Below are 71,665 nucleotides of genomic sequence, written 5' to 3' on the forward strand. Positions count from 1 at the left end.
TTTTTTTTTGGTAGGGCTAAAAATAGAGTGATGTGGGGGAATGGTCAGGATTTGTAATCTCAGGCAAAGAATTGTGGGAAAACCATGATTTTATGAAAGGAAAAAATATTTAAAAGGTGATAAAATGCAAATGTCACTGAGATACTTGAAAAAGGGGAAAATGCAAATCAGCTTAGCATGGAAGAAAGCCTTTACTTAAAATAAATTTAATTTTTAATTCTTTTTACTGCTACTTTCAGTGGGAACACAGGAAACAGAAGTGCCACCACCACCAAAACCACCTGAATTCCAGTGAATTATTTGAGATGTCAAACCCCCAAGAGTTACAATAGGTGTAAAGTCCTTTTACTGAGAAATATGATGTAATTGTAAATTTCTATGTCTAATAAAGAAATTACAATTTCCCTACTGGCTTGTGCTTCCTGATTACAGCTTAAATGGCTTTGAAATATTAAAATATATAGTTTATTACTCTATAAGTATAGTACATATAGTATATATAAATTAAGTACATATGTATAAGTATATATCTATAAGTGCACTGCATATACATACTTTTATTATATGTATATATATTTGTTTATTTAATATATATAAATATACTATGTATACACAAATATATACTAATATAAACAGTAATAAAAATACTATATAAATATAGTATATATAATTGAATATATCCACTTATATGTATTTTTCCACATATAAATGTACTTTAATTTATATATTTAATATATATTATATATATAATGTATGTATTTAATATATATACTTTTAGACATTATTTTTATATATATACACTTTCACACATATATAGTTTAAATATATATACAAATATACACACATAATTTGATACATATACTTGTACAGTTATATATTTTTATATATGTGTACTTTTACACATATGTATATTTCAAATATATACATAGGCCTATATAAACATACTTTGATACATATATATTTATACTTCTCTGCTTTTATATATGTATTTTAATACACACATATAAATATATATACACACATATATACATTTGTACATACTTTATGTATACTTTTAAAATTATATGTACATATATAATTGAAATATAAATACATAAATATACACACTTTAATATATATAATTTTATTGTTATATAATTATATTTATATTTACTTTTACACATTTATACTTTAAATATATAGAAATATACATACATACATACTTTGATATATATACTTTAATAGTAATTTGATTTTATACATATGTACTATTATGCATCTATATACTTTAAATATACAGAAATATTTATACACATATATATTTATACTTATATACTTTTATATATGTGCTTTCACACACACCTAAAATATATACACATATATATACTTTTTAATATATATACATTTATTACCTTTATTTATTTATTTATACTTGCTTAATGATATATACAATATACACACATACTTTTATATATATCCTTTAATAATTATATAATTTATATATGTACTTTTACACATATATATACTTTAAATATACGGAAATATATATACATATATATGCTTATATATATTTATACACTTTTATAGATGTACATTCACACACACATATAAATATATACACATACATATCAATTTCTCTATATACTTTGGTGTATATACTTTTAAATTTATATATACATGTATAGTTTAAATATCTATATACATATATACACATACTTTGATATATATATTTATACTTATATACTTTTATAGATATGCTTTTGCATATACATATACATACACATATACATATACATATACATATACATATACATATACATATACATATACATATACATATACATATACATATACATATACATATACATATACATACCTCTCTATATATTTATACTTATATTCTTATATATATATAAATAGATATATTTACTTATGATTATACTTTGCTTTATGACTATATACTTTAATATACTTATATATAGATATACTTTTACATATATATATATTTTATATATATATATGTGTGTGTGTGTAATATGAAATAGTCTGTATTTCTATATAACTACAGAATAGTGATCACCTGAGCACAATTAGCCGCTAATTGGGGAGGAGAATCCGCATTTCCCAAACCTGCGGGCGCTGCTTTCCCACCTGGGCAGCGTTTCCTCATTAACCGGCTCAGATCATTATAAACCCCTCGGGCAGGGGGGAATCCTGACCCTCCGGATAACGGGAACGGACCGCAATTCCCGATCCCACCCTCGGGAACACCGGGCACGGACCACAATTCCCAATCCCGGGAGCACCGGGCACGGACTGCAATTCCCAATCCCTGGAGCACCGGGCACGGACTGCAATTCCCAATCCCTGGAGCACTGGGCACGGACTGCAATTCCCAGTTCCCAATCCCGGGAGCACCGGGCACGGACCGCAATTCCCAGTCTCGGGATACCGGGCACAGACTGCAATTCCCAATTTTCGGGCACGGACCCCAACTCCCAATCCCAGGAGCACCGGGCACGGACCGCAATTCCCAATACCAATTCCCAATTCTCGGGCGCACCGGGCACGGTCCGCAATTCCCAATCCTCGGGCACGGACTGCAATTCCCAATCCCAATCTCGGGATACCGGGCACGGACTGCAATTCCCAATTCCCAATCTCGGGATACCGGGCACGGACCGCAATTCCCAATTCCCAATCTCGGGATACCTGGCACGGACCGCAATTCCCAATTCCCAATCTCGGGATACCAGTCACGGACTGCAATTCCCAATCCCTATCTTGGGATACCGGGCACGGACTGCAATTCCCAATCTCGGGATACCAGTCACGGACTGCAATTCCCTATCTCGGGATACCGGGCACGGACTGCAATTCCCAGCGTCCCCGCGCCTCCCGGCCCTGCGGTGACATCAGCACTCCCGGGACTGGCTGGGCAGCGGCGGCGGCCGAATGTGAGCTCCGCTTTCCCCCTCTCCTCCGGGGCCTCCCCGCACCCGGCCCCGCCGCCCGGGAGCCTCCGTGGCCCGGCCAGCCCGGGGTGACACCGAGGTGACAACGGCGGGGCCGCTCCCCGGGGCTTTCCCGCTGCTTCCCCGCGCTGTCCCGCGGCTCCGGGAGGGCGGAGGAGACGCTTTGCTGTCATAGCCTGGCAACGGAGCGCGTGTGGTAACCGCGGGTGAGCGGGGCTCCGCTGCTGATCGGGGAACGGCAGCGACGGGGACGGGAGCGGGGAACGGCTCCTCCGGCCGCCCCTGCCCCGCCGGGCTCGGCTCCGGTCGCCTCGTCCTCGCTGGGCTGTGCCGGGGGCAGCGAGAGCAGCCGGGGAACGGCAGGTGGGACCCGGCGGCTGCGCGGGTTGGGCTCGGTGCAAGTTGGCTCTGGATGCGGGATGAGGTTTCTGCGTGTCCGGAGGGGATAACAAACTCGGGGTGTCCGGAGGGATAACTTGGGGTGCCTGGATGGATGCTCGGGGTGTCCAGGGGAGAGGGATAATTCGGGTGTCCCAGGATGATAACTAACTCGGGCTGTCCAGAGGATAACTCGGGGTGTCCGGAGGGGATAACTTGGAGTGCCTGGAGGGCACTTGGATGACTTGGAGGGATGCTCGGGGTGTCCAGAGGGATGCTCGGGCTGCCCGAAGGATAACTCGGGGTGCCCGGAGAGGTGCTTGGGCTTCCCGGGGAATAACAAGCCCGGGGTGTCCGGAGAGATAACTTGGGATGCCTGGGTGGATGCTCGGAGTGTCCAGAGGGATGCTTGGGCTGCCCAGAGGATAATTTGGGGTGTCTGGAGAGGATAACAAACTCGGGGGGCCCTGAGGGATGCTTGGGCTTCCCGGGGAATAACAAACTCGGGGTGTCTGGAGGGAGGACTTGGAGTGCCTGGATGGATACTCGGGGTATCCAGAGGAATAATTTGGGGTGCCCGGAGGGATGTTCGGGCTGCCTGAAGGATAATTCGGGATGTCTGGAGGGGATGACAAACTCGGGGTGTCCAGAGGGATAATTCAGGGTGCCTGGAGCGATGCTCTGGCTGCCCAGAGGATAATTCGGGATGTCCGGAGGGATGATTGGGCTGCCCGAGGATAATTTGGGGTGTCTGGTGGGGATAACTAATTCTGGGTGCCCAGAGGGATAACTTGGGATGCCTGGAGGGATGATTGGGCTGCCTGAAGGATAATTCGGGGTGTCTGGGAGGAATAACAAACTTGGGGTGCCTGGTGGGACGCTTGGGCTGCCCAGAAGATAATTTGGGGTGTCTGGGGAGGATAACAAACTCAGAATGTCTGGAGGGGATAACTTGGGGTGTCCAGAGGGATGCTCTGGCTGTCTGAGGATAATTCAGGATGTCTGGAGGATGCTTGGGCTGCCCAAAGGACAATTTGTGGTGTCTGGGGGCGGGGGGGAAGTAACTAATTTGGGGTGTCCAGGGGATGCTTGAGCTGCCCAGAGGATAATTCAGGGTGTCCAGAGGGATGCTGGTGGTTTGAACACCTGGAAAACCACCCAGGATAGTGATTTCTGCTGATTTTGGTGATACTGATGTTGATTTCATGATACTGGTGTTACAGTGATGTCTGCGCTGTAATGTTGGCTGAGATTGTTGTAGTTTTAAAAAGGTGTGGTGAGTTACTTTCCTAGTAATGTTCACATTTCTCAGTGCTTTCAGGTGGTTCTTTGACGCCAGTGCTGATAAAACTCAGATTTCTCCAGTTATCTTGTGGTGCTGAGCACCAGACCCTCCTAGCAGAAGGCTTTAAAAGTCTTTTTCAAAGTGAATAGGAAACTTGGGAATCTTTCTGTCATCTCTCCCCTGAGATGCGTAGTAACTTCACAACCAGGTAAACAAAGCAAAAACTTGTCTGTTTCTCTTTAGAAACAGTTTAGGTGTTTGAAGGGATGTTGTGACAGTGTTTTGTTCCAACCTGTAGTCCTGAGGACACCTAATTAAGAATTTAATTTCACAAAGGAAGGAGGAAATCAAATGGGAAAAGCGGCTTTATATCTAATTTGAATAGTCTAATGAAATTAAGACGCAAACTTTTTGTAATATTTAGTGTGTCCAGAACTCTGTTCAGCTGATTAAAAAGTTCTGTTTATTTGTCCACGTGTTACACCCGTTGTAACTTTAGTAAGTGTGGGTTTTCCCCATTCACCAATGCATAATTTCAGCATTTTTTTGTGCTTTAAGATATATTTGGAAAGAGTTTGATTTAGTGGAATTTTAACTGTACTAGAGAGGTCAGAATGAATTGGGAGAAATATTTTGTAACTCCAGCTAGGATTTTATGTTCCTGAACAAAAAGGTTTATTTTAGTACCAATAATCCTGTTTTGCAGCACAGGGCATTATCTACAAATCAGGCACTTGTGGTGCCTTTGGATTATTTGACTTTAAAGTGAGTGGAAGTCCAGTAAAATCTCATTACCTGTTTGTTTAATATTCCCTTGTGTTTCCTGGGACTACCAGGAGATAATGGAGTGTGACACGTGACAGGAATTGTAAGTGAAGGTGAATTCCATTCCCTTTTATTTTCATGGAGCCTGCATTAAAAAAAAGTGAAACTTCAGAGTAAAATACTTGGAAATAGCGGGGATGGAGTGTTCAGAGTACTTGTGGCTTTGGACAACAATCAGAAGTGTGGAGCTGTAAGATCTATCATTAAAAACAATATTAGTAACTTTTTGAAATAGTTTAAAAGAATGGCTGAGCAGGGCTTTGTTTCTAAACTATCTGCTGGCAAATTATAATTTTTTAAAATAAAGCAAGAATTTCAGTCAGTGGAGAGGTTATGAATTAGAAGCTTTAATAGAAATGTTGCAGAAGTGTTCTGTGTGTTTGGGTGGGGGTTTTGGCTCAGAAAGAGGCCCCTGACCAAGGTATCACTGCCTTCTTTCCGGGATGGAATTGAGGAGCTGGTTGGAACCTCTTATCCCCAAAACCCTTCTGCCATGTAGCTTTGTAAAGCAGATAGGCCTAAATATAAAATAAGTAAAAAAAAACATGTGTTGGAGAGAAATGTGGGTCTTCAAACTGATTCTGGAGCTTGTAATGTGGTTGGAAGTTGTCAGGTCTTCCCCATTTCCTCCCCAAATCCCCTTTTAATTTACCACTAGTGCTGCATCTCTTTGTGGCAGCCACAGCCAGAAATTCCATTTTTCTGAAAGAGGCTGGAGTGCAGGAGCAGCACCCAGAACTGGTTTTGAGAACCTCAGTAAATTTTAAGCTTTGCTTTGACTCTTGTGTGGGTTGTGGATTCCAAATGCAGCACCTGCAGCAGTTTGGGAGCTTCCCATGATTTCAGGGAATTCCTGTTTTAGAGAGATCAATGGATTGTTGTTTGGGCTTAGGATATCCGTGATCGCTTTTGAAATCTACTTCTAAAGTTGCAAATAAGGGTTGTGGTGCAGAGGTAATGATTACCCAGGTCAATAATGTGTATGGTGAGGGGAGCCTTGACAGGAAAACAGCTGATAAAAGGGTGATGTGGTGAGATCCCATTTCTGGGAGCAAAATCCAGGTTGGACATCAGATCAGCCAAATCCTTGGTGCTGCAGGATGGGGGGAATGAGCCACAGGGGGATGTGGAGTCTTTGCTTCTTTTTTGCCAGGGTTGGGATTAAATGTGTGAGATGGAATTTCTTGTTGAGACTCAGGTGTTTATCAGTTCTTATCTCTGTCACACTCTCACAAACCCTGAGCTCTGCAGCACTTCACTCCAACAAACTAAAAATGGAGCCCCATCTCTCTCTCTGGAAGGCCTTTGAAGGATAAACTGTCCAATTAAGAAGTGACACCTCAATTATTTTCACTTTTAACCCAATAATCAACCACCCATGGCTGCAATGGGGACTTTTTTATCCAATTACACAAAACCACCCAAACCCATAGAGAAGAAGGCCCAGCCTCCACCCCAAAACCTCCATTTTGCTTTATATCCATTACTGTATTCTAAACCCTTAAACTCTGAGTTTCCCACCCTGTGATATCACACACTTCTATCCAAACTCCACACCCACAATCCCAGTTCTGTCATTCCATTTTGGAAGCTTCTCCACGGCCTCAGGTCAGTGCAGTGTTCTCCTGGGGGTCAGTGCCTGGCAGCACAGAAATCTGAAATTATCAGTAATCAGGGTTCCAACAGTCTGACATCATCTCCTTCCTTTAGGACAGGAGCAGCTGCTTTGTCAGGTTTGGAGAAGAATTTATCATAACGTGACTGCTGTGAAATTTATCCTAATTCATATTAATCATAAAAGCTGCAGTGCCTCAAAGCTCTGAGTGAAGTTCAGTGAAGTTGAAGCCTTAGGTTTGTGCGGGGTGTTGATTTTCTCACCTGGGACATTGGGGTGTCCTGACAAGTGTCACACGTGTGGCAGGGGACAGCCACAGCTGGACAGTCCCTTGTAGCAGGGAGGTTGTGCTGTGATGGGTCAAAGTTGGAAGGATTTGGGGATCAGAGCATTCCACCTGGAGTGCTGTTGGGAACAGGGAATTGTTCAAGTTGGAAAAAACCTCTGAGGTCATCGAGTCCAGCCCTGTCCCCACATGTCACGTTCAGATGCCTTTTAGCACTGGTGATGATGGTGGTGGATTCCACCCCTTCCCTGCCATCCTGCTCCAATGCCTGACTCTCATAATTCACTTGTGGGGAATTTTGGAAGGAATTTGAGATGTATTTGATGATCTGTTTGAATAATTGTATTTGAATGCAATGATTGTATTTGATGATGCAGTTTATTTTTCTTATCTTCCACATGGGCAGGAAGGGTGAGCTCAGCTCACATCTTCACTGCATGGTTCAGAAGGTCACCAGACCCTTAGTTACAAGACTTTTTAAGGAGTTGCTGACCAATAAAACACTGCCAATAGGATATTTATGCCAAGGATATTTATGGTTTTGATTTCATCTTTAAATATTTTGTCTTATGGATCCATGCTACAGTGTAAGCTTTCTTGGCCATTCATATTATGGCATACAAATTTACAGTATTATATTATAAACTTGTTTACTTCTGTAACTACTTTTATTTTTTCTATGTCTTAACCTCTAAAGTTTCCTTTACTTTGCTCAACATTCTCTGCTATAAACTACAAATCCACATTCTCACTTCTAGCACCTAAGTTTGGGAGCCTTTTCCAAGGTCTCAGCTCAAATCCTGTGTTTAATTCTAAGCTTTGGCTTCCAGGCCCAAAATTCTGAGAGTTCCCTGCATTTCAGATTCATGCATTTAAGTTAAAAATGTAAATATCCTTGTTAGCAGTGTTTTATTGGTCAATAACTCCTTAAAAATTTGGTAGCCAAGGGTCTTGTGAGCTTCTAAACCACACAGTAAAGATGTAAACCAAACTCACCCTTCCTATCTATGCAAAAGGTAAGGAAAATAAACCACATCATCAAAACCAATTCAGAAGTCTTGTATCAAATTCTGTGGGAATTGAAAAAACAGAAACTTCTATGGACACTGAAGGATTTGATTTGTGGCTTTGGAAGAAGCTTGGATTGATGTAAACATAAAATTTACATCTTACACAGATGTTAAGTAGAAAAATCATAAATTTATGTTTCTGTAGTTGTAAGAAAGAAAGTGCTTTAAATAAGTGAGAAATTGTATTGATAAGATGGTGAAGGGTTTATAATGTAGAGGTTGTATGGAGTGAGCTGAGAGTTTAGAAGTTATAACAGAAATATATTTATGCATGTGAGACAAAAGCCCACTGGACAAAAGTATCCACAGTGTAGTAGAAGTGAGTAAAGGTGATAGGTCAGAAAAGCAAAATAAACCCTATAGCAGCTGTCCATTGGATTAGAAAGTTCTATATTGTCTTGTAACAAAGAAATTATGACTACTCTGAGCTATGTCCAACTGCTTGCTCCTCTCAAATCTCACAGCCTCTGAGACTGCTGTTTATCTGAGCAATAAATCATTCTTAGCCTGAAAATAGTCGCATCCCTTCATTAAAAGCAGCAACAATGATAAAACTCCTTCCAAAATTCTCCATGAGTGAGTTCTCACCCCTTCCCTGACAGGATGGACTTCCCTGTCTGGCTTTGGGATAGGGATGGCTGGACTGGAGGAGCTAGAAATGAATTTTGTGTATAAATACAACTTTGACAGACCATTTAACTGCTTTTTTGGGTTTTTTTGTTGCTTTTAACAGGAGAAGTTGTTCCTTGGGAGCCTTGATTCCTGCCTGCACACAATGCTGCTCGCTCCAGAGGAGAGAACCTGGGTGCTGATGACAGGGACATGGTCCAAGTGCCACCCCTGGGCAGTGCCAGCCACAGGTGAGCCCAAAACTGAGCTTTTGCAGGGCAGCCGAAATAAAAACTTGGCTGTGGGGTTTGTTTTATAGTGAATAACAATGTTACATAAAACCTCAGCACCTGGAGGGAATGTTACATCCCAGGTGGAATAACTTTCCCTGGCTGTGTGAGAGTCGTCCTCTGGTCATGGAAATTCAGCAGATCCTCCCAAACTCTTCTTGGCTTTGTCAGGCTCACCACAAAGTCCTGAAGAACAACTGCTGGAGTTACCATGGACCCAAAAAAAACCCCAAAACAAAACAAAAAAAAAACTTTGTTGGTATCAAATGAGTATTTAGATTCTTGTGTTAAAACAAGATAAACAAATGGCCTGTGAGCCTGTTAATATTCTTAATTGTAATTGGGCAACAGAACACATATATTGAACAAACACGTCATAAATTTATTAATTTAATTTATTATTATTTATATTTTATTTAACTTTATTCCCACACACACGCACCTTATTCCCTCTCCTTAAAATGTGCGTTTTTAGGGTGATTTTGACCCAGTTAAGAGTGGTCTGGCAGACTTGGGATTTTCCTCAGAATAAAAGTTTCTTGATTCTTTGGCTGCAAAAAGGAACTTTTCCTTTTGCTGCTGCAACAAATCTTTTTGGTGATGTGAGTTCAGGATTTAGAGGGAAGTCTTCAGTAATCTGCTATTTTTATAGTTTTATCCCTGTTATTAAAAGGTCTGAGTAACTGACCTATTTTCTTCCCTGAATTTGGTTTTTTACATATTCTTTTTGCCTGTTTATTTCTGCTGGTTCATTTCCTGGGAAACCCAAAAAAGAAATTTAGACATTTCTGGTTTGTTGTGGTTTTTTGGTTTTTTTTTTTGTTTTACTTTATTTTTTTACCCAGTGGTTTTTTTACCCAGAGAATCCCTGGCAGTGCACCCTGAATGAGTCAGGCAGTCCCCGGGTGCTACAGATTAAGATATCCATAGGTGGGAGTTATTAAAAATCTTCAAAAAGCCACAAAACAGCATGTTTTTATGCTTGTTTTATCCTGCCAAGAAACAAAACCCAAGGAATAAACAGGAAATCCTTCCCCTGCCAAGGAGTGAGAGCAGAATCCCCTCAGCTGGGTGTGATAATGCTGCAGTGCTGTTGTTTGCTGTTGTTATCAGGGATGTTCTTGCAGTGCCCTGGGGCAGGGAGATCCTGCAGCTGTATGATAACTGATTCTAAAAAGGCTTTTGGCTAATTTTAATGCTTTTTTAGAAAATCAAGAGCTCTGTCAGGTGGGACTTTGTCGGTGAAAGCCGTTTCTTCTGATTGTACAATGGAGCAATATTTAGCTGTGGTTAGGGTATTTTTCAACTTATAAAATATCTTCTCAGAGAACTCTTAATCTGATATGAGCCTGAAGCTCTTCTGACATCTAAAGAGGAGGAAATCCTTCCTGAAGGTGGTGAGACCCTGGAGCAGATTCCCAGAGCAGCTGTGGCTGCCCCTGGATCCCTGGAAGTGCCCAAGGCCACGTTGGACAATTGGGACTTGGAGCAGCCTGGTCTGGTGGAACCTGCAGGTCCATTCCCAACCCAAATCATTCTGTTCCAGTCCCCCAGATGTTCATAACCCTGGCATCATTTAGGATTCTCCAGGAAAATTCCTAAAACTCCTTCCAGGTGGCCCAATGGGCTTCCCATGCTCTGCCAGCAGCTCCTGGCACCTTGGAATGACAGCCACAAGTCTGGAACTGCTGCCAGGGCTTTGGACAACCAAAGGGAGCAAAACCCTTCCAGTGGTGAGGAGCAACATGGGAGTGTCTGTCAATTCTTTTACTTCTTTTCTGCAAAGGTCAGGATTAAATGTGTGAGATGGAATTTCTTGTTGGGACTCAGATGTTTATCAGTTCTTATCTCTGTCACACTCTCACAAACCCTGAGTTCTGCAGCACTTCACTCTAACAAATTAAAATTGGAGCCCCATCTCTCTCTCTGCAAGGCCTTTGAAGGATCAATTGTCCAATTAAGAAATGACAACTCAATTATTTTCACTTTTAACCCAATAACCAACCACCCATGGCTGCAATGGGGACTTTTTAATCCAATTACACAAAACCACCCAAACCCATGGAGAAGAAGGAGAAGGAGCAGCCTCTGCCCCAAAACCTCCACCTTGCTTTATGTCCATTACTGTATTCTAAACCCTTAAACTCTGAGTTTCCCACCCTGTGATATCACACACTTCTATCCAAACTCCACACCCACAATCCCAGTTCTGTCATTCCATTCTGGAAGCTTCTCCACGGCCTCAGGTCAGTGCAGTGTTCTCTGGGGGTCAGTGCCTGGCAGCACAGAAATCTGAAATTCTCAATAATCAGGGTTCCAAGCAGTGTCCTGCTGTGGAATCGTGGCAGAGAGGATTTTCACAAGGTGCAGGTCTCTGTTTTCAGCTGCGTTTCTGGAAGCCTCTGTGTGGAAAATGTCTCGGACACATCTTTAGCTTGGAGATCACAGAATCCCAGAATGGTTTGGGAAAGGACCTTAAAAATCATCTCATTCCACCCCTGCCCATGGGCAGGGACACCTCCCACTGTCCCAGGCAGCTCCAGCCTGGCCTTGGCCACTTCCAGGGATGTGACAGCCACAGCTTCTCCTGGAATCTGTGCCAGGCCCTCCCCACCCTGACGGGAAACAACTTTCTCTTAATGTCTGGTCTAAATCTCTCCTTTTTTCTTGTCACAAATACCACAACAATATCAATGTCTAATAGCTTTGATGCTATTTAATTTTGTGTCAATTTATACCTGAAATATTAACATTTTACTGATGAAGTTGTGCTCATGTATTTCTCCTCAGAAGAAACTTTGAAAGAGAATTTAAGTGTAAAGAACTGCTTGAGGCTTTTGGAAATAGTGAAGGGTTTTGGTAAATATTTTTTTTGCCTGTTCCTTCACTGTTTGAATGAAAAAATTAGTCCACAACACCTGTCTGGGCTTTAGATGTAGTTTTTTATTGCTGTTTTTGAAGGTGATTTATTAAAACCAGTGGCTTTCCTGGGATTTGCAGAGGAATAAATGAAATAATTTGATTCCCCCTCCTTTTTTTTTTTTAAAGGCAGCATTTAATTAATTGTTTTTTAACTCCAAGATTCTGAGTTAAATTTAATTAATTTAATTAATTGCTTTTTAATTCTGAGTTTCCATCACCCTTTTTTTTTTTTTTCCTGCAACTTGTTAGTGGTTTCTATGTAAACCCCAGAGGAGAATTCAGTGTTTGCCTGGGGGGAAGGAGAGGCTCCAGTGTTCTGGAAGCACTGAGCCTTATCTAGGGTACATGAAGTCCCTCTTCTCCTGGGCTTTAGACACAGCTCCCATCAGCAGTGATGAATGGCTCTGGAAATAAAACATAAATCCATTTGTTACAGATCCTATTTTTAATCTGCGCACAAGTATTTTATTTTCTGGCCAAGGAGCAGGAATTTCTCTCTGTCTGCTGCTTTCTGGTAGCCCAAACAGGACCGGGGGCTGTGGGTTTGCTGCTAAATTCTTGTGGGATTTTGGCCTAATGTTAGTATTTATTTAACCTAATATTTGGTTAAATAAATGCTGCCAGACTGTTCATATGTTCCATAATGCTTATATGGAATTTTACAGGATATTTGTGTGGTCTCCATGGGGTCTTAACGCCTCTAATTCTGTTACTTTATAGGGATTGGTTTGGGTGTGCAAAACCAGTTTGTAGCAAATGATAAACTTGTGTAAAGTTTTTATTTATTTATTTAAAATAAATTTATTCACTGCAGGGTTGTTCTGCCCTGCTCTTGGCAGGGACACACGTGACCAGAGAATATTTCTGCCCAACCTTTTCAGAAAACCTCCAGGAATGGAGATCTGGGTCTGGGACAGCTTTCAGTAGGCCAAGGATTAATAGTAAATTAAATTCAGAGAATTCCAGGTTTGAAGAGGCCTCAGATATCATTTGCTCCAGTCTTGCTTGGCGTAAATAACCTTGGAACAAATAATTTATTTGTAATATTCCTTTCTGCAGCAGTACTGGGTTACTTTTCTTTACCCACATTTGCTCTGTGGGGTTCCCAGATGCCCCTCCTTTCTTCACTGGAATATTTTGTGTTTTTGGGGTATAACAGGGATGATGGCTCTTGTTTTCCAGAGGGGATGTGTTTGCCTGGCACAGGTGCATTCCCAGTCTCATAGAGCTGTGAAGGTGCCACACCAACACCTAAAATGTGAAACCTGTGGAGAATTCCTATTTCTGTGCAGTAAGTCAACTCTGTTTATTTATTGCATTTATTTTATGCATATTTATTTTTGGAAGACAGATTTGGGTTAGTTTCAGGCAAGGGAGGGAACGTGATTTAGACTTGATCCTTTTGTTGTGGTTACCTTACACAGTGCTGAAAAACTCATTTATTTCAGGAAACAAAAGCAAAGCTTTGCTTTGCTGCCTTTCCTGCTCACTGGATGAACATCTAATATTAAATAACATTTTTTTTTCTCTGTTCCATGCAGGAGGCAAACCATGGACACCCAGTTGTTCTCCCCATTCCTGGGAGCAGCCCCCAGTCCCCCCACGTCCCCAGAGCCCTCCCAGCTGTGCAGGGACTGGCTGGGATGTGCTGAGGATTTTGGGTCCCAAAATTCCTTCCAGGAGTGCCCAAAAAAAAGGTATCAGCATCCCTGCTGGGGCCTTGGGGCTGCTGGGTCACTTCTTGTGTTACAGAAAAAAATCTGGATTTTTTTGGGGAGATTTTCAGGCATCTCTGGAGACTCAGCAGGTTTTCTTTGCTCTGTGGTGGTTATTACTGAGGTTGTGAAAAAATAAAGGTGTGTGTGGGGCTTTCTTTTTTCCATCCTAAAGCCAAGTGATGGTGACAGAATATTGCATTTTTATTGGGTGATAGAGACTGACACAGCAGCTTCTGATGAGAAAATGCTCTTTTAATGAGCATTTCTAATACATTATTGAATTTTCTTGTATCATTTGCTTAATAAGAAAGACAAAATCTGAGGTGGGGAAAAAGTGGAGTCCTCTGGCTCACAAGGTGCTGAAAGTTAAAGAAGATAATGGATTGCAAAAAACCTTAATTTTTTTTACTCATGTTCAGTGAGAAGTGTCAGAGTGATGTTTATTTTTGAATAAAAGATCACACAGCTTTGGTGTCAGCTGTGAGTTAATTTTAAGCAAGAGATGGCAATTTGCTAATTAAAATATATTTTCTTAAAGCAGCCTTTGGATTATTGCAGGTAGCTTTAAAAAACAAAAAAGTTATGGAATTAGGGTTAATTAATGTAAATTATTGGGTTAATCCATGTCTGCACCTATTCTGAGCCTGTGGATATTCAGAATTCCTTGAGATCTCCCTAAAAAAAAGAAAAGAAAAAACTTTGCTATTTGACCAAAACACAGAAAATATCTGCATATCAAATATCAGTTCTGCATTCACAGAACATTTTCAAGAGTCTTTGCACTTCTGAGCATCCTAAATTAAATTCAGGTTCCTTGGAGAGGAAACTGAGCAGTCATGGGGTAAATCAGGGACTGAGTTAGAGGTGAAACTGGTGAGATCTGAAAAGCCAGCAGAGTGTGATTTTCACTTAGATTAAAATGTGATTTTTTTATGAGTTTGTCCCAATTTTATGGTCTCTGTTAATCAGCAAAGTCAGTGAGCAATTGTGTGGCAGCCAAGGGGGTTTGGGTAAGGTGGGACCAGGAAATCTCAGAGATCTTCAAGAACCCTGAAAGGTGGGAAGTTTATTGGAGCAAAATAATGAAGGGTGGAGGGAAGGAGAGCTTTGTAATTCACGTGTGAGGAAGAGTCAGGAGTCATTCCAAAAAACTCCATAAAAATCTAATCTTGCACCTGAGGTAAGAAGTTGGGTTTGTTTAAAAATTGTTGGAAACCTTGGGTGTTTACCAGAAATATTTAGTAAAATTTTGACCTGTCCAGAAGGGGATTAAAAAGTGATTCAAGTTAAGTATATGTAATTTACATATAAATGATTTGTTTTGAGATTAACATAATAGGTTTTGAATTATTTGGCAGTAGGTAAATTAGAGTGCTCCAGACTTTGAGAGTAGTGATTCTATTTATGCTCTAAACAAGACAGTCAAGGTTTGAAGGAATGTCCATGAAACAGGTTGGTTTTTTTTTATTCCCCTTGGAAAGAGAGGAAAATTTTTGCTGCTTGGAAATTCTCCGGTGAAACAAGAAGGAAAATAATTCTACTTCACTTGGGCTATAGAATTCACAAATGCAGGAAGGGATTCCTGTAGAGGGATGCTGAGGATACATTAAATCAGAACAAAAAAATGCTGCTAAAATAAAGATTTGATCTTCTTTTTGCCTGTTTTGTTTAGGAGAAAACTTTAAGTAAGTTTTACTTATTTAAAACTTTTACTTTGGTCTTTTTTTGGTTGGTTTTTTTTTTTTTTTTCAGTGCACCAATAAATCTTTCTTACTCTGGCAATGGTCCTGATGTGTTTGGGTTGGTGTCGAGCATTTTAGAGGAGCCAAACAAGCCAGAGCCAGCTACAGATTGGTGAGTTTGTTCTGAGGGTTCTTAAAATTCCTGTGCTGGTTTTTATGCCCATTGTCACACAGATATGATACACATTTTTAATTATTTGAGTTGAGTAATGACAGCCTTTCAAATCCCCTTAAAATGTGGAAGTTAATTTACTTCCATTCCATTAATTTACTTCATTTGCCAGCAAAAAAAAAAACCCAAAACAACAATACTGAACTGTTAAAAATGTAATTTTTAAAAAGTTTTCCATCAGCTTTATAGCATTTGAAGAGGGGGAAAAATATAATTAATTTTAACCAGTAGAGAGCTGACAGAACACAGTGGAATCTGAGATATTTAATAAGTCCAAATAAACTCTGCATTTCTGAACGTGCAGAATAAACAGTGGGGGTGATGAGATTTCACAGAGCACTTGCTCAGCTGCAGTGGGAATATTCCTCCTGTTTTTGAGGAGAACTGTGCATGATGTGTGAATCATTTTAAAGCAAGAAATGATTTAAATCCTGACGGGAGGTTGGTTTAACTCTGTTCCAGGAATTCCCTGTCAAGTTTGTTCCCCCCTGTGTGGGCACCTGATCTGGGCAGCAATGGGGAGTTCCCAGCTCAGCACTGGCTCCAAACCAAGGATTTTCCCACCCTGCTGGGCTCCAGCTGCCCCCAGGAGCCCCTGCAGGAGCCTCCTGAGGTGGAGATGCTGCACAGAGGTTTGGGGGACCTGCAGCTCCTCGAGTCTTGGCTCTCTCCCCATGCTCATCCCAGCAATGCCCTGAAGAACCCTGGAAATTCCTCCTTGCAGAAAAGCACCACAGCTCCCCAGGAAGGGTTTTCCTTCCCAAATGGGGGCTGGAACCAGCATTATGACCACAGGAGGTTAAATGGAGATGATGAAAAATGTGGGTCCAGTTTTAGCCCGTTTTCTGCTCGGAGCAGGATGAAAGAAAACTCCAGCACCCAGAAGGAGTTTTGGAAAAGAGGAAAAGCACTGAAAAATAATGCTCAAGGACAAACTAAGTATTCTCCTGATCTTTCCAATCAGCCTGGTGATAACCCTCGGGATAAAGTACCCCAGGACAGCCACCTGTTCTCTAAGAGATATGAGAACTTCCCAGCTGCTCACAAACTGCAGTCACCTGTCCATCCATCCCTTCATTTTTTCAACCCACCTGCTAAGGAAAATACATTTTCTGGAGAAACAGGCAGAAAACCCCAGGAAAGCCATGTGCAAAATGGCCATTGTGGCTTTACTGTGGGGGATGCTTTTAATAATAATAATAATGAGTGCAAAGTGAATATGGGCCCTAAGGAAAGCTCTCCTCAAGCAGCTGAATATGATTTATCTGTGAAAAATGGGAATTACTCCTCATACCAGGGGTGTGCATGGCTGGATGGGAACAGTCTGGCAGCTGCTGCATCTGAAATTCCATATGGAAAACAAATGGCAACGAGCCCCCAGTCCTCATCAGGGGTTTCCACCATGTCTGGGGGCTCTCCCACCCACCAGCCTTTCACACAGCCCTCCTTCTACTCCCAGCTCCTTCCCACCCTCCCTCCCAGGAAAGATGGGAGGTTACAGACCTCAAATGGAGTTTCCAGTCACCTGGGGGTTCCTCATTTCATCTCAGAGAGCCAGAAGCAGATGAGACCCCATGGAAGGTCCCAGGAGGATGCTGGGGTGAACAAGGACGGGCGGCGCCGCAAATTCCCCGTTCGATTTTCACCCGACTGGCTCGGGCAGCAGAAAGCTACAGGTGGAGACCATGCTGAGAAATACCACAGGTTCCCAAAGAGGCAGAGCCAGGAAAGTGGCAGTAAAGATGACAGAAGAGGCAGAAGGAATTGGATCCCTCATTTGGGATCTATGGCCCCAAACCACCAGCCTTTCAACGCGTTTCCAAAGAAGCACGAGCAGAGCGGTGGCAGCTTGTCAGATTTTATCAATCCTTCTCTGCTTCCTTCCTTCCCATTCATGTCTGATTTTAAACAAAATCCCAGCTTCCCTCCATTTAATCACCAACTGTTTCCACCAGCAAACACTTTCAATTTCCCTCTGCCGCCGTTTCCATTCTCGGAGCTCATTGATCTTTTCCACTGCGACGACTTCACCCCCTTGAGTCCCTTCATGGGTGATCTCTTCCCTGGGGAAATCCCTGCCCCCTGCTTTGCCTTCCCAGCCCCATTTAACAAGTTCAGGCCTCCCAGGAGCCGCAGTGGCCCCGCTCACGAGCTCCGCGTCCGCCTGGAGGAGTGCCACGAGCAGTGGAGAGCTCTGGAGAAGGAGAGGAAGAAGGTAAAACACAGCTGGTGGTGATTCCTGATAAAGACTTGGCTGGTTTTAAGAGAGAAAGTTTTATGGTGTTTCTTTTTTGGTTTGTTGGGGTTTTTGGTTGGTTTTTCCTGTTGTTGTTTTGGTTTTGTTTATTTTTTTGTTTGGTTGGTTTTACTGTCCATGATACAGTCACAGCTTTCTCTTCTGTTTGTTTTTCTTCTTGTAGTAAAGTAGTAAGAAAGAAAATGAAGTAACTAATCCCGGGCACCCTCTGTGTGTCTGTAGAGAAAACCTATAATATTTTTCTTGTTTCCAAGGGGAATTTCAGTTTATGCTCCTCTCATTACAGTCACTTTCCTGCTTTAGACTCACTTCCAGAACTGTTGGCAGGGGGAGCATCACACTGGTAATGAGGGTATTGCACTTGGGAATGAAAACTCTGTGCTCCAAAGAAGGAGGAAGAGCTTTCCCAAGAGGAGTCAAATAGCTGAATTCCATGCCAGGTCTCAGAAAATAAATTGGCCATAATCCCTGATTTTAATAATGCACTGGGTGCTACTCCCACGTATGAGGAGCCTCCTGGTCACTGGATAAAGGTGTCTGAGCAGACTTGACCTGGCAAACCCCTTTTTCTTTCCATCATCAGCTGTGGGGCCTTGCTGATGGACTTTGGGAATTGTGAATGGAGGTGCCTGTGTTGTTTTCCCATGGATGCCTTTAAACAAGACTCCTCTCTGCCTGTCTGGCCTTCCAGAAATGCTCTGGAAGTGAGCAAGGGATGGTTCTTGATCCAGTGTTTGTCTCCTGTTCTCAGGCAGGATTAATTAAGTTCTTTGCAAAGACCAACTCATAGTTTTTGTCTCGTGCTTTTTATTTTATCATGAAAGAAGGATTGTTTATCCTCATACTCATTAATCAAAAGGGCTTAATTGACCCCTTGCTCTGGTCCATTCCAAGTGTTCCAGTTTTATCCCAGTGAGCTGTTCTGGGTTTCTCAGGGTGGTTTGTGTTACACGTGCTTTTTATTTTATCATGAAAGAAGGATTGTTTATCCTCATACTTATTAATCAAAGGGGCTTAATTGACCCCTTGCTCTGGTCCATTCCAGTTTTATCCCAGTGAGCTGTTCTGGGTTTCTCAGGGTGGTTTGTGGTTACAGGATAGAAACTGTTCTCCGTCCTCCAAGCCACTGCCTGGCTCCCATTCCTGCAGCCAAACCACATTCCTCAGGAGAGAGAAGGAGAGAGAAACTTGCCCTGGTATTTGATGTAATTATCTCTCTACCTTGTTTAATCACTCAGCCCTTCCAGCTCTCTGAAGCCTGTTCCTTGCAGCTGCTTTGGGGTCACAGCTTACCTGTCTCCTTTCATAAACCCCACTTTTCCAGGGATCTCACATTTAAAGCATTTCCACAAGTTAGGAATAATGTGCAATGTTAAATGTGCACATAGTTTACTTAATTGCTTATTAACTGTAATTCTTAATTACCTGGTGTCATTATATGAATCCATAACCTTTTCTCCATCCATTTTTTTTTTCTGGATGCCTTTCAGGCTCCTCAGATGATGAATACAGATGGAGTCAGCTCTTGTAATCCATGTTGGGTCAGGACAGGGACTAAATAATAAGTAAATTGTAATAAGTAATAATATAATTAATAATAAGTAAAGCAAAAAGAGAAGGACTTCACCACATACTTTTAGTACAAATATGCACAGTATGGTTTAGCCTTGAGTGCAGCACCTAACCACTCTCTTACATCCATGGTACCCTGGAGAAGGAATGAGATAAGGAATCTACTGCTAGCTGTGTCTTTCTTACTTAAGTGTCAGAATTTCCTACCCAAAAATAGATTTGGTGATGTTTAGTCACTCTCTGTGTTAAGCCACTCTTTCTCAGTGGAAGTTTGGCTGTTGTGTTAAAGATTTTCTCTGTTAAAGAAAAAAAATATCTTCTGGGTTAAAGCGCTGATATCAGTTTATGTTAAATATGGGTTCATCCTGATGCACTTGAGATGTGATTTATGCTGCTGTTATCACCTGTTTTTATTTTTTTGTTGTTGTTTTTTTTAAAATAATCATAATATGTGACATTTGAGACAAGCAGTGAGAGGTGTTGAACTCTGAGGGAGAGCTGAATTAGAGAAATATTCCTGCAAGGAAGCTGGAGAGGGACTTCTGACAAGGGCATGTAGTGATAGGTCAAGGGGAATGACTTCAAACCAAAAGAGGGCAGGGTTAGATTAGATTTGGGAAGAAAGTTTTACTGTGAGGGTGCTGAGGCCCTGGCACAGGGTGCCCAGAGAAGCTGTGGCTGCTCCTGGATCCCTGGAAGTGTCCAAGGCTGGACAGGGCTTGGAACACCCTGGGATAGTGGAAGTTTGCAGGTCCTTTCTCAACCCAAATCATTCTGTTGCAAATCCACATTCAGGGAGTTTGGGATTAAACCAACAGTGGTTTAGTGTTTTCCTCATGGAAAAAGGATGGAATTGCTCCCTGTGAGGGTGGGCAGGCCCTGGCATGGGATGCCCAGAGAAGCTGTGGCTGCCCCTGGATCCCTGTCAGTGTCCCAGGCCTGGTTGGATGGGGCTTGGAACACCCTGGGATAGTGGAAGGCGTTCATTGCAGAGGGTAGAATAAGATGAGCTTTAAGATCCCTTCCAACCCAAACCACTCTGGGATCCTGTGATATTTGAGAATGTTTTTCTGTCAATGCCCTCAGAAGCCGATCGGGCCCTCACTCCTAATCCACTTGAAAATTCCAAACAGCGCCAAAACCAGATTGAGCACACTGTACTCACCTCAAACCATCACACTGACAAATTGTTTCCCTTTCAGGCTGAGGCTGACCTTGCAAGACACTTCCCAAGGCAGCCCGTTCCCAGCCCCAGCCCTGTGCCACGGCTCCCTGTGAATCCATCCCGCGTGGATCGCCTGCTCGCCGACCAGGCCCGCCAGCGCACCCAGGTACACCTACAGTCCTGGGATTTGTCTGTTTATTCATTAACAAATCTGGGATTTGTTTGTTTGTTCATCAGCCTCAGTGGGTTTGGTGGTTTTGTAGTGGTTTTCTTTGGCTGATAGTTGGAACTGGTGGTTGAGTTCCATCCCGTGTGGATTGCCTGCTCACCATCCAGGCCTGTGAGTGTGCCTGGGTACGCCTGCACTCCTGCACTTCTCCTGGGATTTGTTTGTTTATTCATCAACAAATCTGGGATTTGTTGGTTTACTCATCAACCTTAGTGGGTTTGGTGGTTTTGTAGTGGTTCTCTTTTGGAACTGGTGGTTGAGTTCACTGATAGAACTGATCAGTGGAGCTCAGCGCCAGGGTTTAGTTGAGGTGATGGGGCCTGCGTTGGGCTCTGTAGTCTTTAAGGTCTCTTCCAACCCAGTGATTCTGTGAACTGAAAAGGTGAACTTTGGGATGGTTTTTTGGATGGAGTGGTATGTTGAGAAAACAGTCATTTAAATTGATGAGAACAGTTGTCTTTTAAACTATCAGGATAATCTTTTAAATTGAAGCTAACCAGAGGTTAGTTTCTTGGAGTTATTGATAGAAAAGGAAATCTAGGTTGGAGGGGTGTCATGTTTTTGATTGCTTTCTTGATTTTGTTTAGATTTTGAAATAATCTCTAGGAGTTAGAAGTCTTTTTGTGGATGATGAATACAGGATGGTTTGTGAGGTGTGATGTGATTTTTTTGCAATTGTTGTTTTACTAAATTTTCAAGGGTACTTAGGTTTTTGGGGGTTTTTTGATAAAGTTTACTGATTAATTTAAATAGGGTTATTAGTTTTCTGTGGAATGATGGGTTTTGACATGGTCTCTATTAAAGATCTGCTTCTAGTTTTGCTCCCCACTGGGACAGTATATCTTTCTTTCATATGGGGAGAGGTTTCTGTATAATGAAGGGATGTGCTGTTGCTGTTTGATCTTTGTGAGGGTATTTACTAAATTTGGGAGTGGGGGGATTGTGGGAAATACTAAAGTTAAGAAGAGTTTAAGAAAATTGTGAAAGAAATCCTCAGGAACAGAAAGAGCAAAGAACTTAGAGCAGCTGCAGAGTCTGAAAGTAGAGAAGTTACAGAAGTCCATCAAGCAAGGACATGAAACAACAGCTTGAGTTTTCTGCCAGGTGCTCACCCTCATTGGAAGAATGGAGAGGCTTTGTGGTGCTCCCCTGCACAGGAACATCTCCAGGACCTTGGAGCTGCACCTGGAAGCCATTCAGGTGACCCAGGCACGTCGGAAGGATGAGATTGGGAATGCTGCAAACCCCCGGAGCCATGGGGGGCCACGCTACAACAAGGAGAAAGGTAATGCTGCCCATTCCTGCAGCCCTCAGAGCTTTTCCATTGGTTTAATTGTATGTTCCACTTAAAAATGTAAATTTGTAATACCCAGCAATTCTTGTCACTTCATCAAGGAAGTTTGCAAATACACGCTTGTTAATTTTAAGACTTTAACTTACTTTGAGTTCTATTGTTGTTGTTGTTTTCCTGTTACTATTAACAAAAAAAAAAAGCTATTTTTTCCTCTTGACTAGGAAGAGTTTTTGTAAAAACTTCAGTCACGTTATATAACCATAAGTGGTTGTCCTAAAAGCAAAAATGTGCTAATTTTTAAGCAGGTAGAATTATTTCCTGGTATGGCTAAACTTTCTCTTCTCTTCAGCTTATAAAATAATAAAATAGCCAGTGTTGTGCAGAACAATTGTCTACCTTACCTAAATCACAAACCCACCAGGAATGGCATTCCAGGTTTCCCAAATTCTGTTGAAGTAAAGCCAGAATAATCTGTAGCAGCGGTAAATGTGGCAATTTATAGTTTGAGGTTAAAGATGATACTGTTTTTCTTCAGAAAATACCTGGTTCTCAGAACAAAAGAGGAATTCACTCCTTAGTGCTGAAGTGAAGTGGACAGTGAAGTTCCTTTGGCTGTGGAATAGCTGCTCTTGTGATAAACTGGAAAGAGAAGCAAAATGTTGTGCTTTTGCAGTTCAGGTGTCAAAAATGAAAATGTAACATGAACGTAAAATGTCATGCCCTTAAAACAATAGTCCTATATGCAAACTGGCTTTTAGAATAACTCCTAAAAGTTCCATGTGACTTTTTAACTCCAAGTGTGAGTCAGGAATAGTAGAAGGAAGGTTCTTGGCCAGGCAGGAGAAGTAGGACACAATGGTTAAGTGGATGATTTTGATTAGATTTAATGCCAATATTTCAGACTTTGAGTGATTAGTTATTTGGTTAAAAGTAAAAATAATTTAGATTTCATTTCTTAATTGGACAGTTTATCCTTAAAAGACCTTGTACCAAGAGATAGTTGGCCAGTTTGTGCCTTGTTAATGAAAGGCTGCAGAACTCACTGCTGTGAGACTGTGATGTAGATAAGAAATAAAGAACATGTAAGTCTAAACATGAGCTATTGTCTCAAGTGCCTTCAGTCCTGACCCAGGACATTCCTCTGACTGCCTTGGAGGGCTCCAGACCCTGTCAGGGGTCTCAGAGCCCTTGGCATGGAGTCACAAACACCTGTGCCTTTGATTTTAGCCCATGGAAACAATTACCAACTTTGTGCCAGGAGTTACAAGCCACAAGAGTTTGAGTAGAATGATAGTGAATTTATCACAGAGTGAAAAAGTAGAATTTTGGGGGATTTAGAATGGAGGTTCAAGAGGCAAGATGGAGGAATCCTGTCTTTCTCCTTCTTCTTCTTCTTGGCCTCCATCTTCTGCTGTGATGGTGGCACTTTTGGATTGGTTTAGAGTAGAGACAGGCTGTCTAACATAAGTGATAGGTATTGTAAAATTATTGTGAATAAAGTAAACACCACCCTGAAGGTGGTCAATGTGCCATGAACCAACGTGCCAGACAGATCTCAGCAGGTCAGAGAAAGAATTTTATAGATAACAAAGAATCAACAACCTTTAGAATGACAGCCAAGGAATTCAGTCTTCTTCTTTGATCTCAGACCTGGGAAAAAGAGACCTTCCAACACCTCAGGGTCATCTTGACACCAAAGATCCCATCATAGAAACCAAAAGCTGGCAGTTGTTGGGAATTTAGCTGCTAAGGACTGGAAAATTACAAAACCATGGCTAATTCCAAGTCCGGCACCTGCAAGATAACAGTGTCCTTGGGACTAGCTGTGGTAGGATAACAAACAGTGAAAGAGTCACGAGAAAAGAGACATGTAACACCTAAGGAATGAGGAAGAGTTGATGGTATAGTTTAACCAATAGATTGCTTAGCTTACAGAATATTCATAAGCTTATTACTCGCTGTATAAGTGTCTGATGCTCTCTTCAATAAACGGAATTTGCTTATCACTCATATTGAGTGTCTGAGTCTCCCCTCACCGACAAATGGCTCGTCCCCGACAAAGGCCCACATTTTTTCTCTGTGACAGGCAGTAACATTTCCATGCTTGCCCCCTGATGAGTTTTCCCTGTGTTGCAGATGTGCTGGCCCTGGCGGCTGCCCTGCGAGCCCTGGCTGGAGCCACGCGCGCGACTCGCACCGCGCTCTGGTGCGCGCTGCAGCTGGCCCTGCCCAAACCCCCTCCTGCTGGGCCTGAAAACCAACAACTCCTCCTGCCAGAGCTTCGTCCTTCAAGCACAAGCCGCCAGGAGAAAAGCAGCCTGGAGCAGGAAAGCAGAGGAAGTGGAAAAGCTGAGGAAGAGAGGAAGATTTTGGAATAGTCGCCGATAATAAATGGAAGGCGGAGGATGGCGAGGGAAGGGCTCGGGTCCTGCCCAGCACCGCCAGAGGTGGATGTCACAGGATGTCAGGATGGGGTTAATTAAAAAAAAAGGATTAATTAAGGTGCCTGGTCAATGCTGCAGTTGTGGTGCTGTGATTCTGGTGTGAAGAGAGACACAGCTTGTGGTGATATTGATGCAGTTGAATATTGCAGGTGTCTGCTGCTGAGAAATTTTCATTTTAGGGAAGCTGAACAGGAGCTGAGCTTTCCTCCTGTGCTTACCCAAAGCTCTGAGCCCAGCCAGAGTCTGGAAAAACTCAATTCTCTTTTTTTTGGCTCATGAGACAATTTAGGATATTTAAAGGTACTCAGTAATTGTGCAGGGTTTGTTTTATTTTTGGTTTTTGCACCATGTGTAGTTCTTTCCAGAGCCAAAGTGATCACTGAGTAGCTTGCACCCCATCACCGTGCCAGAGCAATCCACGCTGCTGTGGTGGTGTTTTTTGGGACAGGTTATCTCTGTTTCACAGGAATAATCAGTGTTCAGTGCTGGTTTTGTGCTGCCAGTTCAGTTTCCAGCAAAACCAGTATGAGCTGAGCTTTTCCATAGAATTGTCCACTTTGGTTTTTCCACTAAAAAAGTGAATTTTTGTAGATTTGTGGAAGTGCTCATTAGCAGGTGTTAGAAAACTTGCTCAGGATTAGAAATTAGTTATTGGTTCCTCAGTGGGTTAAAACCAGTACCAATATAACAGAGTATGCACTTACATATAAAAAAACTAATATTTGTTACTAATATATGTTCATGGTACTATAATTTTTTGCAGACACATTCCATATTTATTTCATTTCCTTCATTGAATGTTTATTTTAAAAATCTATTTTAGTAATATGAAGTTAAATATTTTGCCAAATCTTCTGAATAATCAGATTTAAGGATTTACTCAGGAACTCTGCATATTATTATATAAATATACACGTGGTATATAGGGTTTTTTTGGGAGAGGGGTGTTTGCAAAATATTTACACAAAGCTAATTGTGTACTAGGTTACCAAAGCTCTTTCACTGATTGTTTTTTTGGTGTGGAAGGTTTAATATATCTAATTGCTGTTAATTAGTCTCCATTGTGTGGCTTAGACAATCAGAGTGTGGTTGTTCAGGGTGAAAACTAGTAAAGAATAATTAATCCAAGCTGTGATCTTAGGGCATTTAGGAATATTTTAATGCTTTAACAACTGTTTTACTGTTCCACAGTCTCCTAACATGTACTAATAATTAGGGTTCTTGAGTATCAGGATATTAATGAACGGCTTTGGAGAGCAGTTGTTGGGTTAAAAGTGAATTAAGGTGGGGATATAAGCAAAATTTGAAGGACAAAAATGAAGATTTTCATGTCATGTGGTGTTCAGTGTCAAATTTGACATTTTTGTGGGTAATTATAGAACTGTTCACATATATATTTTTACTTGCAAACTTGTTCCAAATGCGGTTGTGTAGTTCTGGATCTGTGGGTGTTTCTAGAGCAGATTTTGTCTCAGTAGTGCCATCCTGAACTCCACTGAGGCGTGGAGATTTGTAGCTAAAATTTACCCAGGCCTCACTGTAATCCACTGAGTGAAGTTTAAAAACAAAAGTAGATAGAAATCAGATCATTAGTGTAGCAAAATTATGGTTTTTCCCCCTAAAAAACAAGGTGAATTCCACTTAAAAGATTATTTCAAGCCTTAGCCTAAAAAACAGCTACCAGAGTTATTTTAGTGTGTTTTCTCTCTGTGTACATGGAATTTATTTGCACAAACTAATTCAAGAAGGTTCAATCTGCATTTGTAAAACTGATTGTGCTGCACAGCTTAAAAATGGAGTTTGCAAGATTTCAGTTCCTGGGTGATTTGGGGGTTTAATTACCTAAATTAAAATTAATTACCATTGCTGTGCTGGCAGGAAATCAGAATTTCAGAGTCTGGGTCTTGGGGTTTTTTTTCTGTTTACACAACCAGGGTTGTCTTGTAGTGGTGAATGTTTAGGGTATAATTGGTTCATATTGTACTACTTAATTATTGTGTTAATTAACGATCTTAATTAGCTCATAGTTAATGTGCCTTTAACAGTCTCATTTTCCCAGAGTGTTAAAAAGCTGCGTGGTCACTTCTAATTCCAATTTCTATTTAAAAATGGCATTTTAAAGGGTTGCACGTGTCTGCAGTCAGCTCATATTGTTAATTATGTTAATTGCACTCAGGAGCTGCTGCAGGTTGGGTTCCTGAAGGAGCTCTGGGCTCTGGAATGTCCCCCTGGATCATGTGCTGGGTCAGCTGCTCCTGCTCATGCCCTGCAAATGCTCCCCTGTCACTTGGCCTCGCTCACTTTTCTTCACAAAAACTCCAGCTCTGCAAACAAAAATAAGGTTTTATTTACAAAAATAAGTTTTAATAATTTTTTACTACCCTTTTCTTTAAATGGGTTGCTTATGGACAGCACCAGACCTAGAATAAGTTGTGTCTTCAGTTCCTAATTTCAGAATGCTCCATTTCTGTTGTTTTATTACAAAACCTTTTGTATATTTAGGGGAAAAAACCACTTTATTTTGTAAAATAGCACTTTATTTTGTACAATGACACCTGGAGTTGCAGCAGCTCTGTCAGAACATCATTTTTGCTGCCTCGTGTTCAATTTGGCAGCAAGGTGCAAATTCTGCAAGTCTTGCACTGAGTTTTCGGTGTGAATAAGCACAAGTATAATGCTTGTGGCTTTAGGAACTAATGGTATTCACATTTTACTGAAATCAGGGGAAACGGAATTGAGGTTTTGGGTCATGTTTAAGCCAAAGAGGTGGTTTTGGTTTGGAGTTAGTTTTGATGTTTAGAGAGAGGAAAAAATGCTCCTTTCCCTCCTCATTTTGAGAAACTATCAGGTAAAATTCAGTTTATTCTCTTTTTTTCCCATCTCCACCACTGCATTCGGCTTTGAGATTTAATTGTTTGGGGTTTTTTTCCCTATTTTGATTTATACTTTCTAAATTTTGGGGGTGATCTGAAGAAGGTGGCAGAGCTGTAGCCAGTCCTGGTGGCAGGGACACTGGATTGCTCCTCTTTAAATAAATTGAACACTCAGTTGTCCCTTTTTGAGTCAGGATTATCATCAGGGTGCTTTTTGATAGTTGTGAGTGAATCTTTAATGCTTTAAAATCCCAAATTGATAGTCTAGTACAACATAAACTTAAGAATTACGGTTATTTTTGTGTTCTGTGTAAATAACTGAAGAATTTTGGTGATTCAACACCATTAATTCCCAGAAGGGAGGCCAGCAGCAGGGAAGAACAGTTAATTATTTTATTTACTTTATTTTTAATTCTTTATTATTTTTTTTCTGGTTATAGCTTTTGTACCTCTGCTTTTCTGTACCCACAGGGTCCTTCTGGCAGTTAAGTTGCTCTGATGCTATTTATATAAACTAAACCCCAGAAATTGCTATTAATTTGTTATTTCCATTAGAGCAGCATGCAGGGAGATTATTGAAGTTCATGCTGCTTGTTTTGCTGTGGCCTTTTCAGGAGTAGGTGGCCTTAATTCCCAAGTTGCATTTTTATCCTTTTTAAACTGAATATTTTTCTTTGCTGCTGGAATTTACCACCAATATTTTTGTCTGTACCTGGATATGTGAAATTTGGGAAATGTTTGCCTTAGAACTGCTGCTCTAGTTCATGGTCTCTTTATTCCTGTTTATTTCTAGTTCCTGTTTATTTTCTAGTTCATGATCTCTTGGTTATTCCTGTTCATTTCTTTTGAAGGAAATCAATGTTTTGATTCTGGTTATTCCTGGTTATTTATTTTGAAGGAAATCAATGTTTTAAGGTGAAGATTTGGTGAGGAATTTCTGTTGCAGAGCAGTGGAGATAGAAATCTGTTTATTTTTTTATGACAGATATACAAAGATGAATAGTGTCTATATTTTAATATTACTGTACCAGGTTTTTCCACTTTTCCAGAGCCCAACTTCCTGGCATTGTCTTTGACCTGCATCCCATTTTTGGGAGGGATAAAAATGAGGAAAAAGGAGCTTCAAGAAGGAAGGGGCCCAAATTCCAGTGGAGAATTCTCTTCTTTTGCCTTCCATGGTCAGGAGGGCTTGAAGGACCAGAAATCCTGGCTTGAATCAAGATTCTTTTCCCTTCTGGATTCTGTCAGGGTGCCAATTTTGGGCAGAGTTGGTTTCTTCCTGCCCTGCCCTGGTGGCCAACCTTCCTGCCAGGTGTGTTTTTATGAAATTGAGGGGCCAGGACAGGGTTTGGGCATGGAGTTGTCCCTCTGGGATCAGGATCAGCTCCTCTCCTGGCAGGATTTCATTGATTTATTATTCCCTGTGCAGTTTATCAATTTATTTTCTAGACTTGGGAGATGATAAAGAGCAAGGAGAAGTGAGCATAAGATGGGTTTGGTTGTGGTTCATGTCTGTCCTTCCTCCAGGGGCAGAATCTCCCTTGGTTCCATGGGATATTTACCAAGTCACCATTAAGTCTTAGCTCTGATTCTGCAGGAATTTGGATTTTGGTTTTGTTGAAATACTGTAAAAATTATGCAGCAAACAGACCTTAAGCCTATATGTTTATTATTTTTTAGAAAATAAATTGTATTTTTACCTGCTCTGGAAGCTGGGTATTGGAATTTTTTAATTTTTTTTCTTTTTTGGCCCATTCTTTGTTTGAGAGCTGCAATTTTCACAATTGCTGCAAGGTGTCACAGCCCAAAGCAGTGGGGTTTGGGGATTTTGTTCTTTATATTTTTATTTCTGTGGCAGAGTATGTGCTCTTAGCTGCAAAACTAAATGTTAAATTCCTTATGGCCACAGTCTGCTACAGATTTATTCATTTATTTTTCCTAATCAAGTCATTAAAGTGGAAAAACTTTGAGTTATTGATTATTTAGTGTTTGTAGATTGAACAGGAGCAGGGAGCACTTCTCATCAGTCAATATGAGAGCAGTTAGCTGTAGAATATATATTTTAATTATTATTTTTGAATGATTGGGCTGCTGAGGAGCTGAGTGTGGCCCTGCTTGCATTGAAGGCACAGCTTTTAAGAGATTTCTGCCTTGATTTGGCTTTGTTGCTTTGCCTTGAGTGCAGGAGCTCATTAAACACAAGCTCAGTGGCTCACCTTGAGCTTTTATCAATAAAATCTGGAGGGATGAGCTCCCAGCCTCTTTTAGAAGGATTCTTGGAATGAGCCTGGATAATTTTGATTTCTCCTCAAGCTGAGGAATGTACTTGCTGCAGGAACTTGGGGTTTTCTGGGAATTTTTGCACCTTGTTTTCTCCTGTTCTGCTTTGAGAGAAATGGAGCCTTAACCATGCTGAGACCCTGATTTATTATTCCCTGTGCAGTTTATCCATGGCAGTCACCAGCACTTTTTGGGTTTTTTGTTTTTGGTTTGTAGCACTTGAGATGTCTGATTTTTTAATAAATTATTTTTTTGGTAGAGAACTGCTTTGTAACTTTCTAAAATAATATAATAACTTTGCCAAGCAAATTTATCAGTGCTGTAAAATGGAAGGTCCTTATTTTTCTTCATTAGCAATACTGTAATCAAAGGTGCAAAATAATGTGTTTAATGTAAGTGTCTGTGCTGTTAGAAATTGAAAATATATTGGGTTAGGAGCAACCTCTAAACGAATTGAGGAACTAGAGTTATAAATCCTCTTTGCTTGTTGCCAAATGAGCTTTAAAAGGGAAAATATTTGCATATAGTGTATTAAAAAAAAAGCACTGGTTAGAGAGAGAATAAATCAGAGAAAAAATCATTGCCAGACAAAGATTGCTTTGTTTTTTACTGAAAAAAACACAACTTGTTCATGCACAATAGTTACTTAATGAGCATAGTTTTTTTCACAGAATTAAGTTTCCAATATATAGATGGGAAAAATAAGTTTCCTTTTATTTTTATGACAGATCTACAAAGATTAATAGTGTCTATATTTTAATATTACTCTTTGGTGTCTGAAGTGTATCATTTGCCTGTGTGTTGGTCAAACTCATTTCCTTAAAATATCCCATTTTACACGGCTAGTGAAATATTACTGAAGGAGATTTTGGTTGGGCCCAGCAGAAATATGTGAAATTATAACTTAGCTTAAAAAACCTTATTGATTATGCAAGATTTTAATCATTAATCAATTAAGGCTTACTTAAGTGTTTTTGTAAAACAACTGTGGATGTTTGAACGCTGCAGAAATCTTTCTTCTACCTCTTGTGTAACATCCTTAAAATTCCCCTTCACAGATGTGCTCTGATGCCACAGGGTGTTGTGCACCTTAACTTGGGAATTCCATCTGCTTTTCCTTTCATTTTATTTATTTATTTTTTTTTATTGTGGAACACCAGGATGCCTTGTTATGTCCACCTGAGCTGAACTGATGGGGTTTTGTTCATGTGTGTGAGAGTCTTCAGAAACGGGAGAATTCTGTAATAAGTCATGGCCAGTGTGATTTTCTGGTATTTTCTATGTATGTGGTTTGATTCCTTTTTATTTAAATAATCACCTGTTTTGTGTGGATGTCCCTAATTAATGGTGACAGCTTGTTTAGATCCACTCACACTGTTCCTCAGCTGCTGAATTTCAGTTTGGTAATTCTGCCTTGAATTGACCTGTTCTGTGTTCATGACAGAAATTAAAACCCTGTGTGTTTTTTGTGACTGGTTTTATTGCCTTAATTCTGGAAGAATTAATTGCCTTAATTCTGGGGAAGTTTGGGCAGTTGTTGAACTTGGGGCTGAGGGATCTCTTGGATCACACCGAAAATTCAGATTTGCATCAGGTAATTGAGAATAAAAGGAAGAGTTTAGTGAGGACTTCAAGGGATGCTATGGGGGAATTGGGATGAATTTAGCATTTTTCTTAAAATAACTTGACAAATGTCCCAGATCTGGGGTTTTCTTGGCAGAGATCTGAAGCAAAAGCCAAGAATTGCACAGGTAACAACAGAATTTGGCTGGTTTGTCCTGTGAATTTGAGTGTGGTGTTCTAAACCTTGACTGGGAAAAGTTCCTTGCTTTAGAGCAAGGAACTTGAAATTGTAAAGTTTAGAGCAATTTAGAGCAAGGAATTTGAAAATTTAAAAACTTTTTTTCTTTTCTGGTGACAGGCAGAAAAAAATAATTGCTATGATTGTTTCTTCATTGGTGGAGAAGTTATAAAACTTGTTATAAAAGTTATAAAATGATGCTTTGGATAATCTAATTTTGAGTTGTTTCCATCTTCAGCTGAGCTGTGCACATCAAATGTCCCAATTTATCCCTCCTATTGTTGCTGCTGATTGGACACGTGGTTTATACACTAATTTTGGAGCCCCTGCAAAGGAGCCTCCTCCTTTCCCTTCTTTTGCAGAGAGAGAAGGGGATTTCCATAGCAGATCATGAGAGAAACATCCCTTCCCTGGGGGGCATCTCTGCTTTTATTTGAGTGCAGCTTGCTTGCTTTGATACTTGTTCCAAAGCACCTGTGATGGAATAAATGCAGCTATTTTAGTGGGGCTGTGCTGGCAGCTTGTGCTGTGTGAGATATTTTGGAAAGCAGGCACAGGGAAATGTGTTCTTCCCAAGTCAATCTCAGTATTTTGTGCTGGGTTTTAAATAATATTAATCAAAAGTGTTTTAAATCCACGTTTGTGTGATAGGCTGGGCTTTGTGAGGCTGTGAAATTCAGGAGTGCTGCTCTGATTTGAATAATAGTGCCATATAAAAACAATAAAATCTGGGTTTCCACACTACCACCTCCCTCCACTTACTGAGGAGATCTTTGATTTGGAGCTGATGAATCAGGTTGCTTAGATAAATATTTAGAGTGTTGGGTTGCAAAAGCAGATAATTTAGATAAATGGGAAAAAAATAGTTTCTGCTGTTGCTTGTGGTACAGAATTCCCAGATCTTTGTGCCTTGGGTAGGTCATGACTGAATGAGCTGTGGGAGCATTCTGACTTACAGAGAGAATTTATGGTAACTCAGATCTTTACTTTGCTGACAAATGTTGGTTTGGGAGATGTGGATGGATTTTCAGAATTAAATCCTAGACTGGTTTGGGTTGGGAGGAACCTTAAAGCTGATCTTGTTCACCACAAGATCACCCTTGATTTGTGCTCCAGCTGAAGAATATTTAAGGGCTGAATTCTGTTGTGATGTGGAAAGAAATTGCCTTTCTGGGATTATGAATCCATTGTGCAAACAGTTTGTATTTTTCAAGTGTGGGTGTGCATCCTGTTGGGAGGTAATCACACTAAAGATCTGTGAATGACACTGACTACAGCCAATAGTTGTATAAATAATGATATAAATATCCATAATTGGATGAATAGGGCTCTTTGAGGAGACCACTCTTGAATAAAAACTTTGGTGCTTGCTCCTTCTCTCTTTCCTGAGGGATCTTTGTCTGCCTTCCAGAGGGTAATGGAAACAAAAACCAACCCCAAACAACAAAATATTTAAATAAGTTCAAAAAATGTAAAAAATAATTTTCATGCAAGTAAAATATTTAAAATAGTTTTATTGATGTAAAAAATAATTCAAGGTCATTTTAATGCAATTAAAATATTAAGAGAGTTTTATTAATACAAAAAAAGGTAATTTTCATGCAAGAAAAATATTTAAGATAGGTTTATTAGTAAAAGCAACCTGGTTGTCAAATTTTTATCCAAATTTTCCTTTGTGTATCAAGTCTTTGTAGCCCCTTTGCTGAGAATGTCACATCTCTGACAGATTGAGCTTTTCACAGAGGCACTGCTGGTGGTGGGATTGTATTGGGGTTGATTGGATTGTACTGGGTTTGATCCCTCAGGGGTGCTGGAAGAATTTAAAGCTTAAACAACTCTGTTGGCTTGTCCAAGGTGAGTCACAAACAGGATATGCACTCACTTTGGAATTCCCTGGAAAGCAGAACTCACCCAATAACAATGTGGCCATGAAATCTTTATTTTTGGGTAAAGCAGTCACTGCCGCTGGTAGTGGGGTATTGGCAAAAAGGGAAATGATTTCTCTGCTGATTCTCAGAATGACCAGGTTGGAAGAGACCTTCAAGGTCATCGAGTCCAACCCAGCCCCAACCCCTCAACTGAACCCTGGCACCCAGTGCCACATCCAGGCTTTGTTAAACACACCCAGGGATGGGGACTGCACCACCTCCCCGGGCAGCCATTCCAGAACTTTATCACTCTTTCTGTGAAAAACTTTTCCCTGCTATCCAACCTGTGCTGGTTCCAGTTGTGGGTTTCTCTGGGTCTGGATTGAAGGCACTTGAGATGTTATTTCATGTTCACACTCAGGTGTTTATTATTTCTTATCAGTAAAACAGTCTCACTGCTGGGAGTTCAGCAGCTTTTCATTAGAAGGCACAAAATGGCCAACAATCTCTTGTTCCAAGGCCTTTTCAGACTAAACTATCCCATTAAGAGCTGACACCTGGATTATTTTCCCTTTTAACCCAATAACTGATCCCACAGAGCTGCAATGGGCACTTTTCTGCCCAATCACAAAATGCCACCCAAACCCATGGAGAAGGAGGAAGAAGCAGCATGAAGAGGAAACCCAGGATGACACCCTGTGCCCTCCATCTTGCTGCCATCCACAACACACTAAAAACCCCAAAACCTCAATTTCTCACCCAGTGACACACCTACACTGCTCTCTATAATCTATTGCACACTTTTGTGGGTTCCAGTCTATCTTGTAGTCTGGGAAACTTTCTCCATGGATGAGGGTCAGAGTCAGTGCTGCCCTGGGGGTCAGGGCACCCCAGGGCAGACACAGAATATTCCCAGTGCCCTGGGTTTGCACACCAACCTTATTTCCCTTGGACAGCTTGAGGCTGTGTGCTCTGGCTGTGTCAGTGCTGCTGCAGACAGAGCCCAGCCCCAGCTGAGCACAGGCACCTTTCAGGAGCTGAGAGAGTGATGGGGGCAGCCCTGAGTCTCCTTTTCTCCAGGGTGAGCACCCCCAGCTCCCTCAGGGGCTCCTCATGATGATGATGATGATGATGGTGAGCTGGAGAGGCAGAGGGGGATGAGCTGAGTCACTGGGCAGTGTTTGGGATGAGGGACTGAGCCTGTTTTATCCATGCTGACACGTTTTCCTTAGCTGGAACCTGGGAAGGGATGGATGAGCGTGACCATGGAGAGCCCATGGTGCTGCTTCAGCATCTAAAAATGGGCATTCTGTGCAGGTAACTCTCTGAAAGGGACGAAGTTTCTTGAGTAAATGGTATTTCAAAAGGCAAATCAGCTCCATACTCTCGGTGTCCTGCTCTTGGCTGTTTTTTATATTTTAATATGGTGAGGTTGGATGGGGTTTGGAGCAACCTGGAGTAGTAGAGGGTGGAAAGAAGGGGTGGAAAATGATGATTTTAGGGTCATTTCCACCCCAAACCACTCTGGGATTCTCTGTTGGGATTTTTGTTTGGGTTTTTTGTTTTGTTTTGGGTAGGTTTCTTGGGTTTTCTTGAGTATTTTTTGGGTGGGGTTGCGGTATTTTTCTGGGTATTTTTAATTTTTTGCAGTGCTTCTTTTGGTTTTTTGCTTTCTTTTTTGTTTGTTTGTGGTCTTTTGTTTGCTTTGTGCTGTGATTGTTTATTTGTTTGCATTTTTTAATATAATTATTTCTCAGGTAGTTTGGCTCCTTTCCAACCCAAACCACTCTGGGTTTCTCTGGGTTTTTTGTTTGGTGGTTTGTTTGGTTGGGGGTTTTTTGGGGGATATTTTTATTATTTTCTTGGTGTTTGCTTGTTTCAGGGTTTTTTTTTTTTTGTTTTCTTTTTTAATAGGTTTTTGTTTCCTTTTGCTGTGATTGCTTATTTGTTTGGGTTTTTAAACAGAATTTTTCAACCCAAACTACTCTGGGATTCTCTGTTTGGATTTTTTGTTTTGGGTTGGTTGGTTGGTTTTTTGGTGTGGTTTTTTTTTTGTTTGTTTGTTTTTTTTCGGTGTCTGTTTGTTTGATTTGGGGTGTTTTTTTTGGTGTTCTTTTTTGTTTGTTTGTGGGCTTTTGTTTGCTTTGTGCTGTGATTGTTTATGTGTTTGGGTTTTTTTTAAATAAAACTGCTTCTCAGGTTGCTCAGAGCCTAATCCAACCTGGCCTTGAACCCTTCCAGGGATGGGAAGTCCACATCTTCTGTGGGCAAAACACCATTTTTATACCAAGTGTGCTGTTTTTCTATGGCAATTACACTGCCCTCAGTGCAAAAGAAGTTGTAAAATTTACATTTCTACCAGCATGAAATTAATTTTTTTCCTGTAGGAAATAACTTGGCACTGTGAGAGACCTGTAGACAATTTTGGATTGTGGTGTAGAGCAGGTGCAGAGCTTTATTCACTGTGTGGTTATTGAAGTTTTAATGCCAAAATTGAAGGATTTGCCCTACAGAACCACACAGATTTTGCCATCAGAGCCATATTTTTATTGAAAATCTGATTTTGGCAGAGTCCTTTGAGGCTTCAGCCAGGCTTAGACTTCTACCAACCAAAAATTCAGGAGATATTTTTTTAGCTTTTCATTTAATTTTTTAAATTTTTTTATTTTTTCAGTCTAATTCTTAATGCCAGGAAAATGCTGCTCGGGTGCAACTCTGGGAAAACTTGGGGATTACTGGGAAGCAAAGGTGGATTTGGGATCAGCAACTCCTCAGTTGTTTTGAAATGGGCAAAAATCCATAATGGGATGCACAAATGTGTCCACTCTTCAAACATCTCCAGATATCCTGACAAAATGTTTGGGATATACAGGGTTAAATCAGGTAAAATTTAGGTAAAATACCTAAATGTAAAAATTCAGCAGAAATTTTTAAATTTAGGTATTTTATTAGGAATATAGAAAAAGGTTTAATGCTGAGAGCAGAGAAGCTCAGGAAAGCCTAAAATAAAAAGGAACATTTATAAGATTTTTGGAAGCCTTAGCAAGATGTGTCACTTCAGCCTTGTTTATTTAATTTCTTTTTTGTCCTGAAATTCTGAAAAAATGCATTTTAAGAAAAAATAATCCAGTTAGGAATTGAAGAAAAATTAACCCAGTTCCTCTGTTCTTTTTAAATCAATGTAATACTTAATTTGCCTCTATATATTAATTTTCTGTGTCCTCCATGACTTTGTCAATTAACATTGCCAGGTATAAGTAAACTTTTTAGTGGAATGTGTTCCCTCATGATAGAAATGCCTTAGGGAATTTCTTGTGAGGTTTAATTCAGAATTAGGTGCTCTTCCCATCAGAATTAGATGTGGTAGGAAAAATAAAATCTTATTTTCTGTTACTTGTTTCTTTGTGAAGATTTTATTAGCGTTGATTTTATTTAATTTTATTTTTCTGACAATGCTAGATTGGGAGACAAAGAGTCAGGGTGTTTTAGCTGTAAAAACTGAGTAAACATACTGAGGAGAAATAAATGGTGTCAGCTTTTAAATTCTTGTGCAGCTTCACATGGGGAAAAATAAAATTAAATTCTCCCACAGAGAGAAGCAGGATTAATATAACCTTTTTTACAAAAATCTGCCTTTTTATGCAAAAAATCTCATACTTCAGAGGAATACTGAAATAAGATGTAATGCCTCAGGCCTTGCTAGTTATTATAATTCAAATAATTTAATTTTTTTTTTTTTTGGAGAAAACCCAAACACAGCTTGTTTTGGTGCCTGTAAACTCTGGTTAATTCTGTTTGGCATCCTTTTATTTCCAACTGAACTCTTCAGATGGGCAGGTTTGGAACTCCAAATTATGGTTTTCAAGGGCAAGGAAAGATTTTTCTGTGTTTTAAAACTGCACAAATTTCTGTTTTGAGCACATCTTCCTCATGTTTGTTGTTGGGCAGAAAACATTTATGGAAAAGTTCTCAGTGTTTATTTCAAAGAGGAAGGGACTAGAGTTGTGCCTGATGATATTTTATTCGTCTTCATCCAAATTCAGGGTGTTTTTCAAGCCTTTCACACATCTCTCTATAAGCTGGAACTTTTATTAGCTCATCATTTTAAGATGCTCCTTTATTTTAAACCCATGACAAGTTCTAGTTCCTGAATAGGTTAATAACTCATTGGGGCTGGAGCTGTTTCTCTCTTTTCAATTTTTAGTGACTTTTAGGGGTAGCTCAGACAATCCAACTCATATCAAGAGAATTAGGGCAAAAAAAGGAGGAGAAAAGGAGATTTAGGGGGGATTTTCTGGTTTTGCACAAATCCTGACAGGAGGGGGCAGCCAGGGAAGTCGGGCTCTGCTCCCAGGGAACAGGGACAGGAGGAGAGGGAAGGACCTCAAGTTGTGCCAGGGAAGGTTTAGTTTGAATATTGGGGAAAATTTCTTCCCTGAAGGAGTTGCTAATGGCACAGGGCATTGGTGGAGTCACTTTGCAATTCTGGTACACACAGGTGGTCCTTTACCAAAAAAACCCCAAGGTGGAGATCATAAAGTCTCTGAGATCTTCCTCAAAGTCACCATGATGTTAAAGGAAAGGCACTGCTTGTTTAATCCCATAACAATCTACCTGGTGCCTCTGGCAAGTGCATAGAGCAGGGAAAGGCAAGGTGGTGTCATGGAGGGTTGGGGAGCAGCAAATTTCCTTTGGTTTGCTCCAAATGGACTCTGGATTATTCTAAATTACCAGTTGTGATGCCTTGTGCAGGCTGACCCAGAGCAGAGGCTGGACAGAGCTAAAGAATAAAGCAGGGATTTATTCAAAGGATCTCCTCCATGGATGCACCTTGGGCAGCACCAGAGCCCAGCCAGGGCTGCACCCAAGATGAACCAAAATGGCCCCAAAATGCACGAGCGCTCCCGGGCTCTCTCCCTGGGATCAGTTCTGCTCCATTTGCACCTTGCAGTTCATTGTCCCATTCCAGCTTTAGCCCAGGCACTCCCACCCTGCTTGTTTTTCTCTCTCCAGCCCACGGGGTTTGTGCTCCTGGGCTGAGATTTGGATCATTTGTCCTTGGTGCCCAGCTGGAGCAGGAATTGTTTTGTCTCCCTGCTCTGTGCACAGAGCTCACCATGCCCTGATGTGGAGCTCAGACCCACACACTAAAGCAGCACAGAATCTGAAAATATAAAAGCCAAAACCTGAGGCATCAGCTGGGGACAGACCTTGGAGTTTGCTGATGTCCAGTTTGTGGACCAGTGCCTGTTCAGAAACCAAATTCTGCTGATTCAGAGAGAATCCTGCTGAGAGCTGTTGCCAATGCTCCCTGGGCACATTCCTGTGTCTTTGGGAAGCCTCTGTAAGTCCTACAGCTGAAACTTTAATCCACCTTCAGAAGAGAGGGCGGAACAAGCACAGTGGGCACTGTCTTCAAGAGGGGATGAGTTTTTCACAGATGTGAAGTCCCTCAGCCATTGCACAGAATGTTCAGGTAGCACCTTAAATCTTTTTTTCTCCTCAATCCTGAAATCAAATTATTGATTTTGACAGAATCACAGAATAGTTTCAGCTGTGAGGGACCTTGAACCTCATCTCATTCCACCCTGCATGGGCAAGGACACCTCCAGCTACCCCAAATTTCTCCAAGCCCTGTCCAGCCTGGCCTTGGACAATTCCTGGGGCATGAAACAAGATGATCCCTTCCACCCCAAACCATTCTGGAGTTCTTTGATTCTCTTCAATCCCTGCTTTCAAAAATCCCAGCTAAAACTCCCTTTTGCTGCCCTGGTGGTGGCAGGGCCTGAAAAGTGATTTAACACAACCTATCACTGTGTCTTCAGAGCCTTGGGTTGTGCAGCACCTTATCTGCTTTGTTTACTGCCAAAAATAAGCATATCTTGCAGTTCACTCCTGATACTTGCACAGAGCTGAAGTGGGGGAGCCTGCTGGGCTCTGTTGTCACTCATTGACCATTAGCAAAAAGCAGTTTTAAATTTAAAGCACTGCGATCACCAATAAGAATTGGCATGGACTCCAAGGAAATGTTTTTTAAAAAGTAGAAATTTGACTTGTAAACATAAAAATAATAATGTTGAGCCTCTGAGATGTGATGAATTGGCTGCTCAGGTGATTTTTGTGCACAGTTTGTGTTCATGAGGTAAAAAGGTGGGGAAATATATATATATATAGGTTATATATGGGTTATATATATATACACGTAACTTCATATAACCTATATATATATATTCAAGGTGAAGGGGCAGAGACACACTTAGGATTATTAACTTGCTGTTGATTTGCCATTGTAACAGCTCATGCCTGGCAGCTATTTATTTATTTATTTATAAATAAACCTACAATTGATCTGATGCCTTTGGGACAGAATTCCTGTCCAGTGTGCAACGCTGATAATTCAGCAGTCCCCCATTCCTGAGTGCCCCCATCCCATTTAGCTGTGGGATGGACCCTTGAGGAGCTCCTCTGACCCACCTTGTCCCCCAGCCCATCCAAACCCCCATTTTTGGGTTTTTTTGCCCTCCTGCTGTTGCTGGGCTGTGGCAGTGAGTCCCTACAACGCTGCCCTTTTGCCTGTGTGCCGCAGGAAATTTAATCTCCCCGGTAAATGACACCCAGAGCTATTTTGGAGCCGGGCTCTGGAGGCAAGGAGAAGCACGTCAGCGATTTGACTGGAGGAGGAGAACCCAGAGAGGAGGGTCAGGGGGTGGCACAGCCTGACCCCGGCCAGCAGAGCCACTGCCGGGGGACTCGGGGGCACCTTCTGCACCTCCCTGCCATTGCTGAGGTTTCTGTTTTATTTCCTGGAGGGGAAAGAGGGGGGGAACCCAAGCCAACATGGTCTCCCCACGTCCTCTGTTCCCCTCTTCCCTCTTCCCCCTCCTTTCATCGCAGTAGGAATCGGATTTTGCTTCCTCTGCCCGGAGCTTTGTCCTCCTCAGACTCAGACGAGACTCCAGGTAAGAACAAAGCCTTCAGCTGAGGAGAGGTGGATTTGGGGATGCTGGTGTCCAGCAGGATGTGAAGAAGGTTTGTTGGTAGCTGAGGGAGGGTGAGGTGGTTGTTGTGCCATGCTGGAGGATGTTTTGCTGCTTTTGCTTTATGAAACTTTTTTGGGGATGGAGCTGAAGGTGCAAGTAGTAAATCCCTCCTTCTTTATCTTTGAGCCAAATGTGGAATGTTCTGCTTAATTGCTTCTGAGCAAAGATCAGCCTCCACAGGAGGAAAGTGAAAAAAGTCAGCTTTAGAGCAGTAGACTCAACTTGATACGCTTTGTCCCCAAATCTGAGACACCACTGGGCATGGAGAGCCTGGAAAAACACATGGAGAGGTGGCAGAAGGGAACATTTCAAAAAGCTTTATTTCCAGGGCATCATCTCAGTGCAGCTTTTCTCTTCAGCCAGGACTTTTTTCCCCTCTGAGCTCCTCTCTGGTGTCAATACAGATTCACTCTGCAGCCCCCCACCCTCCTCCCATTTCTCCAAATGGTTCTGAGGGGAGATAGGGAGAGATGGAGCTGGACAGCTGAGGCTATTTTGGGCCCTACAGCTCAATGGGGTGGAGTGACTGTAATGACAATGACGTGCACTTGTTAAAATACAAGGGCTTAGGTCGTGCCTGATTGTCACCAAGGGAATTCTTTGTCCATATGGGAGCTGTGATCCTGCAACTCCCTCCTGTAGGAAATCACATGGCTAAAACAGGAGCATTTCTAGCTTTGCAGATGTGGGTTTTTTTCTGGGATTCTGCCACAGCTGCTTCTCTTCTGGCCTGTGTGTGAAGCAAAATGCAGTTTGATGGAATTTGTGATGAAGTTTCTATATTTTCATTGTTTCTTTTCTGTCTCCTGGGTTGGAAACCTCAGAATTTGTGTGTTTTCTCTCAATTTGTCTCATTTATTCTCAGCCCCACAGAACAGGAGTGAACATCACAATGTGCCCAGACCTCCCTGGTGCTTTGGCTTTTTGCTGTTGTCAGAACAGCCGTGTGAGGCTCATAAGAATAGAAGGAAAAGTGGCTGCTGTGGAGTCGTGAGGGGCTGCTCTGTGCAGTTTTAGGCCTCTGGGAGTTTCAGGGGTGGTTTTGTGGCTCCATCAAGGGTGGGATGTAAAGTGAAGCCCCCATGTTGCAGTAAAACCCAAGGAGGATGAAATCCCTTCCCTGCATGGGGTTTCTTGGAGGTGCTGTTGTGTTGATGGAAAATGGTTTCTGGTGGTTGAAAGTGGGATGAATTTTCTAAGATAGGTGTCTCTGTAGAGAGGAAAGATAAAAAGTGTTTTAACCATATGAATCCCCTAAGAGACTTGAATCTGTTGTGGGTTTTATGAAGTGTGTGCTGCTGACGTGGCTGGGAGATATCTCACACTCTTGCCCAGTGATGTTCACAAACCTCCTGATTTGTTCTTGCTCCTCGTTGGAATTCTCTAAATGTTTGAATCCTTGTTTGCTACCAATCACTGGGAACACCCAGATTATTGATAAGGGATTAACAGGGGGAGCATGAGGGTGTGCAGGTCCCTCTGAGGGCACTTGGTGCATTTCAGCTGTACCCTGAAGGTCAGAATTGTACCTCGAGCTTCTCCTTTTCCCTGAGGGCTGCTCACCATGTTTAACACCATGTCAGCCCCTGGCCTGCCAGGAGCTTTCCCTCAGCATCTCCCATGGGTTTTGGCTTAGGATGGAGGCTGTGGATGGGAGGGAATGCAGACAAACCTTCTTGGAGTCTCTGTGGTCAGGATGACCCCAAGGTGTTAGAAAGTCTCTTTTTTCCCAGCCTGGTGTTTGAAGAAGGAGTATAATTCTTTGGCTGTGGATTTAAAGGTTGTTTATTTTCTGTTATTTATTACATTCTTTTTCTGACCTGCTGAGATCTGTCCAGCAGGTCGGGTTGAGGCACACTGACCTCTTTAGTATAAAAAGATAACACGCCTCCAAGGCAGTGTTACCTTTTTGCACTAAAAACTACGTGTGCATTATTTACAATAATTTCCCAATACCTATCGCCTATGTTAGACAGTGAGCTTCTACTCTAAACCAATCCAAAAGTGTCACCATCACACAGAAGATGGAGGCCAAGAAGAAGAAAGAAGGACAAGGCATTCCCAAATCCCTCCATCTTGGCTTCTAAACGCCATTCTAAAAACCCCAAAATTCTACTTTTCCACCTTGTGACAAACTAACTGTTGTTCTATTTAAACTCTTGTGGCTTGCAAACCTTCACATAAAGTTGGTAATGGTTTCCATGGGTTAAAACCAAAGGCACAGGGGTCTTTGGCTCCATGTAGGACCTCAGAGACCCCTGGCAGGGGTTTGAGCTATGCAGGGCAGCCAGAGGGATGTCCTGGGTTCCAACAAAACCTTGCTCTGAGCCCAGTTAGGAGCTCCTCGCAAAAGTCTTCATGTGCTGCAGGTTCTCTGTGTCCAACACCTCCAGTGACGGATCCCCCACAGAAACCTCTCCCATCTGCCCACCCAGTGACCTTTGGACATGCCAAAATCGCTTCTCCCTCACTGCAGTGGAATTCAGAGTAGGCCAAGCTAAGCCCTGAGGCGCAGATACCGCTGGAAGGGGATGAATCCCGCCCGCCTGGATTAGAGCGCTGAGCCCCGATTTAGGGGTGTCCTGGGCAGCAGCACTGGCTGTTCTGGTGTGCATTTCACCCCCAGAGCTCCCTGTCTGCTGTGACAGCTCTCAGGCACCCACCAGAGCCCGGCTGATGTCACCCAGCCTGCAGCTGACACCCAACACTCGTGCTATTCCAGAGTTGTCTGTGATGGTGCTCACAGGGGTCTGAGGATGAGGGAAGAGATGAGGATCTGACTCCGTGTTACAGAAGGCTTGATTTATTGTTTTATCATATATATTACATTAAAACTACACTAAAAGAATAGAAGAAAAGGTTCTCATCAGAAGGATAGCTAAGAACAGAAAAGAATGAATTAACAAAGGTCAGTGGCTGGGACAGAGAGAGAGCCAGCTCTGCCGTGATTGGCCATTAATTCCAAATATCTACACGAGACCAATCACAGATGCACCTGTTGCATTCCACAGCAGCAGATAATCAATGTTTACATTTTGTTCCTGAGGCCTCTCAGCTTCTCAGAAGGAAAAAATCCTAAGGAAGGATTTTTAATGAAAATATGTCTGTAACAGTTGTCCATTCCCTGGGAGGCTGCTGGAAGCCAGAGGGCATCCGGGTTGCTGCAGTTTTCCCTCAGCAGGATTTTAAACATCAAAGGGAACCCAAACTTCCCATTTGACAACTCACGGACTTCCCTTCCCACCCACGGATTCCATTTCCTGATGTTTTTAGATGGAACAATACAAGCAGATAAGTTCGTGTAAACTGCAGTAATAGTGGCGCTGCCTTGATTTTTATCTGGAGCTTTCGTTTCAGGGATGTTCTTTGAAAGCTCAGGGTTCAGAGACAGGAGGTTCCCTGTAAATCCTGCCTTTCCTGTCAGGAAAAGGAGTGAGAGGATTAGAATCTAGCATTGCAGAGGAAGTTCAGGAAACATAAATTCCAAAGGCAAGAAAAATACCTCAAATCAATGTATTTTTGACCAAAGAAAGGGTAAAAGAGGATTGAGGAAATGAGCAAACAGGGTCATGAAGGGCTTAATGTGGTGTTGAAATTCTGTGCTTCTGATCTGTGTTTGGACCTTGGTGATCCCTTAGGTTTAATTATGTCCCCAAAGTCTCTAATTTTGCTACTTGTGGCCAACTTTGTCTTGGGAATGTTTTATGGGATGGATTGCACGGTGCTTTTTGCTCTGAGTCCTGGTTGAGAGGAATGGTGGATTTGTCTTTCCAAACAAGCTGTGGGTCTGCTGGTAGATAAAACCAGCACTGAGAGAGAAAAGAAACCATGGGAAGGATTCCACTGATTGATGAATGGAAAAAGATATTTGCTTTTACAAATAAATTTTAGGTTTGCTGATAAATGAAATTAGGCATTGAAAGATGAAAGAAACAATGGGGAAGAAAAAAACCCTAAATTCCATAAGAATTAAAAATTAAAAAGGAGTGTTATACATTAAAGGGAAATCTTTGGTATCAGGCGTTCTGGGAAGTCTGTACCTCTCAAGTACCTCAGAAATGGGGAAAGAGAGAAGGGAAATGTGGCTGGAAAATTGGGATAAAAAGGGAGGCTGCATCCTCCAAAAATTTGAGAGACCTTAGGGGAATGCCCCATGGCCTCTCCCTTTATTCAAATAAAGCCAAAAAGGTCTCCTCTGTCTCCTTTTTGGACATAAACCTCTGGTGTTGGTAGATGAATTTTCCTACCATGGCAGACAGGATTCTCTTTCTAATCCTTGAATGGAAAGGCTTGGGCAGAGAATAACCTGTTCCCCCTGTCCTGTCTCACACAAAGAGCTTCATCACAGGCTGCTCACAGCCGGGGGGATGGCTCACCATGGTGGGGACACCTCTGCCTTCTCAGAGGCTGGGGAGGGTTTTCCAGGTGCAGATCAGCGGTGATGAAGAACATGAAACCAACCCAACCCATCAGCCAGCACTGCAGAGTGAATCCAGGAGGTTGGGATGCAGCTGAGGATGTCCAGCCTGGAGGAGAGAAGGGTCCAGGGAGAGCTCAGAGCCCTTTCCAGAGCCTGAAGGGGCTCCAGGAGAGCTGGAGAGAGACTGGGGACAAGGGGTAGGGTGGCTGGATGAGGGGGAGGTTGGGTTGAATAATAGGAAGAAATTCCTCTCTTCCCCAGAGGGCAGGGTTGGGTTGAATATTACTAAGAAATTCTTCCCTGTGAGGGTGCTGAGGCCCTGGCACAGGGTGCCCAGAGCAGCTGTGGCTGCCCCTGGATCCCTGGAAGTGTCCAAGGCCAGGTTGGACAGGACTTGGAGCAATGTGGGACAGTGGAAGGTGTCCCTGCCCATGGCAGAGGTGGAACTGGATGGTTTACCATGGGTGGACCATGGGTCTCTAAGGTCCCTTCCAACCCAAATCATTCATGAATTTGGTGGCACCACCATCATAGTTCTCCACTTCTGTGTTCTCCATCAGGAACTGGAACTCTCTGGTGGTTCCCACTGCAAACACTCATTCCCCTGCCCATGGGAAGCAAACACTGGCAGTGGTGGCACAGGAGGTCTGGACCAGCTGCTTGTTGGCCCCAGGGCAGTGATTTATTTATTTATCTGACAGCTCTGTGCAGTTCTGCCTCTTCCCCCAAACACAAACCAGCAAAAATCCGAATGAATAAAGACATAAAGCAAAATTATAAGTGCTGCCAGTTTGCCTTTGGCATGCTCAGAAATGCCCAGGATGGGAATGTGATCTCTGCTGCAAATGATTCATCACAGAGGGATTACATGGGGAAATGTGACACTGGCAAATGCCTGAGATTTATTGGAAAGGGCATTTGCATTGACTGGCTTTATTCATGCTTTGTTGCTGGTCCTGTTGCTTCCAAGGCAGCTGGCCTGGCACTTGCAGAGAGTTAATATTTTTTAAATTTAAGTTTCAGAGTTACTGGGCTTTTTTTGAAGTTTGAATGAACCTGTAAATAATTGAAATCAGAGTAATTATTGAATAAGTTGATTGACAAGTTACACAGTAGAAAAATTAAATCTTGTCCCTTCAGTGCATTCACAAGTCTGTCCTCTCCTGGCTCCTAAATCTATTGATCATCCTAATCCAGTGTGATGGGTTTTATCCCATTTGAAACTATAAAATGTAATCTTGTTTAAATTATAAATGAAATTATAAAATGTAATCTTATTTAAATTATAAAATGTTTGTTTTGTGCACCCTAATTTGTCAGATGTGTTAGATACACACACAGCCTCATCTTTGCTGCAGGTTAGGATTTCATGCCTCTTACTGCATTTCATGCTCTCCACAACCATAAAACAAGTTTCCCCCCCCTCTTTTTCAGATGGGGACTAACTGGAGTGTCTATCTCATAATTATAAAAGCAAGCCAGCAGCAGAGCAAGGAATAAACCCTGTTTGTTCTTTCCATGTTAGAAAAATACCTATAATAACGAGCACACACTGTTTTCACTGATCCCTGGGTTTTTTTCTGTCATCCTGGCCATTTATAAAGGTGTAAAAACCTTATAGAGTGTGAAGGCACGTGGTAAAAGCTGCTGGAGGTGTAGGTAAGAGCAGGGGATGTGGTTTTCACCCCACACTAGGAGGTCTGTGGATACAAGAGCTTGAACTGGATGGGGAGGAGTTGCAAACACCAGATGAGTTTTTGGGAGCCATGGGAGAGGGAGGCTGGGCCTGGAGGCCACTTGGATGGATTTGCTGCACCAGTTTGGTTCAGGAGCAAAACCAACAGGCATGTGGTGTTTTTTGGCTGTTCCTGACTAGCTGGTTTTTTTGGCTTTTTTTTTTTTCTGATTTTTTTGGGCTGGTTTTGTTTTTATCTGTTTTTTTTTTCTTTTGGCTGTTTTTTGGCTGTTTTTTTTGGCTTTTTTTAATCTGTTTTTATTTTTTTGGTTTTTTTTAAGCTTTTTTTGGCTTTTTTTAGCTTTGTTGGCTGGTTGTTTTGGCTGGGGTATTTTTTTGGCAGGGTTTTTTTTTTTTGGCTGATATTTGGCTGTTTTTTGGCTGTTTTCTGGCCATTCCTGACTCTGTTTTTTGACTGTTTTTTGGCTGTTCCTGACTCTCAGAGGTACCAGGAAGCATCTGGCATGTGTTTTTTTGGGCACAGCTTAGCAGGGAGAGAAGGATGCACTTTAGGAAGTGAGCAGCATGAGAGCCAGGCTTTGGGAGACCTCACCCTGCTCCTGCAGGCACAGAAAGGTGTGGAAGTGATGGGAATGGCACACAGGTGGGCTGAGAGAAACCCCTGCTTGCTGAGAGGTCCCTGGCAGCTCCTCTTGTGTCTCTGTGGCCACCTCAGTGCTTCAGGCACTTGTCCATGTCATGCAGAGCCCAGCTTGATGGAGAAGTGAAGCAACTCTAATTTTCTGCTCTTTTTTGACACTGCAAAGCTGGAAATAAGAGTGGTGTCTCTATTGGACACACTAGAGTGTCTCTCACTAGGGTGAGATGTGGCAATGTCTCCTGAAGGTGAATCCAAGTGCTGTGATGGCTCAATGCAGCCTGAAATTCAAGCTAATGGCTGGGAAATATTAGGACATGATCTCTGAGTCTGTGTTTTGGTTGTTAACTCTTAATTAATGCAGTGAAGGCTTCTGCTGGGCTCTCCAGAGCTGAGCTGAACCTCAGCATCCCCTTGTGAGCATTGAAATGGTCCTTCCCCAAATGAGCAGGAGACTCTGATTGTCAATCAATTGACTTCAGTGGAAATTTCCACTGACTTCAGTGTACTTTGGCTGCAGCCCCAGGCTCCTATCTGCCCCTTCTAACCCTCCATGCAGCTTCTCTGCTTGCAGCTGCACAAGCATTTATGGGAAATACATTTTAAAGCTCAGCTGAGGGCAGGGGTTGGGGTTGTAAGAGGGTCCAGAGAAGTTCAAACTAATTCACAGATTTCTAGACCAGTTTAAAAGCAAGAGAAAAAGTGATCTGTGTATTGAAGGTGGCCACTTGACAGAAGGTCAGTTGGTCTTAGCCCTGATGACTGCAAGTCAATCATTCTTTACCCTCTTAACATTTACTAAAAGTAAATTTTCCCTGATAATTTTTCCCCCTCCCAGATTTAATGTTTGAAACCTGTTTTTTTATTTTCTGAAGATTTGTGGCAGAATAATGAAATTTGTTCAATACCGGGAAACAAAAGCAACCAAAATTGAATTAGTTTAGAAAGGATTGATCTCATCTAAAAGGAAAAGTCTTTGATTGCTCCTTGTCATTTTGTGTGTTCTTTGGAGTGGGAGACACAGGACAGGACAAGGGGTATATTTTCTGTTAAATGTAGAAAGGTTACATTTGGTTTTGCCTTAGATCTGTGACCCAGATGAAGTTTCAAGTTTGGCTCAGCAACACTATTGGAAGGATAATAATGCTCCCAAAATCATGGAATATCCTGAGCTGGAAGTGACCCACAAAGACCATTCAGGACAACCCCAAGAATCCCACCCTGTGCCTGAAGCAGTTTCCAAAAGTTTCTTGGGCTCTCATAGCAAATACCATTTTGTATTTTTGTGCCACCCCTTTTCCAGTATATGGATTTAATGGTAAACTTGTATTTTTCAATCCCCAGAAGCATAAATTGGATTAAATTTGTAATCTGTTGTTAATTTTCATGCTCTATTTGTCATTTACCTCAGCAAGTACATTGTCATGTATACACTGTGCATAATTATTTGCTAGCCCATCCCTGTCTTGATATAAAGAAGTAGGAAGGGAGACAAGAAATTGGGAAAATAAGTGATTTGTCCCAGGGTCATGCAGCAAGTTGATCCAACCCTCAGTCCCTGATGCCATCAGTGATTTGTGCATTAACAAAAATGCACTGACAGGAGCTGGAGGAGGATGGAGAAATGGTGATTTGAGAAATTAAAGCAGGGTTTTGGCCTGCTCCTATTGATTTCTGCTGGAGCTGGGGAGAGCACCTGCCATTGGGTGAGAGAGTGGGTGGATGTGTGGCCAGCAGGGAAGCCAAACTGCTGCAGGATTAAGAAGGATATTTCTGTCTCACTGACTGGGTTTAATTTCCTTTCTGAGTTACAGCACCCAGAGCCCTGGTCCTTGTGCTCTGTGCAGAACTTTGGAGGTGAAAAAGCAGGGATGTGCTCACCTGGAGTAGGATCCATTCCCATGGTCAGGCAGGAGCTGCCAGGACAGAGGGGTCTGGTATCATGAGGCCAAAGAGGTTAAACAGTGTGAGAAATAGCTACTCACTTTTCATATTTCAGGAAGGTTTATTAAACCTTATCAAAAATACAACAGAAGAATGAATAAAGAAAAAAGGTTATGGCGCCAGGAGCAAAAGATTTTCCTCTCCATGTGCTCAGCCCCCTCACAATGGAGGTTTTCCCTTTTTAACCCTTTAAACCCTCCCAAAGTTCTGTCCATCATCCCCTTCTTTTCTGTCCAGTGGTGGAGATCTCTTCCTCAAATCCTGGTTGGAGGTCAGGTGTTCCATAGTGACAATCCAGCCCTTCCAGATGTCCCAAATGCAACTGTCCCTTGAAAACCACACCAGGGGGTACAACATAACTATAAATCTAGAAAATTTTCTTAACCCGTACATGTGGTATTTGTCCATTAATTGAGGGTCAATCATTGCATTACTCATCTATCACAACAGCTTGAAGAGAAACAGTGCACTCAAATCTTCTTGGAAAACCTGGTCTAGGAGGTGGCATTCCTACCCATGGCAGGGGGTTGGAATTAGATGATTTTCAAGGTCCTTTCCAACCCAAATTCTGAGATGAAGGCAGTACCTTGATGGGCAGACACATCTCTCAGAATGTGGTTTGTTCCTTGTGGTTGCAGAACCAGCCCATCTGTCCCACAGCTTTAGTGCAGGTCACTTTCTGAGTGCCAAAGAGGAAAGGCATTGTCATGTTCCTTCTGCATGAACTGCCCAAAGAGCTCTTTTTTGCCCAGAGGCTCTGTGGGGAAGTGAGCTGCCTTATGGAACAGTTTATTAACCTCAAATATAAGAAACCCTAAAAACCAATAATATTCCAAGGCTGCCTCACCCATAATGAGAAGGGCATTGAAAACATGGGTGTGTCAGATATATTTTCTGAAAAATACCTTCGCTAAGACTTTTCTCCTGAGAAGCTGAGAGGCCTCAGAAAAGAAATGTAAACAATAATAATATTGTTTATATATATTTTTTTATAATTATCTGCTCCTGCAGAATGCAACAGGTGCATCTTTGGTCTCCTGTGAATTGTTTCTACTTGATGGCCAGTCACAGTCCAGCTGTGTTGGGACTCTGGTCAGTCACAAGATTTAATTATTCATTCTTTTCCTTTCTTTGCAAGCCTTCTGATTAAATCTTTTATTCTTTTAGTAGAGTTTTAGTATATAATTTTCTTTTAATTTAATATATATCATAAAATAATAAGTCAGCCTTCTGAAACATGGAGTCAAGATTTCTCATCTCTTCCCTTGTCCTGAAGATGAGGGAAACATCATCACACATGGAGGTTCCAGGTGACAAACACTCTGATACCAGGGGATTGCAGTGAATTTTCTTTTAATTTTCTTTTTTTTTTGGGTGCACCCTCTTCCCTGCTCTCTGCTGACCCTTTTCTCTGTGCCCCTGCAGGAAGGAAGCCAGGATGGATTACAGCTCGCTCAGCGGGGTCCCGCGCTTCCTGACCCGGCCCAAGGCCTTCATGGTGTCTGTAGGGAAGGACGCCACCCTGAGCTGCCAGATCGTTGGAAACCCCATCCCAATGGTGAGCTGGGAGAAGGATAAACTTCCAGTGCAGTCTGGGGGAAGGTTTAAAACCACAGAGGATGGGGATTTGTACCGGCTAACCATCTACGACCTGAGCCTGGAGGACAGTGGCCAGTACATCTGCCGGGCCAAGAACACCATCGGGGAGGCCTTTGCTGCTGTCAGCATCAAGGTGGGAGAGGAGACCACGGTCACAGAGTCGGCTCCTTACTTCATCCAGAAACCTACCAACATCAAAGTAACCCTGGGAGAAGACGTCATGTTCAAGTGCAAAGTCCAGGGCAGCCCTCCCCTCTCAGTGAACTGGGAGAAGGACGGGCGATACCTGAGGAACAAAGCGGACGCTGGGCGCTTCCAGATCGAGTCTGCTGGCGAGTCCAACGCCCTCACCATCCAGTGTGCCCAGCTGGGGGACAGTGGCACCTACACGTGCCGGGCAGAGAACCTCATCGGCTCCGCCAGCGCCTCGGCCGCGCTGGTGGTGGAAACGCGCGGCTCCTCCAACCCCGACAGCGGCGGCAAGACGGCCTCCTTGCTGTCCCACCTGCAGAAGAGGCGGGAGGAGATCAGGAAGATGGACATCTCCCACAGCACTCTGGACTCTGCGTACTCGGCAGTGGAGGGGCTGTCCAGCCTGGGCTACGGCCTGTCCCGGGACTACGAGCGGGCGGCGGGCCTGGCCAAGGGCGCGCGCAATGCCGCGCTCGGGACGCTGACGCGCACCTGCAGCGTGACCGAGGGCAAGCACGCCAAGCTCAGCTGCTACGTGACAGGAGAGCCCAAGCCCGTGATTGTGTGGAAGAAGGACAACGAGGTCATTGCAGAGGGCCGGAGGCATGTTATCTATGAGGATGACCAGGAGAACTTTGTGCTGAAGATCCTCTTCTGCAAGCAGACGGACAACGGGCTGTACACCTGCACGGCCTCCAACCTGGCGGGGCAGACCTACAGCTCTGTGCTGGTCACTGTCAAAGGTGGGTGGGTGTGGTTCTCACCAGGGTGGGTGTGCCTGCAAGGATACACCTTTGAATTGGGGTGGGGTGGGTGGTTTGGTTTGAACAAAACATCTGCCTCCAAACTGCTGCAGGGGAGAGTGTTAGATGTGCCACACTTCGGTTGCCATTCTGAAGAACTAGGGCTGACCTTCACAAGTGTGGAGTGAATGTCTGAAGGCAAGTTCTTCACCACTGACTATGGCAAACAAAGGCATCCTGGACCTGGGAGGTTTTTTAGGAGTGTTCAAGGAGCACAGATTATCCAGCAACCCAAGCTGGGAAAGGCTGAATAAAGCTTTCCTGGTGGAAAGGGCTTGGGCACTTGAGTAGATGACCTGGGGACAGAGTCCCATTGCTGGTGGTTCTTAGGGAAGGGCAGTAAAGAGGTGCCAGGCAGGGGTGGATGAGGCAGAACTGGCTGTGATGCCTCAGGTTTTAGCTTTTATATTTTTCAAATTCTGTGCTGCTTTAGTGTGTGGGTCTGGCTTCGTATCAGGGGGTGGTGAGTTCTGTGCCCAGAGCAGGGAGACAAAACAATTCCTGCTCCAGCTGGGCACCAAGGACAAATGATCCAAATCTCAGGCCCAAGAGCATAAACAAAGGTGGACCAAAGAGAGGAAAACAATAAAGATGAGACTGCATGGGCTAAAGCTGGAATTGGACAATTCACTCCAATATGTAAATGGAGCACAACTGGTCAGAGACCCTATGAGCGGTTGACCATTTAGCAACCACTTTAAGTTCCCCTAGGGTGAGGCCCTGGCTGGGCTCTTGTGCTGCTCAAGGTGGATCTGTTGAAGCCTCCTAATAAATCCCTACTTCATTCCTTAGCTCCATCCAGTCTCTGTTCTAGGTCAGCCCTTACAAGGCATCAGCTGGTTGTGGGGCAGCTGGGGTGCACCAGGTCCCCAAGGCTCCTGTCAGTCCTGGTTTCACAGTGATGTAAGAGATCCATTCCCGTGCTCTGGGTCAGTGACTGCCAATGCCCTGTCTCACCCTCCAGGCTTTAATCACATCTGGGTTTGTGATCACCATGGGGTTTACTCAGACGTGCCATTTGTAGTAGTAGTGGAAACCCCTCCCTACAAGATGAGCATGTCAGGCTGCCTCAGATCCCCTGGGGGACCTACTGCAACTCTAATTACAGTCCAGCTCAGTTTTCCTGTACAGTGACCCACCAGCAGCCTGGCTCTTGCCAGGCTCTTCAGCCTTTTCCCAGCTTGGGTTGCTGGATAGTCTGTGCTCCTTGAATCCTGGAAAACCTCCCAGGTCCAGGATGCCTTTTTTTGCCCTAGTCAGTGGTGAAGAACTTGCCTTCAGAGGGTCACTCCACACTTGTGCAGGTCAGCCCTAGTTCTTCAGAATGGTAACCAAAGTGTGACACACAGTTTTTACAGAATCCCAGAATGTTTTGGATTGGAAGAGATCTTAAAAACCATCTAATTCCAGCCTCATGCTATCCACCAAACCAGGTTGCTCCAAGCCCCATCCAACCTGGCCTTGAACAATCCAGGAAGCTCTAAATTTTCCAGCTGCTCTCCCATTTGGCAAAGGGTACAACAGGCAGTTTGGAATCCGAGCAGCACCTGTAAATGAGCTGTCAGAGGCAAAAGATTTTGCCACTCGAGTGGTAAAAGTGATGATTTTTCACTGGCAGCAAAATAAATTAGAAACACAATTAAGTAGGAATTATCTGTGTTCCATAGTTGTCTTTAAGCCTCTCAGTGTTATTTGATTTTCTGTTTTCCCTTTTTTGGAAAGTGGCTCAGAGTCCCTGTGCCCATCAGTGACACCTGATCCGTGGAACTCACTGGCACTTGTCCCACCCCTTGCTGTCCCTTGGAGGTGCTGAGTGGCGTGGGGAAGGGCATTTGTCCTGTTCCATAAAGCTGGGGTTACCTCATGAGCTGGGGCTCAGAGCTGGGGATCAATCCTGGCCCTCACCCTCGTGGGGGATCACTTTGAGGATGGATCAAGCTCATTTCCCTGCACAACACCTTGCATAAACAAACCTCCCCTGCTCTGCCTGTTTTTATTATAAAAATTCTATAAAATATTAAAAAATTATAAAAATTATAAAAATATTATATAAAACCCCTCTGTTTTTATCCTATTGCTCTAATGGCTGCAACCTGTTCCAAAGGAGGTGAGGAAAGCCAGGGGAGCAGCCAGTCTGGGAGCAACCACCATGGGAAAGGGTTATTGATCCCTGTCTGTTGTTCAGAGCTGCCTGTGAGTCAGGAGGCTGAAGTGGAAATGTTTATGGATTGTTTATTTTTCATGCTGTGCCACGTTTGGCTCCCTGTCCAGGCCGAGGCTGCCATGGAAAATCTACGTGTGTTGGTTATAATTAGGCCCTGATAAATGACTCTCCTTTGTGTCACCAGAAGTTCTTCTCAGCCCTCCCAAGACAGGTCAGAGTGATGCAGCAGATGAAAAAAGCTTTTAATTCTGTTCAGCTTTTAATTCTGTTGTTTGTGTCGCTGGTGATGCCATTGGTTCATCTGCTGTCAGGCTTAGGGAGGGAGATCATCTTGCCATGCAAACTTCTCTTTGCTCAGCCATGTAGGAGAGGGTGAATTCTCCAAGCAGCCACCCCTGGAATCATTGGATCAGAATGGTTTGGGCTGGGAGGGACCTCAAAGGACATCTGGTTCCAACCCCTAACTATGGGCAGGGATGGCACTCACTAGGTCAGGTTGCTCAGAGCCCTGTTCAAACTGGCCTTGAACACTTCCAGGGATGGGAGATCCATAGAAAAACTCCTATGTTCTGTCAGTCTACATCCTAGGAACTTAGGGACCCAGGAACCCAACATTTGTGAACTCTTTGTTGAGCCTGTGCCTTAAAGATCACTGAGCTGGGAAAAAAAAAAAAAGATTTTTGAGCTGTTCCTAAATGAGATTTAGTGAATCAGACTTAAACAAAGAAAGGCTGCAGGGCAGAGAATCACTCTCCTAAACAAGGAAAACTGGAGCTTGATTAGATTCAGAAATGTGTCTGGAATGGAGGTAAAATCACAATCCATACACTGAGATGTGAGCTGTAAATGGAATTGGGAGAATTGTCCCAATTGTCCCAATTGAATTGCCCAAGAATAAACCTTTAACAAATCAAGGAGTGGGGAGAATTGAAGGAACATAAATAGCCAGCTTGGCTTTGCTGAAGGCTTTGGAGATTGCCCTGGACTGTGTGTAAATTTGGTGAGAACAGAATTCAGGTCTCCACCCTGGCCAAGCTGTGTTCGCTGGAGTCCCTGAATAAAGTAACCAGATACTGGATGAGAAGGTTAAAGGTTGCAAGCCAAACAGGATGGGGATGGGAAAAACACCCTGGTGCTGAGGCAACCTCATTCTCCCTCTGATCAGATGGGATTTTGGATGGTCACTGTCATGGCAGTCACACTGGAGATCTGAAAGAGAATTGCAGCTTGAGAAATGAGGAGGTAGAAAGGAAGTTGGGAAAGCACAGTAATTAGGAAGATCAAAGGCTGAAGAGGTTGGAAGCTTTTCAATCCACATTTAGCCAGCTCTTACTGGGAGGATTTTCCATATTCTAACCTTTCCTGGATCTTTTTCTTTAGGCAGAGGGAAAATTTGCCTCTGGAATAACAAATGTGAGAATTCCAGTAATAAGGAAGGGGAAATCTAGGCAAGTAAAAAGGGAGGTTCAGATGGCAGATGTGCCTTGATAAGGTTAAGAAAACATTGGGCTTCTTTGCAGGCTGCACCTATTCTTAGTAAAATATGTGTTAGCAGGACTTGCCTTTTAAAAATAACATCCTCTCATTGCCAGTTTGCTTGCTGTGGACCAAACAGAAAAGCCTATGACAGACTGGAGAAATATCTCCTCAGGATAGGCAGCAAAATGAATCTCTGATCCAAGTTCTTGCAGTTTCCTGCTAATTCCATGAGCTGCTCTGGCCCTGTGCTCCCTCAGTGTTTTGCTCTGCTGTGGCTCTTACGTTTTTTCCAGTGGGCAGGTTATTTTCTGTTTTATTTGCACCTCTCTGACCTGGGTGCAAATAAAACAGAAAATGGTGGTGCTGGTTATGGGCCAGATGGTTTGGGGTGCCTGCTCTCAGAACACCTCTGGTCCTTCTGTAGTCCTCTGACCCAAATCAACCTGACCAGGCACATTCTAGACCTTGTAAAGAGCATGGAGGGATGCTCAGGAGGAGGAGGAGGAGGCTGGTGGGTTTTGGAACCACTCTGACATCTCCAAAAGCCCTCGGCTGGGTTCATCCCAGGCTTCAGCTCAATTTATCAGCGCTGTTGCTCCTGAACTCCATTCAGAGGGAGATAAGACGTGTGCAGGACGAAGGCAGAGTTGTTTTCAGAGGATATCTGTGACCCCCAAGCTGCCAAAGATAGCCTTGCACTGCCTTTCCCTGGCTGGGAGAGCAGTGCTGTTACTGCAGCATGCTCCTAAGAGTCAACCAACCCTGTTGTGCTTGAGCTTTTTCCTGGAATAGCTTTTTTTTTTTTTTTTCACTTTCGATACTGCTTAGTGACTGTAAAGGGAGAGGGGTTAATGATGTGGCAGCTGCTCCAATATGGGAATACACTTGTGTGCCTCTCAGGTGCAGCTTGCGTTTCTTTTTGGCCCCTGTGCAGCTCTGAGTGTTCCCAGTGGCAGCTCCAGCCTCCCTCCTGCCAGGGGGCTGCATCCCTCTGCTCAAAGCTTGGCCTCACAGAATCCCAGAATGGTTTGGCTTGGAAGAGACCTTAAACTTCATCTTCTTCCACCCCTGCTATGGCAGGGACACCTTCCACTATCCCACGTTGCTCCAAGCCTGGCCTTGGACGCTTCCAGGGATCCAGGGGCAGCCACAGCTTCTCTGGGCACCCTGTGCCAGGGTATCACCACCCTCAGAATAAAGAATTTCATCATAATATCTTATTTAAACCTGAAAAAAAAATCAGGAAAAAAAAGAAAAATGTCTAATCACCATCTGGAGTGTGGGCAGAGCAGATCTGTGACCGTGTTCACAGGGGTCCAAGGATGAGGGAAGAGACGAGGATCTGACCCCATGTTTCATAAGGCTGATTTATTATTTTATGATATATATTACATTAAAAGTATACTAAAAGAATAGAAGAAAGGATTTCATCAGAAGGATGGCTAAGAATAGAAAAAGAAGCAATGATAACAAAGGTTTGTGGCTCAGCTCTCTGTCTGAGCCAGCTGGGCTGTGATTGGCCATTAATTAGAAACAACCACATGAGCCCAATCATAGATGCACCTGTTGCATTCCACAGCAGCAGATAATCAATGTTTACATTTTGTTCCTGAGGCCTCCCAGCTTCTCAGGAGGAAACACCCTAAGGAGAGGATTTTTCATAAAAGATGTCTGCGACAGAGATCTGTGTAACCATAGCTGAAGGCTTTTCAAGGCAAGGCTTTTACTTGCCTTAAACCGAGGTGTATTTAGGCATAACATTAAAAAAAATTTCCAAGTTGACATGGTTAGTGTCACCTTCCTGTTCCTGGACATATTGTATGGGTTCCCAGTCAGGTTTTACCCTCAGGATAACAAAGGTAGTCCATGGCATTGCTCCCTCCATGTGTCCTGTCAAGCCTTTAGAGTCTAGTACCTCATTTAAACTGAAAGAGGGGAGCTTTATATCAGATATTAGGAAGACATTCTTTGCTGTGAGGGTGATGAGGCAGGATGGAGTCACAAAAACCAGCTGGGAGCTGGCACAGCCATTACTGGGAGGGGAAGGTACATATCAAGGCATGATCTCTCATGAATCATGAGCAGTGTTCCAGCACTGGCTAATCCCATGTGTGACACGACTGTGGCACCAGGCCCTGGCCACCAGCTGTGCTCTTCAGTCCAGCTCCCCTTTCCCCACTTCAGGGCTGGGGTATCAGGGTGATGTCACAGCGCAGCTGTCGCTGGAATTTGACATTGTTCAGCTCATGAAGTCACTTCCCTCACTGTCATGCAGCTGCTTGGTGGCTTTGTTCTATGCTTGGGTTGGGCCCTCAGCCAGAGCACTGCAGCCCCACTGCTGGAGGAGGGCTGAGGCAGTTGGGAGACTGGGGCTCATTCTCTATTTCTTGTGTTTTTGTGGGCAAAAGCTGCTGTAGAGCATTTGGGGCTGGTGGAGAGAACAGAAAACTCCTCCTTTTGTGCACATCTGATTGTGCACAGCCACCTCACAGCTCTCTGTGCCCCTTCAGATCACTTTTGCTGTAAGACCCTTAAAATAATTGGTTCTTGCACCAGCTCAGCTGCTCACTCCCACCTGGAATTACTGCCCTGTGCTCTGCCCCATGGCCAGCTTGTTTGTCATTAAACTGTCACAGACACATTTTCTGAAAAATCCTTTCCTTAGGATTTTTTCTCCTGAGAAGCTGGGAGGTCTCAGGAACAAAATGTAAACATTGATTATCTGCTGCTGTGGAATGCAACAGGTGCATCTGGGATTGGTCTCATGTGGTTGTTTCTAATTAATGGCCAATCACAGTCAGCTGGCTCAGACTCTCTGTCCGAGTCACAAACCTTTGCTATTCATTCCTTCTTTTCCTGTTCTTAGCCAGCCTTCTGATGAAATCCTTTCTTCTTTTCTTTTATTATAGTTTTAATATAAAATATATCATAAAATAATAAATCAAGCCTTCTGAAACATGGAGTTAAATCGTTGTCTCTTCTCTCATCCTAAGACCCCTGCGAACACTGTCACAATTAAACCAATTCTGGAAAGATTCTTTTTTAAGGCCTTTTACTCCAACCTAGCCTTGACCATGTCCAGGAATGGGGCAGCCACAGCTCTGTTACTATGATATTTTATGACAAATCTCTTTGCTAAGATTTTTTTTCCTCTTAAAAAGCTGAGAACCTTCAACTTCTTTATGTTTTGCTACTTTAAAATATAATTTAGATAATTATTTACTCAACAGGTAAATTGTTTTAATTTAATGTCTAAATCACAGTCAGCTGTGTCAGACTCTCTGAGTCTGTCACAAGTTTTTATTATCATTCTTGTCTAACCTTCTAATGTCTCCTTTCTCTTTCTTTAGTATAATTTCATATAATATGATTTCATATAATATAGTATAATTTCATATAGTATAGTATAATAACAGTATGATTTCATACAGTATAATTTTGTGTAGTATAATTTCGTATAGTATAGTATAATATAATTTCATATAGTATAGCATACCACACCCATAATATAGAATATAATATAATATAATATAATATAATATAATATAATATAATATAATATAATATAATATAATATAATATAATATAATTAATATAATATGATATAATAATATAATATGGTATAATATGATATGATATAATATAATATAGTATAGTATAATATAATATGGTATAATATAATAGTCAGCCTTCTGAAAACTTAGGGTCAATTCTCATCTCTCACCTCATCCTAAAACCCACAACACAGCTCCTCTGGGCAATGTATTTTAGGGCCTCACCACCCTCAAAGAGAATTTCTTCCTAAATTCCCATCTAAACCTCTCCTCATCTCTCATTCTCCTTCCTCTTTTTTCCCCTCTTAAGAACCCACCATACCCTTCAAGGCAAAGCTGAAGGACCTCGAGGTGCGGGAGAAGGAATCTGCCACGTTCCAGTGCGAGGTGCCCGTGGCTGGGACAGAGACAGCCTGGTTCAAGGAGGAGACCAAGCTGCAGCAGAGCAAGAAGTACAACATCGAGGAGGAGGGCACCTACCGCCGCCTCACCGTGCAGAACGTCACCACGGACGATGATGCTGTTTACATCTGCGAGATGAAGGAAGGGAGCAGGACCATTGCAGAGCTCTCTGTCCAAGGTAAGTGAAATAGGAGCCTCCTCCAGCCTGGTCTCATCAGCTCTTGGAGGTCTGTTTCACACCCAAGATAGGTACTGTAGAAGGCATAAAATCAGCAGGATGGCTTCTGTGGTAGTATTGGAAACAAAATGGTTTTATAAAAAGGCAAAATAACAAAGCTCTTTACAGAGGAAAACCCAGCCAGGTGCAAGAGTTCCTTGCCCCTGGTAAAACACCTCAGAAAAGCCATCAGTTTCTTTGTTCTCTTCTTTTTCTAGTAAATTGCTCAGGTGGGACCTTTTTGGCCTCTGTCCAATGAGCTATCCCTAAGTTTGAGGTGAAGTCCCCCAGGTCCTCTGAGATATCTTTTTACCTAATTGAAGAGAGAAACTTCTGGGCTTATTTCCTTTTTAAGGGGACAAAGGATAGTTTTGTCACTCCATCCATGGGAGGGCACATTGCTCTAGGTAAGAACGGTATTTCAGATTGGCCAAAAGTGTGGGATTCACACGTGGGACTCTGGGTTTGACCTTGTGAGCAGGATTTGCCATGCCCATGTGGGCACTGAAGAGGAGCAGAGTCCCTCGTGGTGTGAAGATGTGGTCGGTGGTCCCTGGGGCTCCTGCAGGGTGTCTCTGGACACAGGGCCACACAGCAGGGACAGGCTGTGTTGTATAGCCACCCATGTCACCCAGTGGGAACCCCAGCTGAAAAAAGCTTCCTCCAGCTGTGGCCTGACCCTGTGGACTTCTCTTTGATGCCTTGAAATGGCTACACAAAGCAGAGGCTAGAAAAGACTAAGAGAATAAAAGTGGATATTTATTAAAGGCCTTCAACAGGTTCACCTTGGGCCGTCAGAAACCTCTGAGAGGGGATATACCCAGGATGATGATGGTCATGAGTTTTTTGCACATTTATAAGTTTGGTCCATTTACATAGCAGGGGTTAATCCTCCAATTACAGCTTCAGATAATGAAGTCATTTACTCCAAGTTTTCTTCCCCCAGTTTACAGAATTCCCAGAATGACCAGGTTGGGAGAGACCTTCAAGACCATCGAGTCCAACCCAGCCCCAACAGCTCAACTCAACCCTGGCACCCAGTGCCACATCCAGGCTTTGTTAAACACACCCAGGGATGGGGACTGCACCACCTCCCTGGGCAGCCATTCCAGAACTTTATCACTCTTTCTGTGAAAAACTTTTCCCAATATCCAACCTGTATTTCCCTTGGTGCAGCTTGAGGGGAATTCACTGTTTACATCTCTCAGGGCCTGAGACAGTCAGGTGTCCCTGAGTTTCAGGCCTAGAGAGGAGTTGTTTTGTCTGAATAAAAAAGGAGAACAGGAGCTGACAGGCTATGGAGTTTTAGAGTTATATACTAAAGCAGTACAGGATCTGAAAAATATAAAATCTAAATCCTAAGGCATCACCTTAACATGACCCCAAGCATCAGATGTGTCCCCTGGCACTGTCACACCCATCTTGTCCAGTGAACAGAGTGGTGACTTTCGTCTGGGAGTGGTGCTGACCACAGTGGAAAGGGGCAGCTGTGGCCAGATGTGTGATGCAGGCTGCAGTCAACACCAGCATGGTTTAGATTGGAAAACACAGCTCCAGATCCCTGGCAGCTGGAGCTGCTCTCTGGAGTTTGGGAGGGGACAAGGAAAGGACAAAGTGTGGATGGCCATGTCCAGGTGTCCTGAGTCTGGTGGTTCAGGCTGGAGTAGGAGTAGGTGTAGTTGGGTATGGTGTGGGTGTCTGTCAGTGAGTAGACACAAACCCCAGAGCTGCAGGCACTGGAGGCTGCCAGAACTACAGGATTCATCTTGTCCTGACCCATTTGAAGCCTGAGTACACTCCCAGTGAAACCAGAAGGAGTTCTTCATATATAAATTGCCACGAGATAGCTGAGGGATGTGCATCCTCATGCAAATTCCCTTTTGTACCACCAGTAAAGAGCTGAGAGTGCACAGAGGTGGATGCAGAAGGGAAAATTTAGCCCAGAGACATGGGAGAGCTCAGACTGACATCTTTTTGTTGCACCTTCCGTTAGGTCTGGACCATCCCACCCCTGTGTGTTTGCTCCCAGCAGGACAGCTGGTATTTTTTTCACTTGTTTGTGCTGTAATGGCATGTTCCATCCAAAAGAGAGTGACTGAGCCAGGTGGAGCTTTCTGCAGGGAGAGGAGGCAGAGCCTTCCTGGGGGAGCCTTGTGCCTGCCCTGGAGGGGATTGGAGAGAGCAAGGTGGGGTTGGGACAATGTGAGAGCTTGGCCAGAGGTGAAGAGCTGTGGGATGAGCACAGTGCTGAGGGCAGAGAGGTCAAGGAGGAGGATAAGCAGAGAATCAGGTCTTGAACCTTGTGGTGAAACCTGTGCATGGTCTGTTACTTTATGAGAGAGTTCAGCAATGCTGTTCATTAAACAGTTCTGGGTGATCTGCCTGGGCAAAGCCTCTTTCACCTCTCAGGGACTGCTCTGGAGCTGGAGCCAGTCACTGTTGGTCATTTGGGGTGGTCTCCTTGTGGTTTGTCCAGTCTTTTCTGTGAATATTCACATCTTATAGTTTCGAGTTGGTCCTAGTAAGTGATGGTAATCACAGTCACTTGGAAAGGGCATAAATTCATTCAATGTGAATTTCTGTGTTGACACTAAGAAGAAACCTGAGATTTTTCAGTGTCTTTCTCATTAATTTGGGTAACTTCTGTGTCTGCCATGTTGATTATGTGATTTACTTTGATGGAGGTGAAATCCTAAAGGCAAAGGAGAGACCTGTCTGGCTTAAGACTGACCTACTTCAGCAAAGTTTAATTTGAATTTCCAGCATATATGGACAATGAAAGCTGTCAAATCTGTTCTCTTGCAAGGCCATATATATTTTGTGTTTACCCAACATCTGGCTTTGCTTGGTAAAGAAACCTGAGTGACTGCAGTCAAATAAGATTTGCTTTTCTCTCTTTGAAGGCCAAAATGAGTCCTTGGGGTCATCTGTTCTGTGTGACTCAGAGCCTTGGAATTTATTTTCAGGTGTCTGCATGGTGTCTACAATATTTTGACTGAGTGTGGGCTAGTCCTGTTTTAGTCTGGACGGTCCAAAGCGTTTAATATCTGCCGTTTGCTGACTGTGATTATTTTGTTATCTGAAGGGAACATCATAAAAAAACTGCCACGGAAAACTGCTGTCTTCATCAAGGACACAGCCACCTTCTGCGTGGAGCTGGACAACGACTGCCAGAACGTCAGGTGGCTGAAGAACAAAGAGGAAGTGAAGCCCAGCGACCGCATCTCCATCACCTGCTCTGGCAAACAGCACACCATGACCATCCGGGAGTGCAAGGTGGAGGATGCTGGGGAGATTGCCTTCCTGGCTGATGAAAGCAGGACTTCCACCCAGTTCACTGTGACCAGTAAGCTTCTCTTTTGTTTGGCCTTGGTGTTGTGTCTTCCCATGGCACCGTTGTTGTTTTGAGTGCCACCATGACCATTTTGGGTCCAAAACCAGCTGAAGGTTTGATGTTTGCCACCAAAAGGCCATCAGCCTGTCTGTGGGTGTTGTGAGGTGTTTGTAGGGATCCAAATAGGACTTCCACTCAGTTTACTGTGACCAGTAAGCTTCTCTATTTTTGTTGGGCCTTGGTGTTGTGTCTTCCCATGGCACTGTTGCTCAGTGCCACCGTAGTAATTTTGGTGTCCAAAACTAGCTGAGGGTTTGATGTCTGCCACAAAAAGGCAACAGCTTGTGAATGTTGTGAGACGTTTGGAGAGATCCAAACAGAGAGAATATCTGTAGAGTCATGGAATGGATTGGGTTGGATGGGATCACCTCATTCCACCCCATGCTGTGGGCAGGGACACTTTCCATCCAACCAAGATTTTCAGGGCCTTGTCCAGCCAGGCGTTGAACACTTCCAGGGGTGGAGCATCCATGATTTCTCTGGGTGAAAGCAGTGCTGGGGAAAGACCATGGCACAATCTTCTCTTACTTAACAGAGCAGTAGCAGCTGGTGCAACATCATCAAGACTGGACCTGAAATGAAATTTTGGTGAAGTTGCCTAATTTTATTTGGCATTATTTTGATCACACTGCATTTCCCAGGTGAAATCTTCTTTATTTAAGACATAAATAGATACGATTTCTGGTTCTGTTGCAGTTCTGGATCATATATGAAAAAATCACCCCCTTCAGTCACAATTTGGGAAGAGTAAATCTTCTTTTTCTCACCATTGCATCAGTCAGTGGCAAAAAGGAATATTTTATTTAAAAGATATGTAACTTTTGTGTTATCTAAATTTGGTGTGGGCATTCTGAAACCATTGAACTAAAATGAGGAAAAAATGAGGAAAGTGTAACATTTGGCTTTGTGACAGTTTCTAAGGTATTTGTAAAGCTGTACCATCCAAACAAGCACCTATGCAATTGGAACAATAAAGTTCAGTTTTATTTCAGACTCTGCTGTTTAACTTATGAAGAAAGAATTGATTCATGAAATAGAAATTATAAGAAACTGCCTTCCCACAAACAGGTATTGCTGAAGAAAGCATTGAATTACCATTTCTGATGGCAAGGTCAAGAGATCCCATTCCAGGGCTTAGTGTTCAGCTTAATGTTACCCTAATGGGACCTTTGACATCTATCTGTGACCAGCAGTTACTGACAGGCTGGTAACTGTGCACCCCAAACCACTTCTGTGTCTATTTCTGTAAGGAAGGAAAAGCGTATCGCCTTGAGATTTCCTATTTTTACACTTTGTGCATATCGGATTTACTGCCTGGAGAATCCTCTGTGCTGCGTCCACATCTTTTTCAATTAGCTGGGTGGGATTGGTGGTGGTTCTGATATCTTATTATAATGTACAGGCAATGTTTGTTTATTATTTGTCATCTTGCATTGTTAATGCAAGATGATAAATAATGCAAAACCACGCCCATTTTAAAGATGGGGAAACAGAGGCAGGAAGGAGATTCAGTTGTCCCAGAGCTCAGTTTTTAGTTTAGGCTTATCAACAGACTCCATCTACAGTCAGGAATTCTTGAGTATGTCCACTGTGTGTTTCACCCCCCTCCCACACCTTCTTTAAGCTGGATTAATTGGTCCTGAGTGTGCTGCTCATGGGATCACAGCTGGAGTCTGGTTGACTGACTTCACCCAGACACCTTTCAGATAGCCAAAATTAAATGAAATTAATCCTGGGCCATGCCAGTAGAGGTGTAACCAGAGCACATCAGGTAATTCCTCTTGACCATATAAGTGGCAGCACATAGTGAATAATCCTGACGAGACTTCAGGCTTCTCTAAAGGGTTCAAGAGGAATGAAAGGGTGAAAATAAGCATTCATTATGCAAATACCTCTAGGAATATGTTTGTAGCCTCAGGTACCATAAAATGGGCACATCTCCTCAATTGTAGCTTCTCATGGTGGGGACACATCTTTGTTGTTTCCTTTTGAAGTAAATCACAAGTCCCAAAAACTGGTTCTGCATAAATTAGTAAAACAAAGATCCTAAATGATGTCATTTTTGGGAGACAAAGTTACAGCTTCTGAGTGGGGGTAACATAAAATTCATGAGTAGGACAGATACCCAAATGAAGGGGCTGCAGGGAGCATCCAAGCCTGTGTAACAAGCCAGGCTCTCCATAAGTCTTAAAAGATTTGAACAACTTTAGAAGATGGGTAAAAGCATCAGCAGAGTAAAAATAAGAAGCTGAGTGCTAGTCTGCTTTGCCCAGGAGCTGTGAAGGGCAGAAATGTGGGTCTGTATCCAGCACTGAAGACTTAAGCCTACAAAATGTTTGTTGAAGACTCTCTGATTGTGATGACAGTTTTAATACTGTGTAGTGTGACCATGTTCACAGGGGTCCGAGGTTGAGGGAAGAGATGAGGATCTGACTCCATATTTCAGAAGTTTCATTTTTATTATTTTATTTATTATTTTATGATATATATTACATTAAAAGTATACTAAAAGAATAGAAGAAAGGATTTCATCAGAAGGCTGGCTAAGAATAGAAAAAGAAAGAATGATAACAAAGGTTTGTGGCTCAGCTCTCTGTTCGAGCCAGCTGGGCTGTGATTGGCCATTAATTAGAAACAACCACATGAGACCAATCCCAGATGCACCTGTTGCATTCCACAGCAGCAGATAATCAATGTTTACATTTTGCTCCTGAGGCCTCTCAGCTTCTTAGGAGGAAAAATCCTGAGGAAAGGATTTTTCATAAAAAGATGTCTGTGACAGTATAGAAACCACATATGTTTAGCTGTGCAATACAATTATTGGACATCCAAATTTGAACTTGATCTGGAATGATAATGAGTCTATGATCTTTGTTTAAAACTTCCTCAAAGCATCTTCCATCCATTCTCTTTCTTTTCCATCTCACATCAAAGTTTTATTGAGGTTTATTAAGCAAGATGGACTTTTAGCCCAGCATAAACCATTTTAGATTTTCCCCTCTGACGTAACTCACCAGTCTGTTTTGTTTCGTTTCCTTCCCTTGTGCAGCTCCCAAAAAACCTCCCACCCAACCCCCGTCTGACCCTGTGGTGAAGAATAAAACAGAAACCTCAGTGACGCTGGCGTGGTCCCCTCCGAGGATGGAGCGGCCCATCCCGGTGGACGGCTACATCGTGGAGCGCAAGAAGCTCACCGGCTTCACCTGGGTCAGGTGCCACGAGTCCCACGTGCCCAGCCCCGAGCTCACGGTCAGCAACCTGCCAGAAGAGGCTGACTACCAGTTCAGAGTGTCTGCTGTCAATGCCTACGGACAGAGCCCCTACCTGGAGTTTCCTGGGAGCCTGCACCTTGGTGAGCACGAAACCGGCACTAAATGGGGTGGTCGGACACATGGAGGCTTTAAAAATATTTCCCATGGCTTTAAGGATGAAGAAATAGCCCAGCAAATCCTCTTTGCCTTCACTGCTGGTTCTCCTGCTTCGTGCCAGCCACTGACCTTCAGCAAAGGGAGGGAGGAAAAAGCCCAAACCCACCCCGGTGAGGGTGGTTGGGTTTCTGTGGTGGAGCTGTGTGTTCATGTTCCAATATCCCACATCAGGCTGTGGTGGAGGCAGAGCTCCCTGCTCTGGACCTTAAACCTTAAATGCTTCTTCAGCCCCTGCAATTAGAAGAAAAATTGAGATGGTCTTATGGTACAATTTTCAATATATAGACATATCGATCTTGCACCTAGAGAATATTTATGGTTGATCATACCATCATGAAAACCAAGTTCTAGCCAGTCTCTCTTTAATCTAAGAATTTCTAGGAGAAATCCAGGGGTTTTACTTTATTTCTAGGATGCCAATGTGTCCATAGAATCATTTGGTGCAATGGGATTTCTTCTCCCTTTGAATCATTGCACTAGAAAATATCTGTACAGATATTGAAGACCCACACAAACTTTGAGCATGCTGTGTCTTGTGATTGTGTCATCCTTATCCCTCGCTGTCTGAACATGCTTGTATTGTGCTAGAATATCTAGAACTGACTCATAGGGATGTCTACAAGTCCTCCTTCTGAAATCTAAGAATAATATTGGCTATTCAATAAACAAGACACTTGTAGGGGACTTGCTTAGATCTCTGCAGAAGCATGGGCCAGAAACACCTAAGGGGACTTAGGTGTTTCTGGCCTAGGCCTTTATATGTTTTAGGGATTAAAAAAATATCAGTAAAATATGCCTGTTTTTCAAGACCTGCAGAAACAGGACTCCAGAAATCAATTACCTATTGTAGGAGGAAACAAATCCTTTAGACCAACCATGCCTTTCCTCCAGTGCATGACAATTTTATAAAGCTGCATTACTTAATTCTCAGGTCTTGTTTACCCTGACAATTGGGTTCCTAAGAGGAGTTATCCTCCATGACAGTGTTGTTCTCAGAGGTGTGTGTTGTTCTTCCCTAGAACCCGTCCTGGCTGTGAAGAACCCCCTGACAACAGCTGAAGTTGCACCTGGAGGGGATGCCCTGTTCACTGTTGACCTGACCAAGACGTGTTCTGGCACTTGGTACCTGAATGGCAAAGTCTTACAGGAAAGTGAGACCTACATTATCAACAGAACCCAAACCACTCACACCCTGGTCATTAAAAACGTCACCAGGAAAGATGATGGGACAGAAGTGAAATTTGTTGCCAATGATGTTGAGACCAGCACCAAGATGAGAGTGAGAGGTATTTATTGTCATTGCTGCCCATTATTCTCCCACTCAGGGGGTGGTTGCTGGATTTAAGGATTAAAACTGGGGCTGGAGGCTTTCCTTGGTCTGTGGCAAGCACCTGGAACTGTGTCATGTAATTAATGTGTGTCCTGGTAATGACCTCACAGCTCAGAGGGAGTTGATCTGGCCAGGTGGTGGTATCTGAACTAGATTGCTTCACATCAGCTCACGAATTTTTGTCAAATTTATGTCATTCACAACCGTCTGCCAGTGGATTCTGTCACCAAATCTGCCACTAATTCACCTTAAAGCTGTAATTTCAGCTCTAGCTTTGACCAGTCTCTTTGACTGTAATAATCTTTCAAAAGTAAAAGAGCATTCATTACTAACAAAGCTTTTCTTGCAGGTTTTTTAGTCCACCATGTGTGGGATATAAAGTTAGTATGCTGGAGCTTGATTTAAGATCAAGGTTTCCTCTGTGAAATGACAGTAACATCTGTACCTACCACATTGCAAGGCAAAACATAACGAATTCATAATGAGCCTTTATTCTGGAAGGATGTTTGGCTTGGGAAGAGATCTCTGAAGAATCATGTTTCAAGTATTATTTATCAGTAGAAAAAAATATGTTGGATTTTTTTTCTTAGTAACTCTGTCAGTAAAAACATATCAAGTTTTCTGAACTGAGAAAGAATGCGCAGTATTTACATAAGTGTTGTTACAGTCTCATGTAAGTTGAATTGTACAGCACTTTTCTCTAACAATCAAAAAATGCAGCCCCATCTCTTTCTCTCTACAAGACCTTCTAAGGATCAATTAAGAAATGACACCTCAATTATTTTCACTTTTAACCCAATAACCAACCACCCGTGGCTGCAATGGGGACTTTTTTATCCAATGACACAAAACCACCCAAACCCATGGAGGAGAAGGTGAAGAAGAAGGACCAGCCTCTGCCCCAAAACCTCCATCTTGCTTTCTATATATTTCTATATTCTAAACCCTTAAACTCTGAGTTTTCCACCCTGTGATATCACACATTTCTGTTCAAACTCCACACCCACAATCCCAGTTCTATCATTTCATTTTGGAAGATTCTCCACGGCCTCAGGTCAATGCAGTGTTCTCTTGAGTGTCAGTGCCTGGCAGCACAGAAATCTGAAATTCTCAGCAATCAGTTTTCCAACAGAGTGTGAGGGCAGGAACAGGATCTAACACCTTCAGAGACCTCACAGTCTACAGCAGGCCTGTATCAGGGATAAGTTATCATGGTATAACTCAAAATAACCAAGCCTCTTGTCCTGGCAGGAGCTGCAGTGAGATTCACCAACAAGACCAAAGATGTAGAAAAAGTCTCAGCTCGGCTGAGGGAGGAAGCCAAACTCCAGGCTGAGCTTTCAGACACAGAGGCCACTGTGAAGTGGATGAAGGATGGGAAGGAGCTCAAGCCCAGTGACAAATATGAGTTCCAAACCGTGGGGAAGAGGCACATCCTGAAAATCCGCAGCACTGCTGAGGAGGATGCTGGAGTCTATGAGTGTGTCTGTGAGGGGGATAAAATGGTTTATCAGCTCTCAGTGAAAGGTGAGTGACTGCCTGGGCTGCTCTGCACTGATGGTGTTCCTGCCCTAAACCAGTGGAGCCACTAAGGACACAAAGGGACACTCCAGAGGGAGTTGGGTGATTGTCCATCAACATCCAGCCTTGATAATGTGTCCCACAGCAGAACTGGGGAGCAAATACAGCAACTGGCCAGGTGCTAAGAGCTGGGCTTTCACTCCATCTTGATATTCCAGGGAATTTGGTGTAATTTGGTGAGGGTGAGTGGTGGGTAGGGAAAAGTGCTCTTGAGATGAAGAAATCCAGCCCCAGGGCCAAGACATGGCACAGGATCCTGTGTCTGTCCTACATTTACTGCGTGACATCAGACAAGTCACTGGGGAAGAGGCTTTAGTTCTGATTGTACAAGATCATCTTGGCATTGTGAGATTTGGGGTTTTTTTGTGTTTTTTTTTTTTTTTTGTTTTTTTTTTTTTTTTTTTTGAGGATATTTTTGTTCTTTTCTGTCAGTACTGTGGTGGACAAGAGAAAAGACCTTTCCAGGGCATATTCTGTTTACAAAGTGTTCAGATGCATAGAAAAATCAGCAAGGTGGCACTTTATTTTGATATTTCTTGAACCAGCACTGTTTTACAGTTGCCCTATTCTCTCGGCTGTCCTTCCTTTCATGGCAGTCTCTAGTTTTACCCTGAAACCAACGGCATTAAGCCTCCTTCTGGCAAGCCTTCCCATCAGTGGCCAGATTTTATGAAATTTTATGAAACTAGAGCAAATCTGTCTCTGCCTTGAAGGTGATCAGGTTTTACCTAAAACCCCCAGTCTATCCCCAGACTGTTCCTCACATGGAGCAGCAGATATCTGCGGAGGTTTAGAGCACAAAGTCTTACCCCAGGCCAGTCCAGCCTGTTGTCAGACTGTCACCAAAAGTTAGGGAAAAACAAAAACTCTCCAACAACATTTTTTAGTTAGAGAATCAAGGCATCACTTTATTTCTGGCCAGGATGTGCAACAGAAATAATTTCATCCACACATTGGCTGGGTCATGGGAGGAAATCATGCCATCATACATGATGTTTACTTGATTTTTCACTTAATTATACGGTCAAAACCCAGAGAAATTAATTGGTTCAATGTTCATTGGTCCCAAATTCTGCAGTTCTTAGTGTTTGGTTTCCTATTGGTTATTGATCCCTTTGCTTTCAGGGCTAAATAGGTTCTCATTCTGTGTTCTCTTATTGATCTTTTCTGAGACCAGTTCTCTCTGACCATGCCAGGGGTGCTGTCTGGAGTTGATGTTCATTAATGGCTGTTATCTTTTTTATATCTCCTGTGCTACCCCGAGTCTGTTGAGGTGTTAAACTCATCAGACCTCAAGTGGTGATACAGTTCTTTGAGAAGAAAATTCAATTCCTTTCTCCTGGGCAAAGGCAAACAAAACCCCTGACTGAAGTAACATAAAAATTTTAAACTTTGTATTGTTTAATACAATTGAACAGTTGTATTAAACAATTGTCAAATGTTTAATTTAACAATTTAATTGTTAAATTAAACAATTCTGGAGGGATTTCAGAACCTATTTTTCTTTGAACTGGCAAGTTCAGTCTGTAAAGCCATTTGAGTTCCATGCTTTGTCCCACAGCTCACCCTCACCTTCCTCCCAGGCACGATCACAGTTCCTGCATGGAGAAAGTCTGAGGGGTTTCATCATCATCTTCTGCTGGCACCTCACCCTCCTTGGTCTGTGTAGAAACAACAAAGCCTGAGAATATTGTGGGATTTTTTTCCTCATTTGACAACTTGTTTGGCCGTTTCAAAGAGCAAACTTGAGAGAGCTGAAAAAAAAAAAATGTGACTAAATCTATATAGAGGGGAATTTCTGTCTACAACTGGCACCTGCTCTTGATTTTGATTTTTTTATTTTCCTCTCTTGCTCTGCCTCTTTAGCATCATTTTTCATGCTGTCAGTTCTGCCCACATTTACTTGAATTACTTGATGGATGTTTCCATGAGGTTTTCATGGTGGTGTGCCTATCAAATGAGTGATCAGTGTTCTTATTTAAAATAACATAATGATAATGACATAATAAAACAACATAAAACATAATAAAATAATATGATAATGACATAATAAACCAACATAAAAAATAATAAAAATAACATAATAATGACATAATAAACCAATATAAAAGCATAATAAAATAATATAATAATGAC

The 71,665-nt window shown here is 42.7% G+C and overlaps 1 protein-coding gene across 3 annotated transcripts; it reads left to right on the top strand.

Annotated features, from left to right (window-relative positions):
- Positions 1-2,282: 2,282 nt before the first annotated feature.
- On the top strand, positions 2,283-31,442 carry LOC135443527 (meiosis-specific coiled-coil domain-containing protein MEIOC-like). 3 transcript variants are annotated; one of them, XM_064703772.1, is made up of 9 exons: positions 2,283-3,317; positions 9,147-9,273; positions 13,417-13,525; positions 13,776-13,931; positions 15,705-15,806; positions 16,329-18,081; positions 20,898-21,026; positions 22,194-22,374; positions 24,520-31,442. In XM_064703772.1, exons 4-9 carry the CDS (start codon positions 13,786-13,788, stop codon positions 24,759-24,761), a joined length of 2,553 nt encoding a protein of 850 aa, XP_064559842.1. In that variant the 5' UTR covers positions 2,283-3,317; positions 9,147-9,273; positions 13,417-13,525; positions 13,776-13,785; the 3' UTR covers positions 24,762-31,442. The 3 variants fall into 3 exon arrangements, with proteins under 3 accessions (XP_064559842.1, XP_064559843.1, XP_064559844.1); XM_064703773.1 differs by having other exon boundaries at positions 2,283-3,160; XM_064703774.1 differs by having other exon boundaries at positions 2,283-2,936.
- Positions 31,443-71,665: the final 40,223 nt, after the last annotated feature.

Source organism: Zonotrichia leucophrys, chromosome 2, assembly GCF_028769735.1.
Source record: "Zonotrichia leucophrys gambelii isolate GWCS_2022_RI chromosome 2, RI_Zleu_2.0, whole genome shotgun sequence".
In the NCBI taxonomy this organism is placed as follows: domain Eukaryota; kingdom Metazoa; phylum Chordata; class Aves; order Passeriformes; family Passerellidae; genus Zonotrichia; species Zonotrichia leucophrys.

Bases quoted from the DNA above. Each gene is read 5' to 3' on its own strand.
- LOC135443527 (XM_064703772.1), top strand. From the start codon at position 13,786: ATGGACACCCAGTTGTTCTCCCCATTCCTGGGAGCAGCCCCCAGTCCC. The intron at 13,932-15,704 runs GTATCAGCATCC...TTTTTTTTTCAG, and splicing joins CAGGAGTGCCCAAAAAAAAG to TGCACCAATAAATCTTTCTT. The intron at 22,375-24,519 runs GTAATGCTGCCC...CCTGTGTTGCAG, and splicing joins ACGCTACAACAAGGAGAAAG to ATGTGCTGGCCCTGGCGGCT.